The sequence below is a fragment of the Fringilla coelebs genome (genome assembly GCF_963513975.1).
Source record: "Fringilla coelebs genome assembly, chromosome: Z".
Taxonomy (NCBI): Eukaryota; Metazoa; Chordata; class Aves; order Passeriformes; family Fringillidae; genus Fringilla; species Fringilla coelebs.
In genome coordinates this window covers 83,338,044-83,405,152 of record NC_140031.1, presented here as the reverse complement: position 1 = coordinate 83,405,152, position 67,109 = coordinate 83,338,044, and the positions used below count along the sequence as shown (strand labels likewise).

Here is a 67,109-nt window from a genome sequence, read left to right as displayed (position 1 = left end):
AGGAAGGTCTTGCAGCAGATCTTGCAGGCGTACTTGCGCGCGCCCTCCACCACCAGCACGTTGTGCTCCGACAGAGCCTTCTTGCACTTGGACAGCACGTCGGCCGAGGCGCGCGTCAGCTGCGGCGGGCCCGGCTGCGACAGGTGCCCGCTCTCGAAGGACGCGCTCCCGTTCAGCATCAGCTGCGAGCCCGACGAGCTCTCCTGCAGCTGCGAGCCGCGCACGGAGGTCACCACGGGCATCTTGGGGGCAATGCGGCGGTAGCCGGGAAAGCCGCCGGCGCCGCCTCTCACGGAGCCCATCATGGCCCGGGACAGCGAGTGCAAGCCCAGGCCTGAGCGGGGAAAATCCATGCCGAACTGCTCCGCTGCTCGGTAGCCGGAGGTCTGCACGCACGGCAGGCCCATCACATCCTGCATGGGCCTCACAAAGTGGGAGTCCGTGGGCTCGCTGAACGGGTTCTCCACGTGCGAGACGGCGGCAGAGGAGTGGCCACCAGCGGGCCCCGACTCTGGGCTCATCAGGTAAGGCGCGTCGCTGTCCATCCGGCAGTCACTGGTGGTGTTGGGAATGTTGTCGTCGTTGTTTTGGCTGGCGCCAAAGCCACCTCCTCTGCTCTTAGTCAAAAAATTTGAAATGCTGAAAGAAGACTTGTGTTCCAGGTTGTTGGACACCTCCATGATGTGGATGTCTCCCACCCTGTCGGTGCTGGACTGGGGGTCCGAGAAGCTGCGGTCGCTGCTCTCGGGACTCAGCTCTATTTTCTCTGCACTCACCACCCCTCCTTCCACCTCCACGGACTCGCTGCCCTCCGCCTGGGAGGTGACATCGCTCACCTCATCCTGAGGCTCCGGGGAGCTCAGGGGCTCAGACTTCACCACCACCCTCATGTGCTCCTTCTCATTCAGGCTGACCTCTGGATTTTCACACGGAAAGTTGTTCTTCTCAGCGGCAGCCTCCTGGTCGAAGCTGGTTTCCACTTGCGTGGCCTGGGACGCCATGGACATCTGGGAAATGTTTCCCCCGCCATTGTCAGACTGGCTGGGCACTTGAGCATCTTCCTGAGCACCAAAAGGCTGGTCGAACATGATCGTGTTGTCCTCCTGGTTATCGGCCACCGCGTCGGCCTTGGCGTTGTCCACCATCTTCAGCGAGTCGGGCGAGAAGAAGTCCTCGCGCGAGTGCACGACAGGCTGCCCGCTCTCGGCGGCGCCGTCGGTGCCGGGCTCGTCCAGGGCGGGCCGGGCGCGCTGGCGGGCGCGCTCCTCGGAGGACTGCTTGCGCTTGTGCAGGCGGCGCATGGGGAAGGCGGCGCGCTGCTCCAGCCCGCCGCGCAGCGCCGCGCCCACGGCGCCCGCCGGCTCCTCGGCGCCCTGCGCCGAGCCCAGCGCCGAGCTGACGATGCTGAGACCCAGCTGCTGCAGCATGAAGGAGCGCTGCAGCCGCGCGCTCTGCTCCTGCGCGCGCTCGCTCGGCGGCGACAGCGGCAGCGTCCGCGTCGTCAGGTAGTGCTTGCAGGCCTTGACCACGGAGTTGAGGTGCAGGTGGGAGGCGGCCAGCAGCACGTCCATCACGTTGCTCTCGCCCAGCATCAGCGTGGAGGTGTACATCATGTCGATGAGCGCGGCGAAGGCCTCGGCCGTCACCACCTCGCTGTCCAGCTGGATCATGTTCATGCTCTGGTCGCCCTCGGCCACGGTGAAGAGCGCGCGGAAGTGCGTGCTGCAGGCGGCCAGCACCGAGCGGTGCGCCTTGAAGTGCCGGTTGCCCACCACGATGACGCAGTCGCACAGCTGCCCGTGCAGCCGCTGGTAGTTGAGCTGCTGGAAGACCTGCTCAAAGTGCCCCGGGAAATCCATGATCCTGCAAAACACAAGAGGAGCGCTGTGTGGGCCAGCAGGCCGAGCAGAGCGGGGCAGCAGCCGTGCTGCGAGCAGAGGGAGAGAGCTGGGATTGCCCAGCTGAGCAGAGCGGGGTGCTGCGAGCAGAGGAGAGAGCTGGGACTGCCCAGCTGAGCAGAGCGGGGCAGCAGCCACGCTGCGAGCAGAGGGAGAGAGCTGGATTGCCCAGCTGAGCAGAGCGGGGTGCTGCGAGCAGAGGAGAGAGCTGGGACTGCCCAGCTGAGCAGAGCGGGGCAGCAGCTGTGCCACGAGCAGAGGGAGAGAGCTGGGACTGCCCAGCTGAGCAGAGCAGGGCAGCAGCCACACTGTGAGCAGAGGGAGAGAGCTGGGATTGCCCAGCTGCAGAAGGGAAGGCTGCAGGGTGACCTCAGCACAGCCCTCCAGCTCTGAAGGGGCTACACGAGGGTGGGACCAGACTATTTATGAGAGTCTGCAGGGAAGGAGAGAGGGGAGTGGGTTCAAATTGAAAGACAGTAGTAGAGTATGGGACTGTTCCCTGGCAGGGTGGGCAGGCTCTGGCGCAGGGGGCCCAGCTGGATCCCTGGCAGTGCCCAAGGCCAGGCTGGAAACTGGGGCTTGGAGCAGCCTGGGACAGTGGAAGGTGTCCCTGCCATGGCCGGGAGCGGAACAAGACAAAGTGCCCTCCCAACCCAAACTGTTGTATGATCCTATGGCTGAAGTCCTGGTCAGGCTGCAGTGAACCTGGCACTGAAGACAAAATGTGACAGCGAAAGACAGGCAAACAGTAACTGGCCTGAGTGTACCACCACCACATGGGCCCAGGATCAAAGCCGGAGTCTGGAGGACAAGGAAGAGCAGTGAAAGTCCAGGTTCTGCCACAGAGCTGACCTCAGCACCACGCAGCTGTGCTGGAAATGGGACAGCGTGGGTCACCTCACAGCCAAGAGGAAAACCCTGCCTTGTCAGCCAGCCTGACTGCAGTAACACCCCTCTGCTGCCCCTCTGACACACTGCTCACACAGGGGGTGCCCTCCACAGGAGCACCAGGGCTGCTGGCACAGCACGGCTGCCCCGTGAGACCAGCAGCAGCAGGCAGGGTGGCTCCTTCTCCAACTCTCATTAACAGAACATCAGCCCTGCTCAGTGGATTCATTTCAACACTACCTGGTGAGCCTCGGCAATATCCCAACTTTTCCTCATGAAAAAACTGCAAAGTGTAGGATCTGGTGAGATCTGTGTGCCCAAAGCACAAACACCAAGTTCCTGTGCTCACGTTTATCTTCCCGCAGCTACGCCACAGCATCAATGGGCACAAGACCATAAAGCAGCCAAAAAAAAAGTCACATGGCCAGAATCACACTTTTGAGGAGGGATGAAATGAAAGCCTGCTGATTCAGAAAGTCCATGCTCAAACTTGGACGGTTTGCTGCTTTTTCCTTCCTGCTCAAGCCTGTGTTTGCCGAGCAGCTGCTCGCCCTGCCCGGGACACCCCAGGGATCCCACCGTGTCCTTGGATGGGCTCAGAACAGGGAGGGCGTCACCAGCTATCACCCGGAATACTCAGCGCGGGGAAAACCGAGTACTGTAAAGCCCTTGACAAGTCCGGCCGTTAACTGACGGTGGGTCCCCGGTGTCTCCTGCTGACACCAGGGTGCTCTTCCCAAGACACTGCCGTGCTCTGCCCGCCTTTCCCTTGCGCATCACCTGGAACTGCCAAGGTGTGTGCCCCTCCCGGAGAGCCGCCTGCACCCAGCGCGGCATCAGCACGGGGCCACACGTACCGGGAGACTCCGCTTTGTGCCGTACACGGGACATAAAGGGGGGACCGGAGAGCCCCGGTCCCGCCCGACGCCGGGGTCACCGGTCTCCGCCTCGCTGCCGCCCCCCGCCCCGCTCACCTGCGGTGTCCGTGCGGTAAGGGCCGTGCGAGGCTCGGGCTCGGGCCCGGGCTCGGGCCTGGGACTGGGCCTGGGACTGGCACTGGGCTCGGCCCCGGCCCCGCTCCCGCCGCTCCGGCCCCGCCCACCCCGCCCCGCCGCGCCGACACAGCGCGTCACTTCCGGCCGCTGGCAGCGCGGACCCTGCTCACAGCCAATCGGCCACCTCGTTACTTCCACGCCCCGGCAGAGTCTCACCTGGTCCAATCGGAGCTGAGCTTATTGCCACGCCGAGCGGCAGGGGCGGAAGGGGCCGAGGCCGGGAGCGTGGCTAGGACCGCGCCGCGCGTCCCCGCGTCCCCGCCATGGCCGCCGCCACCTGGCGCTACCGCGGGGACCCCGAGGGCGAGCGGCCGGCGGCGCTTGGTGAGCGGGAGCGGGCCGGGGGCGCGGGGCGGGTGACGGGTCCCCTCGGGGGTCGCGGCCGGCCCCAGATCTCACGGCTTCCTGCCCCGCAGTGCGGTTCGCCAACGGGAGGCTGGAGCGGCCCGAGTCGCTGCGCTTCACCGTGTACCGGAACCGGGACTCGGCGCACCCCCGGAAGAGGCACCGCCGGATCCTGGTGAGGCCCGCGGGGGCGCCGGGACACGGGGCCGCAGAAACATTAGGAGACAGGGATAGTTGTACACACTGAGGCAATAGCCAGATAACGGCTGTGGGGGGCTAAAAGTGATAAATGCTGTTAATTACCCGGTACAGACCGGGAGCGGCGGGAGCGGGGCCTGGCCCCGGCCCAGGGAGCTCCCGGCTGAAATCCCACCGAGCAGCTCCTGCTGCGGGGGCTGTGACCCTGGCTTGCCCTCCCGTTGGGTGAGAAACTCCTGGCTGTGAGGGTGGGCAGGCCCTGGCTGTGGCTGCCCCTGCACCCCTGGCAGTGCCAGGGCCAGGCTGGACACTGGGGCTGGAGCACCTGGGCAGTGGGAGGGGTCCCTGCCGTGGCAGGGCTGGGATGGGTGGGCTGAGCTCAGCCCAGCATGTTGCACAGGGATGTGCTCCAGGTGTCCCTGTGCTCCAGGAATGTCCCTGGTCTGGTGTGGCTGAGGGACACTGCAGGGGGGAGTGGCAGAGCTGGGACACGCTGAGCCTTTGGGAGATACCATCTGGTGATGGAATCCAGTGTGTTCTGCTCTCTCTGGGGAATCTCCTGAGGTGTCTGTCCGGCTCAGGTGCATCCCAAGGGGGTCTCTCAGTCAGGAGGGACCTGAGCCTACAATCAGAGGGTGCTTTCTAATGCTGCTGTTAATCTTTACATCTGCTCCACACAAAGAATAAATGACTTTTCAGCCCAAATCCTTGGGGCAGTTCACTGCAGCAGAGCAGAGAAACCAGCACACTCTCATGATGCACTGAGGTGGCTGGGGCACTCCTGTAGTGCTGGCTCTGGCCTTTCAGCGGGTGAATTCAGGCACTTTTCCATACTGGAGCTTGGATGAATCCCTGGAAACCACACTTTAGGCTGAACTGTTGGGCTGTGCACATTTGCTGTGCTGATCCCTCTGCCTGGCACTGCAGAGCACAGGCACTGGGGGCCCTCAGCCCTTCCCAGGATCTCTCCTGTTTTCCCTCAGCCTTTCCCAGGATCTCTCCTGCTTTCCCTCAGCCTTTCCCAGGATCTCTCCTTCTTTCCCTCAGCCCTTCCCAGGATCTCTCCTGCTTTCCCTCAGCCCTTCCCAGGATCTCTGCTTTCCCTCAGCCCTTCCCAGGAGCTCTCCTGCTTTCCCTCAGCTTTTCCCAAGGATTTTTCCTCCTTTCCCTCAGCCCTTCCCAGGAGCTCTCCTGCTTTCCCTCAGCCCTTCCCAGGAGCTCTCCTCCTTTCCCTCAGCCCTTCCCAGGATCTCTGCTTTCCCTCAGCCTTTCCCAAGGAGCTCTGCTTTCCCTCAGCCCTTCCCAGGAGCTCTCCTCCTTTCCCTCAGCCCTTCCCAGGAGCTCTCCTCCTTTCCCTCAGCCCTTCCCAGGAGCTCTCCTCCTTTCCCCCAGCCCTTCCCAGGAGCTCTCCTCCTTTCCCTCAGCCCTTCCCAGGATCTCTCCTCCTTTCCCAGGTCTCGGAGACAGAGCGGCTCTGCTACGTGGGGCACAACTTTGGCAGTCAGGTCATGAAGTGCAACTCCCTGTGCAGGTATGGGCCAGGAGGAGGAGCACAGGGGCTGCTCGCCCTTAGAGCTCCCTCCCTTTCCCTTTCCCTGTCTCTGGGCTCCCTCCCTGGGGCTCAGGGATTTGGCCAGGAAGCTCTGGCTGTTGATGCACACCTGGTGGGAGCTGTGGTGTGTAAATCAGACTGGTCTGAAAGCGTCTTCTGAGGTCTGGGGTGAGGGTATGGAGTAGTGCAGCAGCAGGATGGAGCTGTGTCACTGGGGATTGGGGTGGAGGAGCTGCCTGTGTCAGCAGCTGGTCAGTGCTGAAGGATCATTGCTGTGGGGCCCTTGCAGCTGAGATGTTCTGCAGTTCTGCACAAGGACCTGGCTTCCTTCCTGCAGAGCCTCTCAGAAATGCCCACCCCAGCCTCTCTTCTGCCTGAGCAGTGACCCAGCAGAGATGGAGCCTCAGGTGGAGCAGTGTCCAGTGTGAGATGCTGCAGCTGAAAAAAGAGCACCAAGGGTTTGTTTCTGCTTGGGTTTGGAGAGATGAGTGCAGTTTAACAAATGTGTTGGTGCAAGAGTTAGTTCAGTTGTTTGTGGGCAGATTTAGGTGCTCCTGCCTGTGAACACTGGTGAGCAGGTGAAGGGGTAGGCTGAAGTGGTGCTTGCCTGCACCTCTGGAGATCCTGAGCTCTGAGAGGAAATTTGGAAATTTGGCTGTTGTTCAAGCTATGGCCATCAAGTCCTGGCATAGCAAAAAAAGGCAAAAGAAAATAGCAGAACTGTGGCACCTACACTTCACCTAATTCAGTTCTTTCAAGACTTCTGCATTTACTCAGAGTATCAAGTCTTTCTTCTTTTTATGTACACATGCCTTGGAGATGACTTGGTTTATCACAGCGCTGTATGTGAAGGCAGGGGAGCTGCTGGGGTGTGAGAAGACCTTGTAATTTAATTATCTCCCCTGCTCTGCCTCTCGCTAATCAACTGCCCCATTCTCCCCAGGTACTTTGTTGGAGTGCTAGACAAGAGTTCTGGGCAGATGGATGTCTACAATGCTGAAATATTCAACATGCAGCCCCTGCTCTCAGGTGGGGGTGCTGGGAGTCACAGCTCCTGGGCTGCTCTGTCCTTCTCCTTCCTGCCTGGTTCCCTTGGCAGGCAGCAAGGACAGTTCCTTCCCTGGCAGAGGGGAGCACAGGCTGGGGGCTAGGGTGGGAGTCACTCACAGGTGTCACTGCTCAAGGGCAGCCTTGTCTGGGTGTGTTCTGCTGAGGGAGGCTTGACACTCATCAGGAATTGGACCCCTGAATAACAAAAAAAAACCAAAACAGGTTTTATCCAGCTGGACTGTTTGCTGTCATTGAACCCAGGATAAGAACCCAAAAGATCACATATTTTGGTAGCTGATTTTTACCCTGTGCAGCAGGACATGGGTTTGGCCATAGTCCATGTATTGCACCCGTGGGCTTTGTAGAAAAAGCCTTTTTTAGTCTAGGTCCTCATGTTTGGTGTGTCCTTTAATTAGCCAGGTCACACGGAGGAGGTCCTGTGCCAAGTCTGTCAGTCACAGGGCTAAAGGCATTCCCCTCCTGGCTGCTTCTGCCCAAGCACAGTGACTTCTGCTCTTTTGTAGATAACGTGATGCCTGACGACACCAAGGATTACCAGACCAAGTCCTACAGGGAGAAGGTAAAGCTGAGAGCTGTGTCATGTTCTGCTGTGACTGTCTGGCTGACAGGGCAGTGCTTGCCTTGGGGCTGGGAGGTTTGTGTCCTGCAGGGCAAACCTGTGCAGCCCAGCATTCTCCCTGTGCCCAGGAGGCAGCACAGGCATTGCCTGCTGGTGTTTGTGGGGTCCCCCGTGGCAGGAAGGAAAGGTGAATCTGACTCCATGTTCTTAGAAGGCTAATGTATTATTCTATTCTATTCTATTCTATTCTATTCTATTCTATTCTATTCTATTCTATTCTATTCTATTCTATACTATTCTATACTATTCTATACTATACTATACTATACTATACTATACTATACTGAGAGGATACTTACAGAAGGCTTAACAGGATACTAATGAAAAACTCATGACTCTCCAGAGTCCAACACAGATGGACTGTGATTGGTCATTAAGTTAAAGCAATTCACCAGAATACAATGAAACAATCACATGTTGGATAAACAGCCTCCAACCACATTCCAAAGCAGCAAAACACGGGAGAAGCAATCAGATAATTATTGGCTTCATTTTCTCTGAGGCTTCTCAGCTTCCCAGGAGAAGAAATCCTGGCGAAGGAACTTCTCAGAAAATATGGCAGTGACATTGCCTGGCTCAGGAGTGTTTTCCTGATCATCCTGGTTTTCCTGGTTATTTTGGGCTGGTCCCCACCCCAGTGCCCTCTTGCCCTCGCAGACCAGCGCATCCTGCGCCTGCGGGTTTTGCCTCGTGAGGGGTTTAAAGCTCTCGTGGAGCCATCTGTGAGGGAGCAGCGGGGTTTGTGTTCCCCGGCGTGCTCAGGGTGTGGCAGAGTGTGTTGTGCCTCCTGCAGATGGATTTGTGCATCGAGGCCTTCGGAACCAGCAAGCAGAAGCGAGCTCTGAGCTCCCGCCGCATGAACGCCGTGGGCAGCGACGTCGTGAGCACGGCTGTGACAAAGGCAGCTGCAAATGTTATAGATGCCAAGGGAGTCACAGGTGAGAGGATTCTGCCTCAGGCTGTAATCAGGACAGCCTGAAGTGCTTTTTGCTGTCTGTCCATGCCAAGTGTGGCAGGAAGAAGAGGGCTTTTCTTTAAGTGATGAGGAAGTAGCTGGTCCAGTGGCTGAGATGGGTACACGTAGAGGAACTGCTTCTTTCTGGTCCTGCTGGACTTGGTTTACTTGAATGAGGGAAGGTCCCTGTGACACCAGTGTCCATCCTGCCTGCTTTGGAAGCTCCTGTGGGGTAGGGGTTCACTGGCATAAAGGCAGTGCCTTTAGCTGGTCTGAGCTCTCTGGTACCTTCTTACCTCAGAGAGTGGTGCAGCCTTGGGACGCGTCACAGCACAGCGTGGTGTCACCATCCCTGGGGGCTTCCATGCTGTGGCAGGAGAGAGCTGGGGCTGCCCTGACTGTGGACATCTGTGCAGGAGGGCAGACAAGATTCCAGAGCAGTTGTGGGATCCTGGGAGTGTCACTGGCACAAACAGGAGAGATGTCTGTTGACTGTGGAGCCCACCACCTTCCATCCCTTTTGTTCCAGGGTGGATATTGACTGTGCTGTCAGAGCTGCTTTGTGCCAGCTGGGTGTCCACTGGCACACAGGTGCCAAAACCGTGCTCTGCCCACATCTTGGTGCCCTCCTTTCCTAGATGTTTCTCTAGTCTAGTGGCCTTTCTAAATGTTTATGACCAGAAGGTTCTTGATAGAAGTTGTAAATGTCTAAAACTCCAGTTGTGACTGAAGTAGTGTTCACGCACTTGAGTAAATTTGCTTCTAAAGGAAGGATTTGGGTTGTGTTGCTGTTCTCTGCGTTTTGGTTATCACGATCCAAGCGGTCCTGTGCCGGTTCTCTTGCCAGCTCTGATGCAGGACCTGGCCCAGGATGATGTGCAGAACATCTCTGCCTTCCTCCCGCCGTGCCACGAGGACGCCGACCGGCCAGAGCACGTGTACAAGTTTGAGGACAGTATCTTTTCTGTGCACTGTGGTTTCAGTCCCCATGAAGCCATCTGATGTGTTGGGGCCAAGCTGTCCCTCACAGGCCAAGAGCTGGGAGCGAGGTAATGCTGCCCTGGGCTTTTGGGGATGCAGGTGCTGTGTCCTGCCCTGTTCCTGTGGAGAGGAGGATGCTCTGCCTCTGGTGGGAGCATTCCATGGGGAGTGTTGGTGAGCTGTGCTTGTGCCACAGCCTGTCAGAGGCTCCATCCCCCTGCCCTGCCCACCTCTCCTCAAGTGAGTGTGACAGAACTGCCCTGCCTGGGAGGGGGAGGCCAGGCTTGTTCTTCTCCTTAAATCCTGCCAGTCCTGTCTCCTGCCGAGTATGAGGCGCTGCGGGTGCCAGCGGCCAGCCTGGCCAGCATCACCAAGGAGGAGATGGCCAAGAGGGCAGAGGAGAGAAGGTGAGGGCACTGCAGGGGCCACGTCCTGGCTGAGGGGCACTGGGGCTGCTGCTGCCAGTGCCACGGCTCGGGGCAGAGGGACGTGGGATCCAGGCCTGGCAGAGCAGCCCCTGCCTCGGAGAATGGGGGGGACACTTGTGTACACTGAACTCCCCTCTCTTTCCTGCAGCCTCTGCTCCTTTGTTTTGGAGGAGCTGAAGTTCCTGCCCGCTGATGAGAAGAGTAGGGACCACAAAGCCCGATGCCTCTGGTTCCTGGACACCCTCATCAAGTTCAGCCAGCAGAAAGTGATCAAGAAGAAGCGTAAGAGAGTTTTCAGCTCATAAACAGGCTTTTGGGAATGTCTTCATCATCCTTTGCTCGCCAGTTGAGTGTGTGGTTCATAGCTCTGCCATAGTAAGGGTCCTGCTTTTGAAGCAGCACCACACAAAACAATTTGGTTAAGATTTTCCAGACTTGCCATCCTCCTTAGAACTTGTGTGTCTTTGTGAGTTCTTGGCAGGGCTGAGGGAGGAGGAAGTGGCAAGTCTGGCTTTAAATATCTTCCTGTGCTGCAGAAGATGCAGGAGTCACCCATAGGACTTGTCTAAGGAGAATGGGGGAATGACCAAACTTGGTGATAGTAGGGGCTTGGTGGTGTTGTCTCAGCTTTAACAGTGTTTTGTGGCAAAAGAATACGTGCATAGGTGTGTGTCCATTTTAGATTGTGTAGAATGGAACTGGGAGACTGCTTTTACTAAGAAAATAAAAGCTGTTGGGATTCTCTCAGGCCTGAAAAATTAAGAGACCTAGAAATGAAGCACTGAGGTTCGTTTTAGGTTTGTTGTGTTCCTGGGGGGAGGCAGTAAGTGCTGGGATTGCTGGGGCTGGACTCTGATCCCAGTGGGCATTCTGCTAAACGTCAGGATGACGCACGTGCTGCTGTGGTGGGTGGGCAGTGCAAGGTAGAGTGTGTGCTCCTCATTCCACTGCAAAGCCCCTTTCTGCCCTAGATCCAATGGGTCCTGAATGCCCACACATCATCAGCAAGAAACTTATGAAGAATTTCACCTCGCTGACCTACAACAATGGCAGGTAGGGGATGGTGCATGGTGCTCTCGAGGCACAGGCATGGCAGAGCTCAGCTTGAGGGAGCACAGACACACCATCAGGAAGCCCCTGAGGCTCCACATCTCACGAGTTCTCCTTCTTGCCACACAGCATCCAGAATTTAATCTCTGCATCCATGAAGGCTAAAATCACTGCATATGTCATTGCCTTGGCTTTGCACATTAACAACTTCCAGACGGATCTCACCGTCCTGCAGAACGACCTGAAGCTCTCAGAGAGCAGGTGAGTCTCCTCTTCCTTCACACTTGCCCGGATCCTCCTGCAGAAGGGCCCTGGGAGAGCTCTGGCATGTCTCTGGACCTGGGGAGGGCTTAAATTTCCCAGGCAATGATAGGCAGTTGTCTGGGTGCAGGACATGCATTTCCCAGGAATCACCTGGCAGCTGCAGCTCTGCTCCAGCTGTGCTCCTTTCCCTGGCCCTGCAGAGTTCATTGGATCAGGCTTTCTGGCCAAAACTTCACTCATTACTGGGTCTTACCAAAGCCCTTGGGCACTGCTAGGTTTTCAAGCTTCTTCATTGGTTTTGATGCCACCACTTATTTTGCCCACAGTTATCCTCTATGCTTTGATCAGAAGTGGTGGATTTACTGTGTTTAAGAGCAATCTGCTGCTGGTTTCCATCCATTTTTCCCTTTTTCTTTCTGGGACTAACCTTTTCCAGGAGTCCCCGTTGGCTTTGGCAGTTGATGCCTGGGTGCTGCCCTGCAGCTGGGAGCACGGGGCCTGTGGGGAGAGCGTGGAGGAGGCAGCAATGCCCTGTCCTCAGGAGGGGTCTGCCTCGCAGCCCTGGTGCTCCAGCTGCTGCCTGCAGGGCATCCCTGTGCACAGAGACAGCTCGGGGCCCTCCTCAGGGCTCCCTGTAGGGTCAGGCACGGGGCTGAGCCCCTGATCCATTTCTCCTGCTCTCCAGGATCCTGGACATCGCCAAGGCCCTGCGGCTCAGGGTGTCCAAGGCCAAGGGGGGGCCAGGGCTGGAGAATGACCAGAACCACAAGCTGGGCACTCTGTCCCTGCCCCTGCCCACGCAGAAGGCACCGGAGGGACAGCGCAAGCGCAAGAAAATGAGCTGAGCAGCCCAGGAGGTCTGGGGGGGACATAGCCCCTCCCTCAGAATGTCATGGGGATGCCTTCATCTGCTGGGTTCTGCTCCAGCATCAGCCCTCAGCCAGCTGAAACCCAGGCTGAGGGTTTCACCTCACAAAATGCTGCTTTTTTTCTATTTATATAGAAAAGGCTATAATAAAATCCTTTTTTTTCTAGTTTGTCTGGGTGGGTGTGAAATGGAGATTGTGCTGAGCACAGGGAACAGTCTGAGGTGGCAGGTTTTGGTTCCTGGCTCTTCCCAGGTTCAAGGTCAGAAGCAGGGAGACAAAGACTGTCACTTACATACACCTTTTTGTTTCACTGGAGTGTAATCCTGTGTTCAAAAACTGTAAAGATGTTCACAGTTTGTGTCACTTTTCCTATCCTGGCTATTTTCCTGGGGGAGGGAGAGTTCTGTGATTTGCAGCTGCTATCACCTTCACGGAGAGCAATGAGTTTGGGCCCACAGCTGTGGCTTCCCAGCCCTTTGAAGAGATCCTTTAGTCTGGTGTTCAGCCTCACGGGAGCTGTTTATTTAGTGAGACTGTAGAGGTTGGGAGGGCTTGTGAGAAACAGGACCACCACCAAACTGGTGTGTGAAACGAGAGTATGGAATGTCAGAGGACATCATCTCTCTGGGATGTTGCTGCTTCAGGCAGTAATTTGGGTTTGCTACGTCCTCTTGCGATTCATGTATCTCCTGACACACCTCCAAGACCTACTTCTCACAGCTGTCATTAGCAGTGACACAAACATCCTGTGTTCTGGGGAGGGGATCTTTGCTGCTGTAGGAGTTGCAGGCTCCAAGTAATCCTTAGGGCTGGTTGAGGCTGGAAGGGCCTTCTGGAGGTCTCTGTGTCCAGTCCCTCCGGGTGCCCAGCTGTGTCCAGGTGACTTTGGAGTGTCTCTGGTTCCAGGAACGCCACAGAGTCACAGTGAAGCAGTTTCCCAACGTTCAGAGGCCGCCTGCTTTGTCCCTGTGTACTCATGGCCTCTGGCCTGTCCCTGGGCACCTTCCCTGCAGGTCTTTATAGCCCTGGACAAGCCCCCCTGGGCCTTCCCTGCTCCAGGCTGAGTTGCCCTGGATCCCTTGCAGCAGTGATGCCCCAGCCCCTTCAGCATCTTCCTGGGCTGCCCAGTGTGTCCGTGGAGCTGAGAGCCCAGAGCTGGACACAGCTCCCCAGGCTGAGCAGAGGAGGAGGAGGAGCTCAGTTCTAACTCTGCTGGCTGCTGGACAGACACACAGACCATGTCTGTCCCTGACCCTCCCAGCACAAACAGGGATAGTCGCTGCCAAAGCAGCTGCAATGTGAGCAGATCCCAGGTGCTGCAGCTCCAGGAACGAGGGGCCTGTCCAGCCTGGGGCAGCCAGGCGTGCTGGGGTCCTGCCAGAGCACATTCCCTGTACTGCTGCCTTTTTCCTAACCTGCTAATGAAACTTGGCACTGTTTGAGTAAGGAGGTAATATAAAAGGGGGTTTTTATTTGGAGCCTTTCAGGGGCAGTTATGGAAAGATGTCCACAAAAGCCCACTCACATAGGATGAGTACACAGTTTTTCTGAGTTCAGCAAATCAGCATAATTGACAAAAAAGCACAAGTGGTGATGGAATTCCCCCCAGTCCAGCCCCTTCTCTGCAGCCCTCCCTTGGCACTGGCTGTACTTAGTCCATGAAATGCATCTCCAAGAGTTTTTCTCTCCTAGTACCAAGGTAGCCAGGAAAGAGCCAAGATAGCACAGGGGCGCTGTACCCATGGGGCTTGGAGCTCTGGAATTTGTTTTCTTTTTCTTTAGGGAAAGGCCATGGAAAATTACTAGGAAATCTAGCCACTCATACAATAGGCTACAGAGCTACAAATAAATGTGCAAAGAATACAGAGAACACAGAAAAGAAAAAAAGGCAAAATCCAAAATGGCATCACTGTGGACCTGCTTGCTTGTAAATTACCCGAGCTGCTGTCTCAGCGGGCAGGAGGGAGACAGCAGCCGCTGCTTTCCCAGCAATCTGTGTTCAGTGAGGTGCTGCTGCCTTGGTGTGGCGAGGGCCCCGTCCCTGAGCGGCCAGCTGCCCTGCCTGGCTCTGCAGAAAGGAGCTCGGGGCAGTGGTGAGCACTCTGTAGTCTGGGTCAGAGAGAGCACAGAAGGCGCTGCCGTGCCCGGGGCAGCCCCCAGCAGCTGCCGGGCGAGCCGAGAACATCGGAGCGGCGGGAGCCCCGGGCCCCTCCCGGTGTCAGGGAGGCTGTGCTGGGGCGGGCCAGAGCAGGGAAGGAGGGGAATGTTATAGATGGAGAATGAGATGATTGGCTCTCGCAATTAAAAGGTAACTGTTGTGTGAATATTAAGAAAAGCTTTAGTGATGTACAGTTATGTTATTGTAGTTTAGATGTCCTCTGTTGTCCCTTTCCCCCCTGTATTGCTGCCATCAGACAGCCAGGGCTGTCCAGGACAGGTACAAAGAGGCTGCACAGGTGTCCCTTACCTGGGGCAGGTGGGAATGGCAAAGCTTGGGGGTGCTTAAGGGGTGAGCATGGCAACACCTGACCCCAATCCAGTTACAAGAAAGCAGTTTGCACCGATAAATGGCAAAGAAGAGCTGCCTGACAGACCTTGGGAGGGCCAGGGCTGGCTGGTGCAACCCCCAGGGCTGTAAAAGACTGAGCACCCATCCTGAGGATGAACCGGTCAGGTGGTGTGCACACGGGCAGTTCCCAGCGCTGCAGCTTTTTCCTTACCTAGTCCTTTGCTGTGCTTTTGTTAAGGCTTAATAAACCTGTTTAACTTTCCAAAGTGAGCAGCTGTCTCTGGCAGGAAGGAGGGACAGCCCACACAGGGAACGGCAGAGCAGGGCGGACACTCCCTGCCAGGGGCGCTCCAAAACCCAGCTGTGACAGACACGGCTGGGAATTGAGACTGAACGTCCTGCTCTTCTGAAAACACTGCTTTCTCCAATTGCACAGCCAACAGCTCTAAGGGACTGCAAGTTCTGGGCATGAGTGTGCAAAACAAGAGTCAGTAGTGGGACTGCCCAAAAACTGCTTGAAGAGAGCTGAGGTTGGAATCCTGACTGAGAACCTGTGGGACTGAGGGGCTCAGAGTGCTCTCAGCTTCACCCACCTGAGTGTCCTGCTCTGGGGGTTGGGAAGGCCACAGGGGAGCACCATTACCAGTCTGGGGCCCCCTTGTCCTGACCTCCTTCAGCACTGAGAGTCTCACAGTGCCACTGCCTCCTCTCCCACACCCTGCACCAGGACTTACTGCATTACTCCACTCTCTGGAGAGCTGAGATCAAGTTTCTAACCAAAAGAAAAATCCACTGTACACCCAGCCCCTGCTTCAGAGCACAGCCCTGAAAGGGGAACCTGTGTGCTGGCAGCCGCTGTGGGCAGTGCTGGCTCAGCAGGCTGGCTGGTCACAGGACACCTGTCCCTGTCCCCTGAGTGCACGGTGGTTCTGAGGCAGCCCCACCACACCGAGCAGGACACGGGGTTAGCTGCAGGCTGATTCACAGCAAGCGGGCTGAGGAGCACAGCCAACGGCAGGTGGTGTCACCTGTCTGGGAGCTCACCTGGGCTGGAGTGGAGCCGCAGGGCACGCTCAGGACAAGGGCTCGGCCCCCCGTGCACGGCCAGCCTGGCCTCCCAGCGGGAGGGGACACTGCTGCCCCTGGTCAGCCTGCCCCAGGACAGGCACAAGAACTGGAGGGTGCTCTTCCCCAGCACCTGGGGCTGCAGGATGTGACCAAAGGGAACAGCTCTCCCTCCTGCAGCCCTGTGCACCCTCCTGGGCTGCCAGACTGGAGTCACTGGCGCTGCTCAGCACAATCTGGGCTCCTCAAAGAGAGCAGTTAAATACGTACACAGCAGAGGTGTTCAATATTTTCCAGACAAACAAAATCACGTCTTAAATGCACATCTTACAAGTGCTAAGAAATGTTTACAAAATGCCTTTCCATAGCCTACTTTGACGGACAGCAGAAATCAGAAGGTAATAAAATTACACCTCCTTTTATTTGCCCATTCCAACGGGGGCTTTACTGGGTCTTGTTACTATAGGACATGAAACAACACCACAGGGACTCAGTTGTTCTTTCCAAGGTAAAAAAGGATCTTTATTTTTTTTGACTCCAACATTAACAGATTTCCAAAAGTGGCAGTGGATTGGAGGGTGAAAGTGCCACCTCCCCAATGACACTGGACAAACCAACAGTCCATCAAATTTCTCTTCCTCCAAAAAAGAATGCAAAACAGTGAGTTACTTACACAAAGTGTGTGAGAAAGTTCGCTACAGGAATGTAAACACCAGAAGGTTTAGAAAACCTTAAGCAGTCAGGGTGACAGGTCTCTCGTGGAGCCCAGCAGGGTGTGGCCGTGGGGCCGGGCTGTGCAGGGACCCCCAGCCCTGGCTGGCCATGCTCCCCTCCGGCTGCAGCGAGCCCAGCACTCACAGCCACCCATCCTGCTGCAGGGTACTCCTGCTCCCTGCTCCAGCTGGAGCTCCTGCCTGAGCAAACTCCGCTGGCAGCTGGGCAGGGAACGCTCCCCTTCCTCCCACCTGCACAACTCCTGTCTGCAGTCCTTGCAACGAAAAAGGGGCCCAAACCCGGGGCTGCCCCAACCCTTGGGCAGTCCTGCTCTGGGCAGTGGCTGGAGAGGAACCTCCAGTCCTCCAGCAGGGGGGATTTTGGCAGTGAGGGTCGCCAGCCCTTGCCACCACCATCCCGTCTGGCACAGGCACGGATCTGAGAGCTGTGGGCATCTGCAGGCTGAGGTGAGGCTGAGGGAAAGCCTCAGCTCGGTGTCCAGCACGTGTCCCCTGCCAAAAGCCCCTCATCTCTGATCTCCTGAGGCAGGCACCAGCCAGGAGTGGCCACCGTGAGGGGCACGGCCAGAGGTGGATTCTGCAGCCCCCCAGCCTCTGCAGCTGAGCTTTTACAGGCTCCAGTGGGCCTGGCCAGGTAACCCCAATCTGCCCCATACTGATACTTCCACTTGTGATTTCACCACTTTCTGCACCACTGGGTGCAGAAAGCAGGCAGCTGCCAGCAACCTGCCTTTCCTCTGGGCTGCTCAGCACCAGGAAAGGAGCTGTGGAGCAGCAGGGCAGGGGTCAGGTCCCTACAGGTGCTTCTTCCACCTGCCCTCAGGAGTAAAGGAATGCTCTCCCTTCACAGCCCTGAGGCACTGCCAGACAATGCAGCCACTGCCAGTACAGCCCAGTGGCCAGCTGGCCAAAGCCTGGACTGCTTGTCCTGCTGCAGAGACTCAAGCTGCAGGTGTGTGCGAGGGGCGTGCAGCTGGCTGCTGTGTCACCTGGCTGCTGTGTCACCTGGCTGCTGTGTCACCTGCTGTGCCCCGTGGGGCTCCACGAGGCACCCTGTGCACAGAGCAGCTGTGGGGCAGGAAGGCAGGGCACTGGGAAGGTGCTGGGCCCCAGCCTGCCCTGCCCCAGCACCTCCAGCTCTGCAGCAGCGACCCTGCTCCCCGTGTGCTGGGTCACAGGGCCAGCAGGGGCCCGGGCACACCCAGGCAGCCCTGAGCAGGGACAGGCACCTGCAGCAGCCAGGCCCTGCCTGCTCCTGGTTTTGGAGGCCAGGCAGGGCTGCCAGGAGGCCTCTCCAGCCCAGAGCTCTGTGCCAGGCTGGCTGGGCCCCTCTGTGCTCCAGGCACCGCTCGTGCCAGCCCTGCAGCTGCAGCAGCCCGGGCTGGGCAGGCACAGGGGCACAGGAGCCACCACCCTCCACCTGCAAGACACCCACCTCCATCTGCACCTCCAGAGGCGAGGACAAGGTCACAGCGTCACAGAACCACCGAGGAGGGAAAACACCTCCGAGGTCATTGAGCCCAGCCTCTGAGCAAAGGTCGAGCTGGCCTTGTAAGCCAGGGCACAGCAGAGTGCCACACAGAGTCTGTCCACAAACACCCCCAGGGACAGCCACTCCAGCACCTCTCTGGGCAGCCCACTCCAAAGTCTCACCACCCTGAGACAGAATTCCTCCTGATACCAAACCTGACCCTCCCTAACACAGCTTCCTCTCCTCAGTAGCAGCGCAGCCAGCACAGGAAGGGCAAAGCTTGACCAGGGCTCACAGGATGTGCAAATCCACGCTGGATTCATGCCTGTGCAGGGCACAGCTGACCAGTGCTGCCCACACTGGACTCTGGCCACTGTCACCCCCAGCCCCCTCAAGCTCACGGGCCAGCAAGGCCACCTGAGCTGTTCTGGGCTTGCTGCTCCCTCAGGGCAGTAAGAACTACATCACTGACCAGGGGCTTTGGGACAAACAAGCCCATCTGCGGGTCCTGCCGAGGACACGGGGCTCCTTGGGAGAGGACCCGTTCAGAAGTCCTGCTCTCTGCTGCCCCAGCACACAGCCATACCTGTAAGCAGTACTGTAAAATCCTGCAGGGCCCAACAGCGGCTCTGAGGCCCTCCAGAGCCCCCATAACCGCCTGGATGATGTGGGAGAGGTTTCAAACACATTGGGCCACACCTAATTTAACAAGTCGTTAAGAGAATCTTCACAGCCGAACCCATAAACACCAAGGGACATGTGCTGCACCACAGCACTGGCTGTTTGTCTGGGTACAAGATCCCTGCAAAGAGAGCAATTGGTATTAATAAATGAGACTTAAAAGCAACATAATTGGACATTACTTCTTCTTCAGGGGCTCCTTGGGAAAGGACCCATTCTGTACCCAGCAGGACCCTGCAGCCAGGACAGGGACCAGGCAGCAGCCCCCCCGGCCGAGCCCCCGTTCCCAAGCCGCACGCAGACCCGCTGGCCCAGCCCCGGCAGGGACAGGGCTCCGTGGCGGCGGTGCCACGTCCCTCACCGCCGGAGAGCCTCTGCCCCGGCACCGGGACAGAGCTGGGCGGCACACGGAGCCCTGCGCTGCCCAGCCCGGCCGCGGGGCCCGTGCGGCGGTACACACCGCAGTGAGAACGGGCCGTACCGGCTCCCAGCGAACCGCTAGCACCAGCTCAGCTCCGCGCCAGCACCGACACTCCCGCAGCTGTCCGTCCGCTGCGAGCGGCACCGCAGGCACCGCACGGACCCAGCGCTCCGGGGCCGGGGGCCGGCTGGGGCCCACCGGGGCTCCGTCCGCGGCCGCTCGAGGGGCACAAGCCCGGCCCGGCCCCGTGCGGGTCTGAGCTCCAGCCCGGGGCTCCGCCCGCGGCCGCTCGAGGGGCACAGAGCCCGGCCCGGCCCGGCCCCGTGCGGGTCTGAGGGCCCCGTGCGGGTCTGAGGGCCCCGTGCGGGTCTGAGCTCCCCGTGCGGGTCTGAGCTCCCGGCCCCACTCCCGCCCACTCGAGGGGCACAGAGCCCGGCCCGGCCCCGTGCGGGTCTGAGCTCCGCCCGCGCCTCCGCACCGCCCAGGGGGCGTGGCTATAGGATCACCGCGGTCTGATTGGCGGACGCGTGTGGAGGCGTGGCGTGTGTCAGGTTGGTTGACACCGACGGGTCCTCGCGCCCTCCGCCGGCCCCGCCCCGTGCGGTAGCGTGGTGGCGTCACACGGCAGCGCGGTGACGTCAGAGAGCGGCGCGAGGCCGCGCCGGGCCGGGCGCTTGTGGCTGTCGGTGCGGGCCCGGTGCGCTCCCGGTGCGCTCCTCTCCGCTCCTTTCTGCTCCTCTCCGCTCCTCTCCGCTCCTCTCCGCTCCTTTCTGCTCCGCTCCGCCATGGCAGCGCCGCCTGCAGGTGCGTCCCGCCGCCGCGGGCTGTGCCGCGGCCGCGCAGGCGCCGGGGGAGCGGCAGCCGCGGTTCCCTGGGCCCGGCCGGGCCGCAGCCGCCGCCGGGCTGACCTTGGGCCCCGGTGGCGCCGCTGGAGTCCCGCCGGCAGCGCGGGGGTGGCGGTGCGGCACCGCGGGGCAGCGCACGGTGCCGGGGGGAGCGGGAGCAGCGCGGGGCTCCGGCTGGCGCGGCCCGGAGCGGGGAGGCCCCGCCGGGAGCCTGTCGGGACGCTGCTCCTGCACCGGGAGCGCGAGGGCTTCCCCGGGGACGGAGACTCTGCTGGCATCAAAGGCAGCGGGAGCCTCGGAGAACAAACGGCTCTCCCGTTCTTTCCCCATCCTTTCTCTGCCTTTCTCCCCCCGCCCTTTTCTTCCCTCCCTTTTCTCCTCCCTGTTTCTCCCAGCTCCTTTCTCTCTCTCCCGTCCTTTCCTTTTCCTTCCCCCTTTCTTTCTCCCCTCCTCGTTTCAGTAGCTCCTCATGCCAGGCTGGGCTGTTGTCCCCAAACACCCCCTGGATCCTGGGATCTCCTGTGTGCTGCTGGTGCTGGGGAACATTTGAGGCTCAGGAACATCCCCAGCCTCAAAGAGACCTTTTTGGGGCTGAGCTGTGGCCAAGGGTGGGATTTGGGCACCTGCAGAAACATCTTTTCATAACTGTTTAATAAATAATCCCATTCATCTGTCAAACAGGGCTTGCCAGGTAAAGACCCCTGCAGTCCTCCTTCAGCCTGTCTGGCCAAGCTGCCTCTGTGCACGACCTCCAGGACCCTGGCCGCAGCTGAATTCCAGGTGTGACCCTCCTCAGCAGAGCGTGGACGTCGGGCAGAGGAGGCTGCGTGGCAGTGAGCTGGGACTGTCCTGAATTTCTGCACTGCGCCAGTCAGGTCACACCTGTGTGGCACCTGTGCCTCCCTGTGGGTGGTGGTGAGCCTGAGCCACGCCAAGTGTTACCTGGTGTTTAGGGGCACAGGGAGAGGCAGAGTGTAAGGATCAGGCTTTGTAATGCTGCTGCAGGTGTTTGATGTAGTTTTGGTGTTCTGTAGGTTTTTTAGCAGCCTCTCTTCTGTTCGCACAGTGTTCCGTTAGCGCGAGGGCCAACCTTTTGCTGTTGGAATTGGTAATTCCGGGGGGATTTATTTCTGTTGGAGTTTGGAGCAGCGCAGAAGGGAGGAAGTGCTGCTTTCTGTGGTCGCCTAGCTGTGAGCAGACATGGCCCGGCAGCCGTCGGAGCTGGCCGTTTGCTGCGGTTCCGCCCGGGCCCCGGGGCGCTGCTGGGCGCCGCGGGGGTGATGCGGTAGCGGGCGGCGCTGCGGGGCCGGCCCGGCTCTCTGGCTGTCTCTCCACTGCGCCTTCTGGCACGGGCAGCAGCGCCATGGCTCCGGCGGCTCCCGAGGAGGCGCCGGGCTCCTCGGGCAAGCACTACGTGTGCGGGCTGTGCGCGGCCTTCACCAACATCGCGGTGACCTTCCCCATCCAGAAGGTGCTGTTCCGGCAGCAGCTGTACGGGCTGCGCGCCCGCGACGCCGTGCGCCAGCTGCGCCGCGACGGGCTGCGCACGCTCTACCGCGGCATCCTGCCGCCGCTGCTGCAGAAGACCACCACGCTGGCCCTCATGTTCGGCCTCTACGAGGATTTCTCGGCGCTGCTGCTGAGCCACGCCCGCGCCCCCGAGCTGCTGACGCGCAGCGCGGCCGCCGTGCTGGCCGGCACCACCGAGGCCGTGCTGACGCCCTTCGAGCGCGTGCAGACGCTGCTGCAGGACTACAAGCACCACGACAAGTTCACAAACACTTACCAGGCTTTCAGGGTGCTGAAAGCCTACGGGGTGCGGGAGTACTACCGGGGATTGGTGCCCATTCTGCTGCGGAATGGGCCCAGCAACGTGCTCTTCTTCGGGCTGCGCGGGCCCATCAAGCAGTGTCTGCCCGAGGCCACCTCGCACAGCTCTCACCTGGTCAACGACTTCATCTGCGGGGGGCTGCTGGGCGCCCTGCTGGGCTTCCTCTTCTTCCCTGTGAACGTTGTAAAGACTCGCATGCAAGCTCAGATCGGTGGTGAATTTCAGTCCTTCTCCAAAGTGTTAGTGAAGATCTGGCTGGAACGTGACAGGAAGGTGATCCACCTGTTCAGAGGAGCCCACCTGAACTACCACCGCTCTCTGCTGTCCTGGGGGATCATCAACGCCACCTACGAGTTCCTGCTGAAGCTGCTGTGACCCGTCCTGCTCGTGGGGCACCAGCACTCAGTGTCCTCGGTCCCACGGAGCAGTGCCTGTGCCTGTGACAGGTAATTCCTCCCAGCCTTCCGTATTTATGGGGTGAATGGTGATGCATTTAAACCTTGGTGCAATTATGATGAACTTCTTATAGTATTCCTTTGCTGGCAGGTGAGTTTACCCATAACAGAGCTACCAGACAAACACAAAGTGTAAAAACGTAAAAAAGGAAAGAATAGTCTGTATCACTCCCAAAATTGCGCTATGTTCTGTGGTGGGATGCACTCCACTGCCCATGTTTAGAACATGAGAATCAAGGAGGAGCTAAAGAAAAACAATTCCATTGCCTGATCATCTTCCCAGTCTTGATTTTGGAACTGCATTTTCAGATGTTTTGAGGTCCTCGTTATTTTGTGTGAAGCTCGAAGGACAGATAAAGAAGGGGATAGCTGAAGTGCAGAGCTCCCAGCTGCACCTCAGCTGCTGCAGCCACCGCAGGATGCAGCCTGTGGTGACCATGTCCTCCGGCCGTAGCACTGAACGTGTGACCTCAGCCCAGGCTGGATCTGTGTGTGTGTGTGCGTGTTTGTTCGTGTGCCTTCCTGTCACAAGGGAAAAGTGGAAGGAATAGGACAGCAAACTCACTACAGCTTTAAAGTGTCCTTTCTCGTTAAAAAACATGGAATTTGTTCTGTTTTTTTTCTGGGGACTTTTTATTTTTTAATTGCTGCTTTTTCCGTTGCCTCCAGCTGCAGGATCAGGGAGGTGTCCCTGTCTGTAGGGACACTCCAGCTCCTGCAGCTGCTCAAGCACTTCACACAGGCTTTTTGCACTGCCACGTCTTGTCTTTTCTCAGCTCCCTCTGTGGAGTTACCGATCACGAGATGTTTGTACCCAAAACTCGGGGTTCTGCCTGCTTGGTGTGTTCTGTTAAAGGTTCTGAACACAGGAGTGGCACAGGTAAGGTGAGAGTCCTGGGTGACCTGCTTCAGTGGAGGTCTGTAGGTATAGTGGAGATGAAAAGCCAAAGATGACCTTGGAAGCAGGGAGCAGGAAAAGTGGAGTGCCTGGAGATGCGTTTCAGGACTTCTGTAGGCAAACATTGAAAGGGACTGACAGAAATCTGTCTTACAGACACGGGAGTTGAGAGAGAGAAGACTTGAGGCTTTAGCTACAGGGACAGAAGAGCAAGCACAACCCTGAGCTAGATAAGGGTCCCAGCACAAGTGTTTGAATCTTCCTGAGGGCTTCCTCTTTAATTAAACTATACATTCACATATAAACCAAAACACTTTGGATGATGGGGAGCAGCAAAGCTTTCAGACACTGCTTTGAATTTAGTCTTTTCTTAAGTCTTGGAGAGGCTATTGCTTTTTTGAATTTGAGTTTTCCATTTGCTAAAACTGTCTTCCAAAATTGATCCTAATCAGTGTGTTGTAATCATACAGTCCTGAGCTTCAGACAGCAGCGGGTGGGCACAAGCGCGAGTTCCTGTATCCCAGTGGTGATTATCCATCTAAATAAAATGTTTACTGAATGTTTGTTACTGGCAGAATCTGATTTTTACCAGTGTACCTTCTTTTTGTAATCACTCCTTGATGGAATAAAAACAAAATCTGCGTCCTGTTTCTCTGTGGAAGATGTCATGTGCTCCTGTAATGTCGGGGAGGCCAAAGTGTCGAGGGTGAGTTTGGCACAAGCCCAGAGCTGGCTAGTGCCCAACTACCCCAGCAAAAATGAAACAGTGGAGTGCTGGGTCTGAGGTTCAGAGTCAGTTTTGACTCTTCAAATGTCACCTTCAGAAAAATTTAATGTAAAAGCACTACTGTGACACACACGCTTGTGAATGGCAGCAGCTAAGCACTAGGAAGTGTTTTTCCTCTTCATTTTAGGGGGCAGGCAAGATGCAGCATGGCTCATTTTAACATAAATAAAATACATTTCAATTCAGTGAATTATTAAATGTTTATTATGCAAGCAAGAGAAACTGTCCACAAATAGTAAGTTACTGTACGGCTGTAAGTACAATACTTCCAAAGCAGTTCCGATACTTCATATACAGTATTAAAAGGCTACAGGTTTTACTAGGAAATCTCAGGTATTTCAAAATACTCTACATGCACAATTTGTTTCTGTATTAAAAACCTTATACTTAACTGAGGATATTTAGTGCTTTAGAAAATGCACCTTTTACTAAGATCAGCCAATGAGAAGTTTCTGTTTCCTGCAGGTTAAAAACATGATGGGTTGTTGACTTCTTCCTTTCTCTCCAACTTCTTAGAATCTTAGAAACTAAATTTTTTGAAAGCTTTCATTTGGCAAGTGTATTTCTTTTTTCCCAAGTGTTTATATGTCCTAGAGCAACAGACCCATGTATTACGATGTCAGAACCTTCTCCACATCAGTGCTACCCAAATTAAAATCACAACACAAACAAACAGAAACAAGGCCCACTAAATTAACCAAGACCCCTCCCTCCCTTCCCGAAAAAACTGATGTTTACATTCTAATTCTGGTAGTAGGCATCGAGCTGTCCTTACCCCAAGACTCCACGAGTGCAAACAATCCTCTGTGTGTGTGTGTGTGTCGGCACCGCTGTGCTTTTCCTCTATCCCCATGGTGTGGCGGTACCGTCCCTGCGTGACCCGGCGCGGTCACCGCCGGCACACGGGGCTGCGACGGGAGGAGAACCGGCCCCGACACCGCCCCGGCGCCGCGGGGCGTTCTCCGGCGGGGAGCTCGCGGTGCGGAACCACCACCAAGGCGCCGCATGCTCGGCGCTCACAAACGCTGCGGATTCATCCAGCGCTGCTGCACCTGGGCACAGACAGCCCCGGCGTGAGCCACCCCGACCCTCGCTCGGCGCAGTCCTTGTCTCCCTTGGAAATGTTTCCTTACAGTTGTTTCACAGTTTTGTACACTTCTCGAGGTCAAGCATTCAATTTTTGAAACACAACTAGAAGATAAGCTATTTTTTTTTTGTTTGACTACCTAGAAATAACCCAAAGCTCACCAACACATAATTTCATTGTTTCAGTAATGCTGAGAGAGAACTGAAAACACTTTCACCACCACATGACTGTGAGGCATATGTCAGCTGTAAGCCACTGAGAAGTGACCTTCACAGGTAAAACATGGTAAAGCCTTCATGGAAAACTTCCAAGTTTGTTGAAAAGGAGTAATCAATCGAATGACCAAAATCTAAGACTACCTACTCACTCTAATTCAAACTTATTACAAATGTCATCTGAAAAACTAAGTAACATTTCTACAGCATACATGTACAGATTCTGTCATTTTATGCATCTGCTGGACACGCTACAAAAGCATCAGGGTGACCAACCCCCTCCACCAGGTGAGCTGCTGGTCCCAGAGCCAGGCAGGGCCTGCCAGCCAACCACAGGTGCTATCAAGGAGCGCTGGTGACACCTCTGTCACCCATCTGTTGCTTCAGGGCTATGGTCCTCTATACAGAAAGGTGAGTGTCCAAAGCTCAGCACAATACTGGTGTAAAACACAGCGTATCATGAGGTAGAATTAAAAAGGTAACACTCAGTGCATATTCACAGGCATAGCGTTACAGTCACTAGGGATCCACCAGTCTGAGGAGGTTCTGACAGGAAAAACAAAAACAGCCTTGGAAACACACAGACAGAGCCAGCCAAGAACTGCCTCGGTCCTGTGGGTGCTCCTTCACCTCCAAAACAAACACTGTGCAAGCCCATGAGAACTCCAAGGTTCTCTCAAGTGTCCCTGTAGTCCCTTCTGTGATGTGTAATAAAACATTAAATAAGGTGAGAAAACAGTAGCCTGGCAGTGGGACAGCAAATGCCTGGGGAAAAACTGCTGTAGTCTTGGGCAGGACCTGGGTTTTTTTCCCCAAACAGTTTGGCCCATACAAACTCCTGGTAGCTCTTCCTTTGCATAAAAAGCCTGTCTGCCACGCTTGTCCCCACGTTTCCTGCACGCTGCACTCCCAGGGCGCTGAACCACAGCCAAAGGGATGCCCTGAGAGCCTCCACAGCCCGGCTGACCCACCTGCCCCACCTGCCCCACGTGCAGGCTCAGGCCAGCAGAAGGGATGTTTGCCCTCAGATTGCCTAACACACACAACTGAAGGCTTCGTTTTACCTAAGAAATTCTCCAAAAGAGGAAACTAGGGATTTTCTTCAGTCATAATGCAGAGGAGGCTTTAGTTTCAATGATTTCTGCACCAATACCAGGGTATACTACCCACATAAATAGAAAGCTACAGGAGGGTTCTCAGGCTTACATTTCCAGCTCTCTCACATCCATAAATGTTATCTTTATCCCCAAATACATTTTGCAAAAGGCTTTGTAAGAGTCAGCTTTGAACAAGTGTGCTCTGCTGAGCCAGAGAGATGTACCTGAACACCAGCAGGTGACAGTCCTTTCAGGTAAAGTTCCCTGCTGAACTGAGTGTGTGACTAGTCTGCAAAACTTCATGAAATACTAAAAACCCTCATCTTGGAGCATGTAAGTGATGAGAATGTTAGGAACTGATATGGATGTACAACACCTGTGCATTTACAAGGTTAGCTCTATTAACTCAAGGACTGAAATCTGGCATTCATACTCTGGGTGTGACCACAGAATCACGGAACCCCCTGAGCTGGAAGGGACCCGCAGGATCAGCCAGTGCCACCCCTGCCCTGCCCAGAGCCCCAGCAGTCCCACCCTGGGCATCCCTGCAGGGCTGTCCAAGCTCTGCTGCAGCTCTGGCAGCCTCGGGGCTGTGCCCATCCCTGGGGAGCCTGGGCAGTGCCAGCAGTTACCCTCTGCGGGAGGAACCTTTATGATCTCCATCCCACATTGGCCTGGCCCTGTCCCAGCTGTGCCCTGGCCCTGTCCCTTGTCATGGCAGTGAAGAGGTCAGTACCCACCTCTCCTCTGCCCCACAGGAGGATGTTCAGAAGCACATGAGATCTCATCTCAGACTCCTGCAAGCTGAACAAACCAAGTGATCTCAGTTGCTCTTCATACAGCTTCCCCTCCAGGGGTGAGCAATACAGTGTTCCACACCTGATAACAAGCCTGGTTAAATCCAGGTAAATCTCACCGTTGACAGGTTTGTTTTTAATCCCCTCCCAAACTGACAGCACATGTGAGGAAAGGCTCACCTGGTGATACTAGGGACACATCCAAATCAATTTCTCCCACAGGTAGAGTGCAGCCAGGTGTGTGTGGAAAAACAGCTGGGTGGGAAATGGGAAATACCCAACATCAGAAAAAGCCACCATGATTCAGATGTGGAAAGCCCCCTGCAGCAGACACCTGGCAGAGGGGCCAGAGCTGCCCTGCTGCACGAACCCAGAGAGATCCCCTGGGCCAGGGTCCTCCCTAGTGCTGAGTAGTGGGCTCAAGGGGAGCCTGCCTGTGCAGGGGTGGGCCTGGGTGACCTCCAGTGGTCCCTGCCAGCCTAAGCCACACCTTGACTCATTTTTCTAGCCAATGACAACCACATTAACATAGAAATGAAAGCAAAATTCCTTTTGCTTTTTTTTTTTTTTTTTCTTTCTTTTTGTTTTTGGTGAGAGTGACTAACCGTGTTGCTTACGTAGACAAGCAGTCCATTATCTACTAATCACCACAGAGTTTCTTCAGTGACAGAAGAGGAAGCAGAGGTGAGGCAGTCCAGCTCCTGTGGGACAGGAGGAACGCGGGCACCCTGCCCCTCTGTGCTGCTCCAGACAGCCCACTGGAGTTGTGCTGAAGGAAACAATCAAGTATCAGGGTACAAACACAGCAGGACAGCAGCCCGATGGCACAGGATCAGCAGGAGCAGAGGTCTGCTGGCAGGGCTGTGGGCTCACAGATGCAGGACCCAGATCCACACGGTGCTGGCCTGAAAAATCCTTCCAGGTCACATCCTGAGGCCACGGCAGCCGTGACCTCCTCTGGGCTCAGAGGTTTTGGAGAGAGCACACTTCCACTCAGCCGAAGGAAAACCCACCAACGTCCATCCAGGGGGGCTGCTGGCGTGCCTAGAACTTTGGCTGGTAGAGGGAGACGCGTCCGCTAAGGCACCCCGAGGCAATCTGACAGTGCGTGGGCGAGAACTTGGTGGTGAGCACCACGTCGTTGTGGGAGTAGAGCGAGCGGATCTCGCGCAGGGGGCTGGCCTCCCGCGGCAGGCAGTCCACCAGCTCGCTGCAGTGCGCGTCGAAGCCCAGCAGGCGGATGCCGAAGCCGTGCGGGGACGAGATCATGCGGCCGTCGGGGCTGAAGCAGAGCTCCTTGATGTAGCCCCGGCCCACGTTGGCCTCCTCGATGCAGTGCGTCAGGCGCAGGGAGCAGCGCGGGGACACGGGGCGCACCGGGGCTCCTTCCTGGAATTCATAGACACAAGTCCACTAAAGGGAGAGGCAGAGAAAGGGACACTGAAAGAGAAGTAAAGCACTGCAAACACACATTCCCTCCCCCTGCACCTCTACAGGTGACAGCAGCTCCTGTGAACAGGTAATGGCACAGGAGGGACACGCTCCTGCTGACCTGCTCCCACTGCCTCAGCATCTCCCTCCCTGTGAACTAGCCAAGCAAAGCACCTGCCCAGCACTAAAGCTGCTATTCTGATTAAATGGGTGACAGATATAATCTTTCCAATCTAGGTTTCATCTGCAGAGAGCAAAGCCTAATCCTTTGGCTGGGCACCTGCTCTAATTTAGTAAATATTTAAATTAAGTCTATACAGTCAAATTCAGCTGACTGTACCTCAGAGCAGATCACTGGCATTTTTTGCCTTTGACTTCAAAAGGAATGGAATCTTGAAGTAAGCAGGTAAGAGATTTTTAAAGGACGGTTGTGAACAGCTCTGCAGGCCGTTTGTTATTTGTGACACACATTAAGGATCCCTGTCATCTCATTATTTAATATCAGAACAAATGTTAAAAAAATAATCAATGACCAAGTTTATATTGTGCTGATTCCACTTCAGCCCCAAGACAAGCATTCCTAGCTTTGTTTCATGCATCCTTCTGAAATAACCACAACATGAAAATTACCAATGAATATTAATAAAACAGAGTAAGGCAGACTCTAGGACTAAGAAAAAATATAACTCAATCATGACTACCAACTGACCCAATGTAACATTTTACATGTTACAAAAATTTTGTGTTGTACATCAGTTTGATCGTTGCAGAGCCAGCATTAAAATTTATAACCAATCTGCTAAGCTTCCACTCAGTCCTCTACACTTGTGTAAGGGGTTACCTTTACAAAGAGTGACTTTCTTCAACAACAACAAAAAATCCCAAATAAATGCACAGACACAACAAAAATCCCAACAAAACCAAATGAACCTCAATTTACATCAGCAATCAAAGTAACTGAATCATTTATTCTTGGTCCAGTACTATTGTTTACTGTTGGTCAAGTTAGAGGAGCAGAATCTGCAGCTTGCAGCTGAACTGGAGCTGGTCTTATGACTTCCCGCATCAAGGAAAAAGCTTGAAGCAGGTTCTACCAGGAAGCTCATTTAAGAAAAAAGCCCAAAAGCAGATATTTGAAAGAAGAGCACTGTGTTACCTCCTGGTCATCTGTGTTGCTGGAGCAGCGCAGCAGCGTGGCCCAGCCCTTGGGGTGCAGCTGCAGCGAGGTGATGCAGTTCCCACGGTCTCTTTCTCCAGGAACCTCTGGTGTTAACACCTCAAGGCTATTCCTAGGTGATCCCCCTGCAAGGGAATTAACTGTGAGTCTCAGTGAAATGCACACAACGACCTCCACCTCTCTGACCAGTCCTGCTGCTGAAATGGGGTCACACCTGCGGCAGCTACCGTGGCTGCCAGGACAGACAGCACCACCAGGACAGGCAGACTCAGAGGGTAACAGGAACTCTGAGCCAACACCCATGGGCTCAGTCCCCACTTCAAACAGCTCCTTTTTATGAAATTTCAGTGGCAAGACCTGCACTGAACCCACCACATGGACAAATACACTAACCTTCCACACTCATTAGTATTACAGCAAAATCTAAAGAGTGAGGTTATCATAAGAATTGCTGATTCTCAAACTTGTATGACGTGCTCTCCAAATTCCTCCCAACACTTGCTCAGCTTGCAGCTTTTCTCCCTCCTTCCCCTCACCTCTAGGTAAATCACTCCCTGGAATCCAGCTAAGCCTCCTCTCAGCAGTATGTTTCAGCATCTCACAACCATGAGTAGCTAAAAATTAACATTACATTCTTTGAAAATACAAGGAATGCACAAAATGTTCACCCATTTGCCAAATTCACGCTGATTCTCTGGATTTTTTCCCTAAAAGAACATTCACACAAACTTTGTTCTTGGAAAAACACAAGGAAAAGGGAGCACCTCCATGAAACAACAACATGCTAACATAAAATACAGATCTTGTTACTTTGACTGAGATTTCTCAGACATAAAACCTGATTAGATCCCCAGGCTTTAGCGTGCAATGAGATTTTATTGGTTTAATACAAGTCTCAGCAACACTCTTTTTTAAAAACTACAGGTCAAAAAGCAGTTCTTCACTATTGTACCCTGGCCTCTTTTGGATACAGTAAATCAAAGTCAGGGTTTCTTCTCATTTGTCTTTTTGTTTAGTGATCTTTTCCTACCTTCTCTCTGGGAGGGCCGTGATAAGGTTTTCTCAGAGGGTGGCCCCGAGTTGTTCTGGTGGCAGGGCGAGCTCACGGCTCGAGGGCCAGAGGAGCCTGACGACGTGATGTCTGCAAACACACAGGACAGGTGAGCCCACAGGTGGCCCAGCACAGGTGGGCTGCTGGCCAGGAGCAGCCCACAGCACAGCCCACAGCACAGGCCCTGCACACCTCTCCAGCACTCACCTGAGCTCGACGTGGTCCTCCTGGCCCGTAAAATCGGGTAGCTGCCAACCTCTAAAGACTTGTTTAGGTCAAGGTCGTGCAAAATCAGAAGGTAACCGGAGGAGGTGGAGATCAGCATTTTGGAACAGTCTGGTGTCAGCCTCATTCGCATCAGAAAACGAGTGTGAAAAAACTTCTTGTGGGGACATCCATCCTCTGTGCACCTGAACAGCAAGACAAGCACAGGAGCTCAGATGGAGGCCCTGACTGTGTCCACAAGGGTCCAGGATGTGCACAGCATCAGTACTTTTGGTCACTCCTAAACCTTTTTTTCAAGCACTTTTATCCTACTTTTTAATGGAATGGGTGAAGTCACATCCTCCCACAACTACAGCAATGAGGACAGAACCTTCTTTGGAAGGAAGAACTACACTCTGGCACGTGGCTAGAGAAGCTCCTTTCTAGCCATTTATATTGCCAGAGAGGCAATGCAAGCTCTTTGTGAAAAACGTGTATTTTATGATTGGCTTTTGGCAAATGTTACAATGAATATTACATGTGTTAGTTAGAAACTGATGCTGTATTAATTGTCTTAAGTAGTGTGTTAAATATAGTTTTAGGTTATAACATAAGGTTAAAAAAGAAACTATGCTATGTAGGATACTTTCTAGAGAAAGGGCTTGCAGTGAGATAGCAGCCACTATCTCTGAAAGACATAGGACACCTAAATCTTTCAGAGAAAGAGAATTTATTGCTCCATTATCAGGAGAAACTAACATCTTCCTGCCTCACTCAGCCCTGAAGATGCCATCAGGGTTCAGAGGAAGAAGCTGACAGTGCCCAGACAGAATCCTGTGTTTGAATGGAATTGATGCATCATGTATGAGGTGTATGAATATGCAACAAGCTGTTGTTTTTAAGGGTTAATCCTCTGTTCATGTGGGTCCTTTTTGGGGCTTGTGTTGCCCAGAAAAGAGGTACCCAGACTGTTCATAACTCTTTGTTTTTATTGTTCAATATTGTCCTAATCCTAATTGTCTAAATTATAATTACTCTAATTATATTGCTATTTTTATAACTATTTTCTTACCATTAAACTTTTAAAATTTTAAAAATAAGTGACTGGCATTTTTCACATATAGTTAGGGGCAACAAACTGGCCCCAGTGTTTCAGAGCACAGTGCATGGAAAGCCTGGTGTGCCCGAGCTGGAGTGTGCCCGAGCTGCTGTGCTGCACAAGGGCCACGTGGCAGCCCAGCCCCGTACCTGTTGGTGTCCCAGATGATGACGTTGCCATCGAAGCCCGAGGTGACCAGCAGCCTGGTGTTGGTGTCATATTCAATGTTCTTGACCCAGCTGGTGTGGCCATGCAGGGTGCACACTTTGGTGTTGAGCTTCCTCAGGTCCCAGAGAGCGATGGTGGTGTCGTCGGAGCAGGTGGCAAACAGCCGGTTATCCAGGAACCTGCCAGGAGGGAACAGCTCAGGGTGCCCTGCAGGCCAGCAAGCCAGCACAGAGACACCAGAGCAGCCCAAACAAACCCCTCTGAACTGGCCAGCACAGACAGAGCAACCCCAAACAAACCCCTCTGAACTGGCCAGCATAGACAGAGCAACCCCAAACAAACCCCTCTGAACTGGCCAGCACAGAGACACCAGAGCAGCCCAAACAAACCCCTCTGAACTGGCCAGCACAGACAGAGCAACCCCAAACAAATCCCTCTGAACTAGCCAGCACAGACAGAGCAATCCCAAACAAACCCCTCTGAACTGGCCAGCACAGAGACACCAGAGCAGCCCAAACAAACCCCTCTGAACTGGCCAGCACAGAGACACCAGAGCAGCCCACATAAACCCCCTCTGAACTGGCCAGCACAGACAGAGCAACCCCAGACAAACCCCTCTGAACTGGCCAGCACAGACAGAGCAACCCCAAACAAACCCCTCTGAACTGGCCAGCACAGACAGAGCAACCCCAAACAAACCCCCTCTGAACTGGCCAGCACAGACAGAGCAACCCCAAACAAACCCCTCTGAACTGGCCAGCACAGACAGAGCAACCCCAAACAAATCCCTCTGAACTGGCCAGCACAGAGAGAGCAACCCCAAACAAACCCCTCTGAACTGGCCAGCACAGAGATACCAGAGCAGCCCAAACAAACCCTCTCTGAACTCAGCACAGAGCACGTGCCAGCAGCAGCTCAGCTGCAAGCAGAACTGCTGGGGTACGAACCAGCAGTGCCTCTGGAGCAAACACAGGAGCACAGCACAAGTTTGGTTTGGTTTGGGGTTTTTTGGGGGTCTGTGTGCTAATGAATTGTGTGCCAGCCAGAGGGCAGGTGCTCAGACAGAACCCCCAGGGTAACTCGGCCTGTTCCCCCTCTGCACAGCACTCAGCTTGCTGGGGCTGGCAGCAGCACAGCTGGGAAATTGACTGAATAAACAGAGCCTAGAGGTTTCTGAAGCAAATGCAAGGCTTTCCAAAAACACCGAGTGAGGATGAGGCCCCGTTTGAGCACACGCCAACACAAGTTACTCGGTTCAGTGAGAAAATGAGCGGATTAAATCACTGAATTTGCACTGGGCAGATCAAAGGTGAGCACCACTGGAACTCCAGCACGCCTTCAGTTTCAAAAGGACAGGGCACACTGGCTTATGTTTGGAATTCCTTTGGTGAAAGCACTCTGTTAAGGAAAGCCCTACCTGAGATAAAAGGCTTAAGACGCCCATCCAAAAAACACCCACTAAAAATCCTTTAGGATCCCAGAGCTATACCACAGCAACAACAACCAGCTGTCATGGAAAAAATCCCAAACTTTGGTAAACAGCTGGCAGTTTTGGTGCTGCCCACAAGGAAGCCCTGCAGTGCTGCAGTGACTGCAATCCTGCTCACTGACCTGAACAAGGCTCCAGGTAATGCTGCAGAAACTGTGCAGAACAGAGGTCAGCTCCTCTGACTGACCACAGGAACCCACACACAACTGACACTTGTAATCCAGCTTTCCAAACACACTGATGTAAAACATCAGTCTCTTGTAAAAAGGACAACCAGTTTGTGAAAAACATCACCTTATCTGATGGACACTGCATCATATCTGGCTCTTCTGAGTGAAAACACTCAGAATTTTCTACAGTTTTCTTGGGGTTTTTTTTATTTGGTTTAGTTCTTGGTTGAAGTTTTTTGTTGCTGTGCAGTTGGTTGTTATTTTGGAGTGGGTTTTTTTGCTTTGAAAAAAGCAAAAAAGTGAGTGAAGAGCAGCTGCAATATCGTTAGAAGACACCTTAAATTCACACCTCAAAATCTATTCCCGGAACCAGAACAACTTAAACCCCCTGAATGTGAAAGGGAAAATACTACATGATAAAAACAGTGATGGATTTAGAGTCCTCCTCCGGCTATCTCCAGCTCTATCCCAGGCAAGTGGCAAAGTAAGATTTAAACTCTACTGCCTAAGCACAGGCTGAGTTGTGTCAAAAGGTCCCTCCCGACCCACCTGATGTTATTTACACAGTCTTCGTGAGCTTCAGAGAGGGTCTTGATGTGCTTTGAGGATATAGGGTCAAAGAGCAGGACCTCAGTCTGTTCACAGGCCACGGTCAGCACGGAGCTGCAGGGAGCAGAACAGAAAACCCCCCGTTGGTGGTGGGCTTTGCCCCCCAGCAGCTGCCACAGATTCCCTGTGACACCTGGCCCCTCTGCCCACACATTCCAGGGGCTCTAAGGCAGGAAAGGAACGCTGAATCAAAGCTTTATCTGCAAACCAGCGCGGCTTTTTTCACTAAAACCTTGCAAAGTACAGGTTTAGCAGCACGGGGGGTCCCCCGGTCCCCCCCTCCTGCACAGGGAGAGGCCGCGCTGCACGGGGAGGTGGGAGGGGCCCAGCAGCACACCTGACGGCAGGTAGTGCCCCAGTCCTTTAGCGCACAGCCCAGGGGTGCTGCTGACGCAGCCAGCGATGACACCCGGTCACCAGAACGGGCCCTGCGCCTCGGGACCCCGGCACACCTGGGCGGGCAGCCCGGGCACGCCGCCACCGGGATCGCGGCACACCTACCCGTCGGGCGAGTACTCGAGGTTGAAGACGGCGCCGTGCGTGCGGGTGCTGAGGGACACGGAGTCGGCGGGCTGGATGGCGCCGTACAGCCCGGTCATGGCGCCGAACGTGTCCCGCGCCGGGTCCACGGCGGCCCCGCGGCCCAGGCAGCGCCCGCGCAGCCAGGCGAAGAGCCCGCCGGGAGCGCCGGGCCCCAGCTCGGCGGGGTCGCCGTGGCGGAGGGGCTGCGGCTCCGGGCCCGGCTCCGGGCCTGGCTCCGGCCCCGGGCCCTTGCTCATGGCGGCGGCAGCGCCGGCCCGCGTCCGCCCCCTACCGGCCGCCCCGCGGCACCGCGCCTGCGCGGCCCCGCCCCGCCCCGCCCCTGCCGCCGCCGGAGCGCCACGGTGCCTGCGCGGCCCGCCCCCGGCCCCGCCCACACGGGTCACGTGTTCGCCGCCCCACGTGAGCGCGGTGCCTCAGGGCCGGCTCGCCCGGAGCGGCGGCGGGGGCTGAGCGCCGCACGGCGGCCGTGCTGCGGGCAGGAGAGGGAGCGGTGGGGACCGAGCACCGCTTGGCCGCCGTGCTGCGGGCAGGAGAGCGAGCGGCGGGGACCGAGCACCGCATGGCTGCCGTGCTGCGGGCAGGAGAGGGAGCGGCGGGACCGAGCGCTGCATGGCCGCCGTGCTGCGGGCAGGAGAGCGAGCGGCCTCCAGAGCGGGGCTGTCCGCCCGCCTGCGCGGGGAGCCGGGACACAGCGGCACACGGGGCCTGGGCACGGGCTGGCAGCAGTGAGAGGGCGGCTGTAACCCGGTCCTGCTGGTGTCCCTGTGCAGCGGGTGGAGTTTACATGGGCGGGCTGGAGATGGGCCTGCTCTCCCTCTGGGAATGCAGGGCAGGAGAAAGCTGCTCCTCTGGGAATGCAGGGGGCAAAGGCTGCCGTGCTGTCCCAACCCCCAGATTGTATCCATGTAGGAATGCTTGGCTCCTGCCCTGGGCACAGCATCTCCCCATGGGATGATGGAATTTGATCAGCCCTGCAGGGACACTCAGTGGGCATGGACAGAAGGTAATTAATAATGAATGGCCCATGGACAGCAGAGATCTCCTGGAGGGAGGGTTGGCTGTGGGAGAGATAAAGAGCACAGCCCCATGAACAGAGGAGAGCTGCCCCAGCTCTGACAGATGGGAGTAGAACACACACATATCTTACAGTCTAGGACAGGGTGTAGATGGGAGCTGTGCCCTGGGGAATGAGCCCTCCATGGGGACAACCCCTCTGGCCAAGGCCCAGCACCCTTTGCCCTCCTAAAGACAATTAGCACCAGGTTTTTTTCCAAAACTACCCAGGGAGGCTCAGGGTTCCTCATCCCCACAAAAGCCACTGCTTAAGTGGACTGTGAATATTTCTCCTTAAGTTTTTATAAACATAACTGACATAATATTTTTATGAACTCATTAAATGTCAATATGTTTTTTTAAACAGTGTGTCCTGAGAGTGTGGAAGCTGCTACTAAAACCTGATTGGCAAAGAGGAATGTGGAGAGGGCTCCATTCTGGTCTGGTCCCGTGCAGAGGGTGCAGGACAGGATCTGTCACAGCCCCAGGGCAGGACCAGCCCCTCCCCTGGTGTTGGATAATGCCTTTTTCCTGACCCAGAGATGGGGCAACTGAGAGGTGTTTCCAAAACTTTTATTCCATTTCCAGTCTCATTTGAAGGGTGAGACAGTACAGATGTTATAATGCACACCATCACGATTAGAAGCCAACTGTTTCCTAATTCCAATGCACTGTAAGTGTTTCTTGGTCTGTCAGCCTTAGCCACACCATGCTGTAGATGCCTTGAAGCCAATAATCCAAAATCACCTCTTGTGGGTCCCAGGACAGCGCATCTTTCACAGTTCTGTTTCCCCAAAGTATCCAGTCTCACTTGCAAGGCCACCCTTTGAAACTTGTTTCCAGCTCCATTTCTCTCTCAGCAATGTCTGTCCATTCCATGGCATTTCTAAGTCAGCATGTCTTGTCTCAAAGTTTGCACCTGGATGCACACTTTGAGAGCCTTCTGTCAGGCTTTGAGAATTCTCTATAAATCCATTTCCCACACTCTGGGGTCTGTTTCATGCTGGGAGTGCCACTGTGACCTCTGTCTTATCCCCAGAATGTTTCTTCTGTTCCCTACAGATGAACTGAGTTTCCTCCAAAATATTCTTTGTCCCTAGTGTGCTACCCCGGGTCCTACCCCAAAATTTTCTCTACTTGGCTAGTACTGACCATTTTTGCCTCAAAATTGCCAGCTCAGCCTGGGGTCTGCCTCGTTCCTGGGGACCTGCTGGGACACGTGGGGCCGTGTCCCTGGTCACAAAGAGCCCTGCCCCAGTCCCGGGGAGAGGGGCCAGGAGGAGCCCAGTGTGCTCATGGACCAACAGGAGCACAGAGGGGGCTCTGGTGCTTGGGGCTTCCTCAGCAGAGCCCTTCTGGGCAGTGTGAAATGTGCTCCTGAGGGTGCCTCAGGCGAACACAGGTGCTCTCCTAAGGGACTGAAAAATGCCTGTTTTATTATGGACTTTCTGCAAATATTACAGTGAATATTATATGTGTTATGTTAGAAAGGTATGCTGTGTTAATTTTCTTAAGTAGTGTGTTAAATATAGTTTTAGGTTATAACATAAGGTTAAAATAGAAACTATGTATTTGAGATATTTTTTTTAAGAAAGGAATGAGGTACTCACACTGAGATAGCAGCCACAGGACATCTAAAGCTTTCAGAGAAAGAGAATTTATTGCCCCATTATCGGGAGAAATGAACTTGTTCCCGCCTCACTCAGCCCTGAAGACACCGTCAGGATTCAGAGGAAGAAGCTGACAGTGCCCAGACAGAATCCTGTGTTTGAATGGAATTTACTCATCATGTATGAGGTATGTGAATATGCAACAGGCTGTTGCTTTTAAGGGTTAATCCTCTGTTAATGTGGGTCCTTTTTGGGCTTATTTTGCCCAGAAAAGAGGTACCTGGACTGTCCCTAACTCTTTGTTTTTATTGTCTCATATTGTCCTAATCCAAATTGTCCGAATTATTATTACTCTAATTATATTGCTATTTTTATATCCATTTTCTTACTATTAAACTTTTAAAATTTTAAAAACAAGCGATTGGTTTTTGACAGAAACAAAAGATGAGTCAGTGCTGCAGCCACTCCCCAGTGTGGGACACAGCCCCCTGCCTGGTGGAACGCCCATCCTGCAGGGACAGCAGAGCCCTGTGCCGTGGGCTGAAGGGGCTCCAGGCACTGCTGCCTCCTCAGTGCCAGCCAGCTGTGCTGTGTTTGCAGGGAACGCCCCACAAAGGCAGGAATCATGCATCTGACTCCACGTTCTCAGAAGGCTAATGTACTGCTTTATATTACTATATTACACTAAAGGCTGTTATACTATACTATCCTAAAGAATGCAGAAAGGATACTTGCTGAATGCTAAAAGATAATATTGAAAACTCCTGACTCTCTCCAGAGTCTGACACAGCTTGGCACTGACTGGCCAAAGAGTGAAAACAACTCCCAGCAGAACCCAATGGAACAATCACCTGTGGGTGAACAATCTCCAAACACATTCCACATGAGCACAGCACAGGAGATGTAAATGAGATAAGAATTGTTTTCCTTTTCTCTGAGGCTCCTCAGCTTCCCAGGAGAAAAATCCTGGGCAAAGGGATTTTTTCAGAGAATGTGAATGCCACACAGGTGTGAGCTGGGCTGTCAGTGATGGAGAGAGGCGGGGAGGCTGATGGTGATCAGAATCCCATTTTATTGTGGGATGCAAATGTTGCAGCCTGCATAGCTGCTGGTAAAGCCCAGGTAAGGAGGCAAGAAGGGCCTTTGCATGGTACCCACAGGTGTTTAATTCAGCCGTGTGGTGAGATGACCAGGGCCCAGGCACACACACATGCAGGGTCCAGGTTTGTCCCTCCCCAGGGGCCAGGGTGACCCTGGTCTCAGGGCAGTGCCAAGATCAGGGAATAGGGAGGGACTGCTGCAGGGACACAGGAGCAGACACAGGAACAGGGGAAGGAGCCCGTGGGGTGTAACAGCTTTTTGGGGGAAGCTGCTTCTGTCCCCAGCCTAGGGGATGCCCCCAGGGTCTCCACATACAAACACTCATATACTATTTCAGGGAGACCAGTCATGTGTACCACAGGGATTAGGTTACACACAAACTTATGCATATAACATCTCTTACTTGCAGAGTTTGATGGGATTTTCTTTTTCCAGTAAACCTGTCTGATTGAACCTTCTTGCAATCCAGGTCTAATTTTCAAAGTTCCATTTGCTTTTGCCAAGGTTATCAAATCTCTTATGTTAACCAGGTCCAGAGTCCCTGATCTGTCTTGTGTCCCCCAGCACCCAGCACTGGGCCTGCCTGGACACCCTGCTGTGCTCTAGAGCCGGGCTCACTCCTCCCGACGGGCGCCGTGCTGTGCTCTGCACCCAGGCTGAGGCTGCTGCTGGACATTGCTGACCCTGACAAGGGCTGTCCATCTCCTGCCCTGACTGCAGGCAGGCTGGGGGGCTGCAGCCAGGACAGCAGGTCACGGTGGGTCAGCTTTGATTGATATCCCCTCCCTCTACATCCACCCATTTCAGACACTGAGCATGACACCACGGAGTGGGGGATGCAGATTTCTAGAGCTGTCGGGGGATCCTGCTCATGGCCTGGCCAGCCAGCGGTCACTTGGCTTCCTGCAATTCCAGACAGAGGGCTGTGCTGGTCATGCAAGCCGCCCACTTTTTCCAAATCAGAAGTAATTTTTTGGGATTTATTGCCTGTCCAGATTCCAACAGTTATTCAAATTCCATCTGCTTATGCCTATCTGCATACTGTGAAATACAAAGCTGTGTTTTGTGTCTGGCACAGAAAGGAAATGTGTGTATTTGTGATTGTGATATGTGTGGACACCAACCATGGGACGACTGCAAATTCTAATAATAACTGAGGAAAGTAAAGCATGGAAGAAGGCCTCTGAACCAGCCTGTGTTTGCAATTAACCTGGATTGATTTAGGAGCATTGGAATTACAGCGTTCAGGATGTTGCTCTTTGCTTGTAGTCAGGCCTTAAAGAGTGCTGCAGTGGTAACCTTTTCAGGTATAATTTTAGAATATTGTTTGTATCCTTGAAACTATAGCTTTGGAATGTATAGAAAGGAAATGTGCTTATCTCACTCCTTAACAAAACTGAGGAAAACAGCTTGAGAAGGGAAGATGGACATCATCTCAAGGATTTACAACTTCACCAAGGGAAGCTGGACATCACTGTTGTGAGATTTATGGTCATTGTAAAAACAAGGGGGACCCACATCTGGGGGGCTGGACTTCACTGATAATCCTTGTAATAACAAGGGGAACCCACATCTGGGGGGCTGGACTTCACCAGATGGGATCTGTCATTGTTCTTGAGGAAACTGGACCAACATCTCAGAGGCTGCCACCACCATCTGGGGATCCTCCTTTTTGGGACACATCCTGGGAAAAACTAAATCACAACAGTGTATAGAATTGTGATGTAAACAAGTAGAAATAGAAACTGCTGAGAAAGCCTCTGAGTACCCTATAAATACCTGTAAGCCCAAATATCAGTGCAGTTGGAGGGAAAACTGCCTCCACTGTCCCCAGCGCTGTTTTGCTCATACTTTACCATAATTAATTATTAAATTGATTGTTGCTTGAATATTGGCCTAGTCAAGCTTTTTATTTATAATACAGACACAGTATAATGGGACAGAAAAGGAAGAATAACGATAAAAGAATTCGAATATACAAAGCAAGGGTGCACAATGGAGGAGCATCCGTGGGAAGTTGTCCGCAGCCGACCAGGGCGGCGGCATCTCTTGTGTGAGCCGGTGACTCCGCACGGCGACAAACCGGGAAACGGAGAGCGCCGTCACGGAGCGGCACCGGAGCCGGCCCGCCCGGCGGGAGAACGGGCACCGGGGCCAGCGGGATCCGCGCAGCGAGCGTGGGGCTCGGCGGGGCGGTGCCGCAGCGCGGGGGACGGGCAGAGCGCCCCGGGCCCGCCCCTTCCCGCCGGCGGCGCGATGGAGGCCGGGGCGGCGGCGGCCGCGGAGCCGGCGGCGAGCGCGGAGCCGGCGGCGAGCGAGGCCGAGGCGGAGGCGGCGGTGCTGGCCGAGGCGCTGCGGCTGCTGCGGATCGAGCCCTCGGCCGCGGGCGAACCCAGCGCGGGGCGGGCGGGCGACTCGGCGGAGCCGTGCTCGGTGCGTGCGGCGGGGCCGCGCTCGGTGCTCGGTGCCCGGTGCGTGCGGCGGGGCCGCGCTCGGTGCTCGGTGCCCGGTGCGTGCGGCGGGGCCGCGCTCGGTGCTCGGTGCCCGGTGCGGGCGGCGGGGCCGCGCTCGGTGCCCGGTGCGTGCGGCGGAGCCGTGCTCGGTGCGTGCGGCGGGGCCGCGCTCGGTGCTCGGTGCGTGCGGCGGAGCCGTGCTCGGTGCGTGCGGCGGGGCCGCGCTCGGTGCTCGGTGCCCGGTGCGTGCGGCGGGGCCGCGCTCGGTGCCCGGTGCGGGCGGCGGGGCCGCGCTCGGTGCTCGGTGCGTGCGGCGGGGCCGCGCTCGGACGCACCGGTGCCCGGTGCGTGCGGCGGGGCCGCGCTCGGACGCACCGGCCCCGCTGAGCGCCGTGCCCTTCCCTCCGCAGAGGAACGCGCTGCGGAAGCGGCGGCGCTGGCTGCGCGTTCTCGCCGCCCGGCGCGGGAAGCGGCGGCAGGAGCGGCAGCGCCGCCGGGCACGGCGGGCAGCAGCGGACGGGGACAGCCCGAGTCCGGCGCTCGGCAGCGGCCCCGCCGGGCCCGGGCCGCCGTCCCTCCGCCGCGGGAGGGTCCCGGCTGCCCTGGCCACGGAGCGGCTGCTGGAGGCGAGGGCGGCGGGGCCGCGGCTCTGCGTGGACCTCGGCGTGGGCGGCAGCATGAGCGAGAAGGTGCGGGGGTCCCGGGGCTGCTCGAGGGTCCCGGGGGCTGATCGAGGGTCCCGGCGCTGCTGAGGGGTCCCGGGGGTCCCGGACAGGCTGCGGTCCGCGTGTTCCCGTCCCTCCTGCGGGCACGCACCGGGAGCTCGGCGGGAGCCGCCCCGGGCCTCCCGCTGGCGTGTGACCGAGCTCGGCAGTGGGGTCCGCAGCCCCGGGCCCGGGGTCACCGTGCCGCTGTGTCCCCCAGGAGAGCGGCCGCCTGGCCTCCCAGATCCGGAGGCTCTACGGGGCGAACCGCCGCGCCGCTCGGCCCTTCTGGCTGTGCCTGACGGAGTTCGCGGCGGGGACGCCGATCTACGAGCAGTGCTTCCGCATGAACGACGGCTTCGCGGGATACCTGGTGAGGGTCTGGCCGCGGGATCGAGGAGAGCCCAGCCCGGGGCTGTGCATCTTACGTAGAACTAGTCAGTAGTTGCTGCTCTCCCTTTCTCAAAGCGCCCCGAGAACTTCTGATGAGGAGAGAATTTAATGGAGTTTTTAGGTGTATTGATCAGTGCCTAGAACAAAAGCATTGTCCAAGTGAAAAGGAAAAACCCCAGGTCACTGGAGATCTGTAGGATTTACAAGACCTTTAGCAGTTTTTATGTCCAAAGCAGCAGTGTCAGTGCCAGGATAGCTCTTTGTCTGGGAGGGAGGGGGCTTTGTTCTGGCAGATGTACCTCAGGCTAACAGGCTGCTTCACTCTGTCTTGTGTTTTTGAGATGGATACAACTCCAGAGAGTTACCTGGACCTGTTTCCTTTGGAGACCATTGTTTATCTCACTCCAGACTCTGAGAATGGTAAGTATTTCACTTTAGGAAGGGGAGAGCCAGGGCAAAAGGCTGACTTTTAGAAATTTCTTTTTGAGGCCATTCCGTGCTTCAGGCAAGTTGCTCCTCACTCACATGGGTGTCTCACATGGCATGAGCCATACTGTGTGCTCAGATCTGGTGCTAATCTGTGCTGGTGGGACCTGTGTGTCCCAGGCTGCAGCCCCTGGGGCAGGGAGGCTCTGCCCAGGGCTGTCCTTGGGAGGGGGTGTGCTGGGAGAGCTGTGCTGTGGGTGACTGCTGCCCTTTGCAGTCCTGGAAGACATCGATCCGAGCAAGGTGTACGTGCTGGGAGGGCTGGTGGACGAGAGCATTCACAAGGTGCGTGGTGCCTGCCCCCTCAGCAGACACATCCCACTGCTCTGCCTGCTTCCCCCAGCCCTTCTCCCTCAAATTCTGCCTGGAGCCAGCAGTGAGCTGGGGGAGGCTGCAGCAGCGTGAGCCCCAGGGCAGGTTTGGCTGGGTGGCCGCGTGTGAGGCCGTGTGTCCGTGTGTCCGTGTGTCCCTGCAGCAGCTGACCCTGCGGAGGGCGCGGGAGCAGCGCCTGCACACTGCCCGGCTGCCCATCCGGGAGTTCATGGTGAGAGCCCCCAACTCCAGGAACTACCACTCCGAGACGCTGGCCATCAACCAGGGTGAGGGGCTGGGGGCTCACTGGGGGCTCGCACGGGGCTGGCTGTGTGCCCTGTGAGGGGCTGGGGGCTCACTGGGGGCTGGCTGTGTGCCCTGGTGAGGGGCTGGGGGCTCGCACAGGGCTGGCTGTGTGCCCTGCTGAGGGGCTGGGGTCTCACATGGGGCTGGCTGTGTGCCCTGGCGAGGGGCTGGCTGTGTGCCCTGGTGAGGGGCTGGGGGCTTGCACGAGGCTGGCTGTGTGCCCTGGTGAGGGGCTGGGGGCTCACATGGGGCTGGCTGTGTGCCCTGGTGAGGGGCTGGTTGTGTGCCCTGGTGAGGGGCTGGGGGCTCACATGGGGCTGGCTGTGTGCCCTGGCGAGGGGCTGGGGGCTCACACGGGGCTGGCTGTGTGCCCTGGCGAGGGGCTGGGGGCTCGCACGGGACTGGCTGTGTGCCCTGGTGAGGGGCTGGGGGCTCACACGGGGCTGGCTGTGTGCCCTGGCGAGGGGCTGGGGGCTTGCACAGGGCTGGCTGTGTGCCCTGTGAGGGGCTGGGGGCTCGCACGGGGCTGGCTGTGTGCCCTGGCGAGGGGCTGGGGGCTCACATGGGGCTGGCTGTGTGCCCTGTGAGGGGCTGGGGGCTCACATGGGGCTGGCTGTGTGCCCTGTGAGGGGCTGGGGGCTCACATGGGGCTGGCTGTGTGCCCTGGTGAGGGGCTGGGGGCTCACACGGGACTGGCTGTGTGCCCTGGTGAGGGGCTGGGGGCTCACATGGGGCTGGCTGTGTGCCCTGGCGAGGGGCTGGGGGCTCACATGGGGCTGGCTGTGTGCCCTGTGAGGGGCTGGGGGCTCACATGGGGCTGGCTGTGTGCCCTGGTGAGGGGCTGGGGGCTCACACGGGGCTGGCTGTGTGCCCTGGTGAGGGGCTGGGGGCTCACTGGGGGCTCACACGGGGCTGGCTGTGTGCCCTGGTGAGGGGCTGGGGGCTCACTGGGGGCTGGCTGTGTGCCCTGGTGAGGGGCTGGGGGCTCACTGGGGGCTCACACGGGGCTGGCTGTGTGCCCTGGTGAGGGGCTGGGGGCTCGCATGGGGCTGGCTGTGTGCCCTGTGAGGGGCTGGGGGCTCACTGGGGGCTGGCTGTGTGCCCTGGCGAGGGGCTGGGGGCTCACATGGGGCTGGCTGTGTGCCCTGCTCCCTGCCCCAAGGCAGGGGCACTCGGGTACAGGGGCTGCTCTGGGGACAGGCCACAGAGGGATGGCACTCCTGAGGCCTGTGCCATCCCAGCCGAGTCTGGCCAGCAGGGAGGGGGGTTGGTGTCCTGTGCTCCCATGGGCTGGCACTCCTGGTCACAGCAGAGGATGTGCTCCTGCTCCTTCACCTCTGCAAGGTGAATGCCTCTCTGTTGGTCACTGCAGAGGGGCTCGTGACCCAGGCCACCTCCTCCTCCAAGTTTTTACCCCTGGTGTGAGGATTGTGTTGCCCCTCCATGGACAGAAGGCAGAGGAAGTGGCTGGGGGCTCTGTGTGCCCAGGCCGTGGGGTCTCCCTGCATGGGAGTGATAGTGGGAGCACAGCAGGTGTGGCTCTCTACAGGGGGGGCACTGGTGGGTGGCACATGTCAGCCAAGACAGTGATGGGGACACTCGCTCTAGTTAACACAGCCACTGCTTTGCCCAGAGCTCCCTAAAGTCCTTTCCAAAATACCTGTCTGCCCCAGGTGGGGTGGGAGACCTTCTCTGGGCCAGCTGCCATCACCTCCCTCGTGTTCAGTGGGTGTGTGGAGGTACTGGCACCATTGTCACAGCACATGTGTGACCAACACCTCTGTGTCCTGACAGTCTTTGACGTCCTGTCCACCTACTACGAGACACGGAGCTGGCCAGCAGCTCTGAGGGCTGGAGTTTCTTCTGGAAAGGGCTACGTGCTCCCAGACACAGCAGATCAGGTGGAGACAGCCCAGAGCGCCCAAGGAAATGCTTTATTTTGTGGTGAGGAGCTGCACAGGCAGGAAGCACCAGCGTGACTGTGCACAGGACACAGCAGTTTGCAGCAGTGAGAGGACCTCGCTGGAGCAACACCTTCTACCTCAGGACTGCGGTGCTGGACACGGCCGTGCCCCCGAGCAGGAAAGGAAAGCCTGGCGGAGCCTGGGGTCAAGTGAAAACTGACAGGAATTCAGTTTTGCTTCTTTGCAGCTGTTCGTTTGTGACTCCTGCACCTGCGCTTGTTCTGAGGTGGGGAGGAGAGCTTTAAGGTGTTTTATTGCAATAGAGTAAGGTGAGGTTGGGATTGCAAAGCTCTTGGGCAGGGGAAAGGCCCTGCCAGGGGACAGGAGAGTGCTGCTCCTGCAGGAGAACGAGGGATGAGGAGCAGCTCCCAAGGGCACTGTGTCCCAGCAGCTTAAACCCACTGACACTTGGTGAGTTGTTGAAGCCTTTGGCTAGTTGTATGCATCTAATATAAAATAAAAGTTTAGATCCCCATTGTGTCCCTACAGTTACTGGTGAGTGGCACCTCGTCACAGCTGGCACACGCAGGTCCCTGAGCCCCGTGTCCCTGCTGGGAGGTACCTGGGCCTGGCCGTGCCCTGCACAGAGCAGTGTCACATGCCAAGCCACAGCAGAAAAAAAGTGTGTTTGGGGCAGCTGAGCCGATACATTACCTCAGCCATTGCTGCCAAAAGAGCCCTGAAGCCTCATGGCCGGTGGCAGCAGGACCTGAAGGTCATCTGAGGTAAGTTTGGTTATGTGTTTTCATTCCTCTCTCCCAGCACCCCCTTTCACAGCCCAGGGCTCGTGTCTGAGTGCGTGTGACAGGGCTGTGCAGGAGCAGTGGGGCTTTAACCCAGCTTTGAGGTTTAACCCTGGCCTGCTTTAACCCGAGGTTAAGCCACCACAGGGGCTCCGGGTGCTGCTGTGCCCTGGGGGCTCCTGGCAAGCCGGGTGTGCAGATGATCCCCGTCAGTGTCCCAGCGCCAGGGGACAGTCCCGTCCCCACCGTGCCCGGGGAGGGTGGTGCCATCACTCAAGCCCACCCGTGCCCCTCAGCTGCCGAGTGCAGACCCCCACACTCCGTGGGGAGAGGCAGCCCCCCCCAAATATCCCCAGGCAGGGGGGCCGGCTCTGCCCTGCAACGTGCGGGAGGCTCAGCCGAGCCCCCCTCACCTGCCCGGGCTGCGGGGCGCAGGGCTGCCCCGGCCGGGGGAGCCCCCGAGGGTCCCCGCACGGCTCCGGCCGCGCCGTCCCGGGCTCGGGCTCGGGCTCGCCCTGCCCCCGGCAGACGCGGCCGGGCGGAGCTGGCGGGGCCGGTCCCGCTCTCCCCGGGGCAGCGGAGCCGCAGCGGCAGCACACCGTGCTCGGCTGGCACGGCCCTCCGGCTGAGCAAAAGCAGCTGGACGTGGGATCACTGTGTTCCCTCGGCCACCACGGCGGGGAAAGCCACCTGGGGTCCTTCACATTCGGCCACGGTGGGGTTTGGGGTCCCTTTAGTCCAGAGCCTGCCTGGAGAGCAGCGGGAGTGAAAGGCGGGCTGAAGGGCTCACACCCTTCCCCACGGGTGGCGAAGGCAGCCGAGAGAACACCGTGAGGCTGACGGCCGGCACAGCCCGTGGGAGCCAGGGGACGAGCCTTGGGCAGGACACACACTCTGAAGTGCTCCAAGAGCAGCCGGGGCAGTGCTGCCCTCGGGGAGCCCTGCAGCGGGGGTGGGCACGTCCTGCCGCGGCCATCCCGGGCTGCACATCACCTGGGGGACGGCCCGAGGCGGACAGAGGGCACACACCCGGGCTCCGTGCCCCTCGGTGCCCTCGTGTCCCCCGCCCTGCCCGTCACAGCCTCGGGGACGCCCTGAACTGCTGCAGGAGGCAGAGGATGGCAGCTGCCAGGGCCGTGTGCTGGCGGGCGAGGAGCTTGGTGCCCAGCTCAGGGCACACCTGCCCGTGGAGCTGCTGCTGCAGGGCCTGCACCAGCTGCTGGTAGGTGCCCACCACATCCCCCAGCGCAGCTCCCAGCTCCTGCTGCCGCTGCCTGCACCGCCGGCAGTGTGTCACCTGGAAGCAGGTCACTGCCAGCTGAACCAGGCGGTCAAAGGTGGCTCTCAGAGCCCACTGCACCTCTGTGAGAGGCTGCTCTGTGCCCAGCAGCGCCTGGCAGCTGGACAGCAGGTCCTGGGAGGCCCAGCCCAGGGCACCCTTGCTCTCCACACCCTGCTCTGCACATTGGTCGTGCAGGTGGGTTGCCTGGTTCCCACCGAGCTTCCCTACAACCTCCTGCAGCTCCACAGTGTAGGCCAGGAAGTGGGAGAGATCCGCGGGGCTCGCCCACGCCTGCTCCTTCAGCTGTCCGAGCACTCGGATGTGGGGGTCCTGCCCTGCCGGGTCCCCAGCAATGGAGAAACCACTCCCGGGGGTCCTGGGAAGGCTGCAGCTGCTGGAGGGTGGGGAGGTGAGGGGCCCTGGAAGCTGAGGGGAGCTGGTTTCATTCTCCCCCTGGTTGTGGGGCTGGGGGAAGCAGCTGATGTAGGGCAGGCGGCAGCCGCAGGCGTCCAGCCCACGTAGATCTGGGGAGGGCCGGGCGGGGATGGGGGGCGGAGGGATCTGCTCACCCTCCTCGGGGTTCAAACAGAGGAACGAGTGTTTGACAGCCCCGTGGTCTCCTGCTCCTTTCCCCAAGGGAACTGGGACCGAGGAGACAGAAAGCCCTGCAGATGGAGGCGGGCAGGAGTCCTTCCCCAGCCCTGCCGCCTGCCCTCGGGGAAGGGAAGCCTGTGCAGGCTGTGGCTGCTGCTGAGCCACACGTCCTGCGCCTCCCGGCTGCCCTGCGCCCAGCCCTGAGCCGCCCACCAGCTCCTCGGCACAGCCTGCTCCTGCAGGGGATGTCGGCATCGTCCTGCCGCCAGCACTGGCCACCCGGCACCCGCTGGTCATCAGACAGGCCAGGGGCTCAAGTGGGTCATCCATCCTGTCCTGCAGGCTGTGTGACACGGGGCTGCGTGACACAGGGGCTGTCCTCACCCCCAGTGAGAGCCAGGAGAAGCGGGTGAGAGCCCCCGAGGCACTGCTGCAGCCTGCCAGGAGCTGGGCTGTGTCTGGGGGCCCCGTGTGCCCCTCGGGCAGGGTCTGTCCACTGCCCCCCTGCCGGCCCCCGGCCCGGGACACGGCCCCCTCGCAGCTGCTGCTGGCACAGCCCTGGCTGTCAGCACGGCACTGGCCATTGACACGGCACTGACCATTGACACGGCACTGACCACCACCGTGGCACTGACCATCAGCACCGCCCTTGCCAGTGACACAGCTCTGCCCATCGGCTTTGCTCTCCTGACAGGGAGCCGGGGAAGGCTCCACCCTGGCGGGGAGCAGCCCCTGCTCCCGGGCCGGCTCCCGGGGAGGGTCCGCGGCGGGGCCAGGGGCCGGCGGCAGCGGCAGGAGCTCGTCAGAGCGGCACACGGCAGCAGAGGGCACCGCGCTGGCCTTCTGCTGGGCGGCCACCAGCCCACCCCGCTCGTCCTGCGGGCCTGGGCTCTGCCAGCCCGCCGTGGGCACAGGGCTCTCCTCGCTCGGACAGCCGGGATCTGCCTCCCCTGGGCCGCTCTCCTGGGCAGCCCCACTGGGACCCCGGGGAAGGGGCTCCAGGGACAGCTCGGGGGGGTGCTGTGGCTGGAGGCTGCTGCCCTCCTCCCCACACTGGCCACCAGGCTGGTGAACGTCCAAAAGGGAGGAGATCAGCCACTCCATCACCGACTCTGTCTTCGTGGTGTCAGGCTCCGTGTCCATCAGAGCAGAGCAGGGCTCTGTGCCAGCAGTGTCCCTCTGGGCCTGGGGGGCTGCAGGAATCCCCCTCTCCATGTCCTTCCCTGCGTCCTCTGCCGAGGGCTGAGTGGGTGGCCAGGAGCAGCAGCGCTGTGGAGAGCCTGGGACAGCCGCAGGGAAACTGACCTGTGAGGTGTAATCAGTTTTCAGGAAGGACCTTCTCTTCCTCAGGCTCTTGCTGTAGGTCAGCTCCCTCTCCTGGCCCTGCTTCTCCCTCGTCGAGGGGTTTTCCCCCAAGCTGTAGCACCTCAGCCTCTTTGGGATGCAGGAGGAGCTCTCTGTGCCCTCCCAGGATGCTGTATCATAGCCTGACGGCAAGAAAAACATGGAAATCAGGAGGTAGTCCTGGGCGGCAGAATACCCTCACACCTACTCAGTGGGTCAGAAAGCTCCTGGCACAGGCCTTGGAATCACGGGCACCAAAGTCCAGCAGCAATGCCCGGGTCCCGAGGGCAAAAGGAAATGCTCTCCCGGGGTCAGGTGGAGTGGGATGTCAGGAAAAGGCAGAGCCTGGTGCGTGGTACAGGGAGGGAAGCCCAGGGCTGGTGATGAGGGAGCAGCTTCACCTGGAGGCAGCTGTGGGGTAAATCTGGGGACAGCAGCAGCCCTAGGAGAGCACTGCCCACAGTCGGTGTATTGCCAAACAGAAAGATGGCCACAGGTCCCCAGCTGGATATTTAGGTGGTAACAATTTCCACAGTGACAGTTTTGTACAGTGACTGTGCATTACTATAAGAGCCAAAACTGTTCTAACTGCATGAACTAAATTCTTAAGAGGTTCTCTTAATACTGAAAGAGCTGATTACTCCAGGAACAAGAATACTCCCATTTCTGAGAAAATACAATGGTCAGGGAGCTGCCCAGCCCTGGGAATCCTTGACCCAGCTCTGAAACCAGCCTCTGACCTGAACTCGACCTTTGATTCGGGGTTCATGTAACAATGTTTTACAGGTTTGGGGTCTCCTTAGCTGAGAGGAAAAGAGTAGAGATTCCAGAATGCCACTCCTCTGAAAGCTGACTTTTCCCAGCACCCAGTGTTTGCCCGTGAGAACAAATCCCCCTGCAATGTCACCGTAAGGGTGCTGAGGAGTGGCCTGCAGAGAACGGGGGTTCACAGGTCCTTCCAAAGCCCTGCAGAAGCTCCCAGGAGTTGGCAGGGGAGCGCCCAGCAGGACGGACGGCAGCCCAGCCCGAGAGAAGGGACCCTCAGCCCCGCTGTGCCTTTACCTGCCAGCGCGTCCGGAGGGCTGAGTCTGTCCGCAGCATCGTAGAACTCCTCCTCGGAGCTGGAGTCGGCGAAGCCCGGCGGCGGCCGCAGGACGAGCTGGCTGTGCCGCGCTGTGCCCGGCGGGGCGGCCGCGCCGTGCCCCGCGTCCCGCTCGGACAGCCGGGCCTGCCGGGCGGCCGGCCGCTCGCCCTGCCCCGCGGGGCTGCCCCCGGGCCCCGGCGGGAAGCAGAAATGGTCCCCGGGCCCGGAGCCGGCGGGGCTGCTGTCCGAGCCGCTCAGCTCCTGCACGGTCGGCGCCAACGAGCGCGGCCGCTCCGGCCGGGAGGAAGAGCGCGCGTCCAGCTCCTCTTCCTCCAGCGCATCCACGGAGTCGCTGGAGCCGCTCGTCTTGAAGCCCCGGCTCTCGGTGTTGGCCGAGTCGGACGCCTCGGAGGTACTGTCGGTGGCGTTGTCACCCCCGGTGTCCCGCGGGTCGCCGCTCGCCCCGGGCCCCTCCGCGCCGCCGCACGCCGCGGGGCTGTCCGTGCGCCGCTCCGAGGAGGAATCCAGCTCCCAGGAATCCTCGGAGTCGCTGCAGGCTCGGGATTCGTACCCTGGGATTTAAACGAACCGCTGAGCCCGTGCCGGGGGTGCGGGGGGCCCAGCCGGGCCCTACCCCGCGGGCCCGGGGCGCTCAGCCCCCGCAGCCCCCGCCAGCGGAGCAGCGTGCGGAGGGAGCTGCGGGTGCTCTCAGCCCGGAGCAGCTCCCGGAGCTCAGGCAGCTGCCAGCCCAGCCGAGCCCTCACCCCAAGCCTCGGTGCCCGCGAGCCTGCGGCTCTCACAGAGCCACGGCACCGTGAGTGCTGGAAAAGCCCTCAAAGATCAGCGAGTCCGGCCCTAAGCAAGCACGGTGCCACCACACGGCCCCAGGCTGCTGCTCCCAGGAGCTGGGTCATCCTCCCACTTCCTCCCCATCCTGTGTCAAAAAAAGGCTGTTTTTATAGACCTTCCTCAGCTGAGACACGGTGCAGCTGCTGTTTTTTCTCTCCCCAGGTAAATATGGAGGCGTTTGCATCCACAAGGAGTCTGTAGTAGCCAGCGATGAGGCAGACGAGGTCCTTTGCACTGTTCGACTCCAGCAGCAGAGTAAGCACCTTTTTTGGTTTATTTTTTGGAGGTGTGGGGGAGAAAAGAGTAAGGAAGATTAGAATAAACAAATATTGTTTCTACCACAGTCAGCAGGAACAGACTGCACAAGGACAAGGCACCCCCTCTGTCTCATACAAGGAGGCACAAAGAAGAGTAATTTATTTTTCTCGCCTTTTGTGCCTTTGCTGTGTCTCACTGATGAAGGAAAAAGTAACTTTTCCTCAGCAGGAAGAATCACTTCTCTCTAGTAATTTTTTTGGGTTCTTCCTATGAGCTTTCCCTGCCGGTTCGAAGCCTTTTATCCCGGTGACTCCCCGGGCCTTGGAGGAGAGCTGATGGTGCAGGTGCCTCCCCTGTGCCCACACGGCCGCTCACCTTCAGGTCCTGCAGGTAGATCTTGACGGTGCTGACTCGCTCGGAGTCCTCGCTGAGCTCCACCCTGCTGATGCTGGGGAACTCGGCCAGGCTGGTGGCGATGTTGAGTTTGCTGTTGACGATCTGGCTGACGCCGTGCTTGGCGCCCACCAGCAGCGCCACGTACGACTCCCGGTCCTGCAGCTGTAGGGACACAGGTCACACCGGGGCAGGGCCCCCTCGGCCCCCCAACCCCGTCTGGGCTCCCAGCACTGACTCTCCTCCCTCCCTCTCCCCGCCTTCTCCCCACTCAGGGACAGCAGCCTCCCCTGGCCCCAGCGGGCAGCAGCACCGGGCAGACCCCGGGACGTGGCTGGCAGCAGGTGTCACTGTCAGCAGTGTCGCCTGGCAGCCCAGGTGTCCCCATAGACACCCAGTGATGAGACCTGCTGCAGCTGCAGGGTAGAAACTTCACCAAAAAAAAAAAAAAAACAAACTTCTGAGGTTGGAAGAAGGGTTCGTGCTTTTTGTTAGGGTGGGGCACTTTAAAAAAATGAATTAATGCACATATAATCTGGCAGAAATTGTTCACTTTGCATGTAGGTGTAAAGTTTAGCTTTACTGTGACCCACGGGTGCCCACCAGCATTGCTCAGCTCCCTGTGTGACACAGCTTGTGTTCTGCAGCTCAGCACAAACCCAGCTGGGGACAGGCAGAAAAATCAACAAGCCAAGAAACCTCTTGTAAGAAGGGAAGAGTTCTTTTTTTACAGTGAGGTTTAAGGGTTTCCAGTATTTTCTCAAGAGTTTGAAGCCTGCCCAGATTTCCCAAGTACTTTATAACACACAAAGGATAGAGAGGGTTTATCTGAAGAGCAACAGTGACAGCTTCCAATCAGAAAAAATGCAAAACTGTTCTGTTGGCTGGTCTGTGCAGGGGACACTTCAGCAGAGGTCAGATGAGTTTCTCCATCACAACCCCTCCCCAACACCCAGCACAGCATCCCAGGGCAGGGAGAGGCAGTGTGGCCACTGGGACTGCGTGCCCAAGGCAATTCCACACACAAAGAGCTCGTACCATCATGGTGGCATTGAAGATCATCCCGCTGTACATCTTCAGCTCCCCCAGGATCTGCAGGTAGCTCAGGCGCACCTGGGCGGCGGAGTGCGTGTGCTTCGTGGGCAAGAGAGGAAACAGTAAGAAACAGGCTCTGCAGGCAGCTGCAGCAGGGACACAGCCTGTGCTGCTGCAGGGCTGGGCTGTGAGCAGCACAGCCAGCTCCGACTGCCAGCAGAGGAGCCCACGGAGCACCCACACACCCACGGAGCCTGGCTCCACGGCACGGGGAGACCAGGGCAGAGAACTGCCCTGGGGGAGGGCACACCTGGCCTGGGGCTCACACACTACCTTCTGCCGAGGGTCCAGCAGCACCTGGTTCCTCTTCAGGTGGTAGCTGATGGCTTTCTTGATCTCCTTCCCTCTCATGTTCCGCAGCAAGGTGGGGGAGATGAAGTTTTCGATTCCCCAGTCCCTCCTGGCAGGAAGAGGGAAGGGAGCACAGCGGGTCCCAGCCACACTGACAAGCACAGGACAGGCAGGGCAGAGCGGGGCAGAGGCACCAGGCAGCTCTGGGGGGCTGTGGCACACCCTTGATTTCACTGCTACCTGCACCTGCCAGCGGGTCAGGAGTGGGACTGCACAATGTGCACTGCGGTGCAGAAGGGCCATTTTCACATGGTTTGACAGGAGGGAACTCACAACCCACATGAGCAGGACAGTCCCCATCTCCCCTCACTGTCCACAGGATGGAGGGTCTGTCCCTGCATGCACCTTGCTTTGGTGACAAGGTTATGACATTGCAGCACGTTCACTTTCCTGCACCCAAACCTGGGCCAGGTGTGCTGCTGGAGAGTTTACTCAGCCCGGGCATTAAACACCTGCGAGGTGAGAGCAGTGTAGCTGTCCCTCCCACACACAGCTGGGCACATCTGGCTGCACACGAGGCAGCCAGTGCCTGGTAATTAGCCTGGTCACCACACCAGTGCCTGGTAATTAACAGGGAACTCCTCAGCACTGCCCAGAGCGGGGCCTCTCTGGGGCAGGAGCAGTCCAGGAGCACCACCGCCCAGCAGGGCACACCTGCTCCTTCTGAAAGCATTTTCTGGTCATTTCCCCACAGATCCCAGTACTTCACAGGATCTAGCACTGCCCAAAGGAGGTGTTTCTGGCTTGCTTCTGGGGGATGCAGAGATGTGCTGGCTGTGCAAGGTTGATGATTACACCCTCTGTCTCCAGACACTGCAATCAATACTGGCAGGAGCAGCTTGGGTAACCATCACTGTGTGAGGGATCTGCAGTTTCAAGGGCCTGGCCCTGTGACAGAGAAGACCCTCCCTGTGCCTCAGGACACACCCAGGAGTTCACTGCCTGCACTACTCAGGCAGGTCAGCGGGTTTGTAGTAATTACATATCCTCCGAACAGAGAGAAACATGGTTCTCCCAGGAAAATCCTGGGAAGCTGTGTAAAAGCTGGGAAACTTAGCAGAAAGAATTCAAACAATTACTGTCTCTCTTTCTGTAACCATTGTTTATAAATCAGGTTATCCAGAGCGTACTATTCATAGTTCACCAAGAGTGTAAAAAAAATTTCCTAAAAGCCAATCGAGTCCTAAATCCACCAGTATTTCTATAAAAACTGCAGATTTCAAATAATAAGGTGTCTTTTCATACCTTCTGATGATAAAAAGGTGATGATATCACCTTTGACTGTCCCCAAAAACCCTTCAGCAGCAGGGGCTGAGGACAGGGAGGCCCCCGAGGCCACCCTGCCCTAAAAGCAGCAGCACAGCCAAGGGGCTGCAGTCCCCTCTGGACCCCTGTGCAGAGCCAGCAGGGGCAAGCAGCGAGCTGAGCTGAGGCGCTCTGGGGCTCTCCTGCTTTCACCATGCAGAGTGTCAGGGAGCAGAGAGCTGTGAGCACTCACTCGATGTATTTCAGGGACACCTTCTGCGGCTGGGCGCAGGCGGAGAGCCTCTCCTGGATGTGCAGAGCAGCCAGGCGCAGGGCCACGCTGCACTTCATCTCCACGGCAAACCTCTCCTGGAGCACGTCGCTGCAGCTCTGGGGCAAACACAGCACAGTCAGGCCAGCAGGGAGGCAGAGCAGGGCTGCCAGCACGACACCACATAAGGACAGCCAGGTAGGGCCATCCCCAGCCAAGCACACCAGCTGCTTTAAGAGTTTAAGCAAATGGGATTGAAATGCCCTGAGTGTGAGTGCTCTGCATTTCCATGCAGCTGAGCCAGTCTGAGGCATGCTCTGGCTCAAAGCACAAATGAGGGCGGGCTGAGAAGGGATTCCCAGGCACGGAACGCCCCAGTGTCACCTGCAGGTACAGATATTCAAAGGCCACTGGGTCTTCCTGCAGGAGGTCCAAGGGGTCCCTGGGGACAAAGCACAACCTGAAGAGGCAGCGGTAGTCATGAGAGTCTCTTTTCTGGACCACCTGCAAGAGAGAGAGGGGTCACAGCACCAGCCCTGCCTGCAGGAGTGCCCCGTGAGCCTTTGCTCTGCAATGGTTCAACCCCACTGGCAGGGGAACCGTGCAGATTGTCCTGAGCAAACACAAGGAGACTTTGCTCCTGCTTGTAACTTTATCTCTGATTCTTCTTCATCTGGTTTTTCTTCTGCCTGCAGCAGCCCAGAAGCCCTTTGACAGCAAGACCTCCTTTAAACACCCACTGATCCCAAACACTCGCAGTGTCACCAGGACAGAGGCTCTGGGGCTGTGTGATAACAGCAGGGGAAGGGGCAGGCTGCTCTGCTTTGGAGCGCAGTCACAAGACAAAGCAGCCCTAAACAGACCCCTGAATCATCCCTGAAATGTCAATACAATGTCAAGACTCTGAGTTATCCATCAGCATATTTTATTCCGGGCAGATCCTGCCCGGTGGAAATCCTCTGACCCGTGTGCTCAGTGCTGTGACAGCACCAGCCACGGAGGGACTTGAGCAGGACGATCCTCGTGTGTGCCTTCCCACTCAGGGCCCTCTGTGTCACCCCACGGGCCCCTCTGCAGTGGGCTGCCAACCCACAGACCCAGCAGCACACAGCTGGGCAGCTGAGCAGGAGCCCCCCAACAAACCTGCCTGGCTGGGGGGGCAGCAGCACCCCACGGGCTCACAGGGTGCTGGCTCAGAATTTAATTTAACCCCCGTGGCCCCTGCCGGGGTGGAGGCTCTGGCTGCTCAGGGAACTGCGAGCAGAGAGGTCATGCACAGCTGGCTGACAGCTGCCTCAGGCTCAAGCAGCCTCTGTGGATGGGCTGCTGTGACAGAGGCACAGAGGATGGCACCCACCACTGCTCTCCAGGCAGCACCAGCCCACAGGTGCTGCTGTGTGTGTGGGGGCACCCAGGACGCCCCCAAAGTGCCCTTCCCCAGGGCTGTGGGGTGTGAACACCGTGGCAGAGGCGGATGGCATCACTGGGGCCAGGCTGAGCTCACCCCTCTGGCCTCTCCCCTCTGCCGGGCTGTGGGACACACGGGGGCTCTGCTCACCTCTGCAATGAGCTCCTCCTCGTGCAGCAGGTGGATCTTGGCCAGGTTGTACTGCTCCTCCAGCACCAGGGCGAAGTGGGCGATGCTGCGGATGGACAGCTTCTCCTGCAGCGTCAGCACGATGTCCTGGCAGGGCACAGGGGCACACAGGGGCACACAGAGCTCAGAGTGCCACCAGCACTGCTGCAGGGCTGCCACCGCGTGAGCCCAGCCTGCAGGGCTGCAGGGGCACACACAGAGCACCACGACCCAGCAGGTGGGGGACAAGGTGGGCAGGCTGCCAACCCCAAGGTGTGCCAGGTATCAAACCCATCATCTCCTGGAGCTGCCTGTCCTGGGCTGCCTCACACTCACGGGTTTGGGTGGTGCTGAGCACTTTCTGTCACCCCTGAGGGACAGAAGCACCCCGAGTGTTTGCTGTGTTTGTTGTTCTAGCTTTCTAGAGCTCTGCAACATTTTGGATCCCTGGAAGTCTCCAAGGCCAGGCTGGACAGGACTCGAAGCAAATGAGAAGAATCCCTGCCCATGGTAGGAGGCTGGAACTGGTCTCTAAGGGCCCTTCCAACCCAAATCAGTCTGTGGTTTGTGAAAAAAGGCTAAAAAGAACTTGTGAAGAACACTTCTCTCCAATAAACAAGAATTTGAGACCATATTTGTAAAAATCCTACCACATCTGACTGAAACTGGTGTTTCACCTTGTAATAGAGAATTCTGTCAATATTTTAACTGTTATGGAAGTAACAAGGTTTACTTTTGGCAAAAAGAAAATTTCACCTCAGGTTTGACTGAACACAAATTGAAACGGAAGCCCTTGGGCTCACTCAAGCCTTTTGAGGCAAGCTTAAATATTTGACTCACCTCAGTTTTAAGCCAGGATGTCTCAAGACACAGAGGAATTTCTGGAAACACCTGACTTGGGAAGCATTTTACTCATTTAGATATTTCTGGAGGGCAATTGTGAGGGCTGCTTTAACAACTGGGAAAACTTACTCTGTGTCAGAGCTGAGTGACTCAGGTCAAAGAGCTAATACATCCTTTAGAAATTAGACCCTTAGGGACAGGCATTCAAATATCTCTTTACAACTCTCCTTTCCTTTCCATCTCCTTGCTTTATTTGACTAATTTATTTTTGTAGACCCTGCAAGTCAAAAGACTCGCAGACACTTACTTGCCTGAGAGACCACAATGGTTTTGTGAAGCTTGAAGGAGCTAGACAAACTCCTCCTTTTCTGAGGAAAGTTTTCACTGCATGATGAATGAAATCCCTTTAATATCCTTCCAGCCTGATAGCCCCAGAATGCCTGTCCATGTGAGTCTCTCCCACAGCACCTGCAGTGGCGCAGGACACCACCTGTCCTTTAAGTAATTTATGACCTCCAGCCACTGGCCCTGGCCAAATCTTACCACATCCAACATAAACACCGAGCAGCTGCCACGATCAGGCCAGAAAAGTGTGCAAGGCTGTGTCTGAGCACAGCAGTTTGGGAAGGGCTGGATCCGCGGCTCTGCAGAGCAGCCTCGTGTCGTCAGGGCAGTGATCTGAGAGAGGATCACCCGCTGTTCAGGGTGATCATTCCCTGTGTGCTGCTCTTTGGCCTGAGGGGCTCAATCAGCGCTCATGTCTGCCGAGGGGAGCGTCCTTACCAGCGCAGGGTGAGGCTGGACTCAGAGAGCCCAGCAGTGGTCAGTGGTCAGTGGTCAGCAGTGGTCAGTGCAGCCCGGGGGCTCTGCCTGCACCTTTGCCGATGGGCTGGGTTGGGCTGGGGGGTGGGAGCAGCCTGCAAAGCCTCCTTACCTTCACCGTGGTGCTCCTCTCAAACCTGAATGCCTTGGTCTGTCCGTTCTCCAGGTACACCTTGAGCACGTTGGGCATGAACAGGAGGGAGCTGCCCTGCAGAACAAAAGCAGCAGCTGGACCCGCGGGCATCCAGCCGCTCTGCCTGGCACCGCAAGCCCCGGCATCCAGGAAAATCCTCCTCTGCCTTGGCAGCCCTCTTCCACGGCAGGAGGGTTTGCTGCTGATTGTGCTCCTGGCACGGAGCGACAGGAGGAGAGCACAACGAGTGCCTTTACCGGAACGCTCGGGCAGGGCAGCGGCAGCACCGTCCCGCTCCCAGCGGCACAGCAGGGCCCGGCGGGCGCTGAAAGCACAGAGCCACCCACCCTGCTCATCGCCAGCACCCCGCGGTGCCTCCGGCAAGGGCATCTTGCCGGCAGCGCGGATGCCCAGGCCGAGAGCAGCCCCGGTGCTGCCCGGGGAGCCGGGCGAGCGCCGCTCCCCCCGAGCCCGGCCCGGGATCTGCACCTGGCACCTGGGATGCCACCAGAGCGTCCCGAGATGAGTCCCAAACACGTGGGACAGGGCAGGACACCCTCAGCAAGGACGTCTCTGTTGGGTGCGTGGAGAAGGGTCTGGGGGTTGGCCCCTGTCGCCCTGGCAGCCCGATCCCCTTTCAGCCCCCCACCTCACGCCTCGGCAGGGAATGCCTGCTCCTCTCCTCCCAGTTTCACCATCCCTGGCTGCTCGGGGCTGAGCAGGTTCACTCCTCCCCCTGGAGCTCCTGCTCAGCAAGTCTCTGTCATGTCCTGGGACCAGCACGCTGCTCCCACCACCCAAAGCGTTCATCTCCTTGTCGAGAGACTCTCAGGGTGTTTCTAGGGTGGTCTCTCCTATGTTCCATTCACTGTGCCTCACGGTACAAACCTCACAGCCCTCTAGACAGAGAGCCCACAGCCCCTGAAGTGCTGCCAGAGCAGACATAAAACACTTGTGAATCCCATCCTTGCTTCTCTCACAGCCAGTTTGGGGTTCAAGCCGCCTACAGTCGCCACTGAGGAAAAACAAGGGAACACTGCTGCTCTCTATTCTAGCCCACATTCTGGGCTCTTTACCTAGCCCAAGCACATCAACATCTCTGACAGGGGTGGTTGTGTCCCCCAGCTCCAGGACAGTGCTGCTGTGTACACCAGCCCCTGCTGTTTGACACCTCCTGCCCACCTGCCCTGATCCCCGTGGCACAGTGACCGTGCTACCTGCACAGCCAGCACACGGCAGGGCTGGGCGCCTGCACAAACCACCACCACCCTCTGCTCACATCCAAACACACAGCTCCTACTACCACGTTTTCTGGCAAAAAAATTTTTGCTTAGGATTTTTTTCTCAGAGAAAAAGGAAAACAATATAATTTTATTTGCTTCTTTTATGCTTTAGAACGCAGTTGGAGATTGATTATCCAACACGTGAATTGTTTTTACCTAATGACCAATCACTGCTTAGCTGTGTCAGACTCTGAGGAAAAAGTCATAAGTTTTCATTAATATCTTGTTAAGCGTTTTGTAAGTATTCTTTAGTATAGTTTTAGCATAGCATTCTTTATTATAATATAGATCATAAAATAATAAATTAGCCCTCTAAGAACATGGAGTCTAACTCATCCTTTCTTGCCACGGGGGACCCCACAAATACCACAGCCAGCCAGAGCACCCGGAGAGGTTCCTCTCTTTCTGTGGGGGCTGTCAGGACCTGCTCCCACGGGTTAACCCTTCAGCTCCCGTCCCGAGCCGTGCCCTCCCCGCGCTTGCCCCGGTCGCCGCTGCTGCCGGGGCTGTCCCCGGGGCGCTGCTCGGGGTACGGAATACATCAGCAGCTGCAGAAGGCAGGGCAGCAGCGCGGCTCATCAACAATTCATGTTCCAGCCGCCCGGGTCGGGTTTCAGCCGCAGGACGCGGCCGCTGGGATCCTTCCCGTCGCCGCAAGGATCACTTAGCCGTGCTCCATTAGGATGACAAGAGCAGTATATTTACTGAAACTGGAGGCTGTACGCTTCTCAGGGCCATAATACCCATTTTGGCTGCCTTAGTACGTCAGCCCACGGAAAGGAGAGCAGCCCTAAAGCACTCAGGGCTGCCGTGGCGCATAGTGCTTTTCCAGAAAGGAATCATAAATATGCAACAAATTTATTTACTCTTCCTTTGTGCTAATACCTCACTGCTCAAAACAGGTTACATATCCAGATGGTGAAAAGGGAATCTAACACCAGGGACCCCAGCACCTGAATTAATTTTCCTGCCTTTGTGCTGTCATTAAATTAATGGCAATCTAAACAGTGACTGAGTCCCTGCTGTGCACTGGCAGAGGTTTGATCAGCTCAGCACAAGGCTGCCAGAGGCTTTAGGGAGGCTCAGAGCGCAGCATTCCCTCCACAGGTGCCTTCTTTGGGCTCTCACAAGAGGTCCTTTCCCAGACCCTGCCGTCGGTGTGGGACTGTCACACCCCTGTGAGCCCTCGGGCTGTGACACAGCCCAGCCTCCAGCTCCTGCAGCTGCAGGCAGACACTCCCGGCTCTGAGAGAAGCAGGCTCTGCGCTGATTTCGGCTCTGCCTCTGTCCCCCCACCCGTCCTGCCCGAAGCTCTCGGGCATCCCTGCTCGGCTCGGGGCACCTCCTGGGCACATCCCCGCTGCCCAGCCCCTGCCCGGTGACCCGGCTGTCACATCCGCCACAGGGGGAGTGTTCTGCTGTCCCCTGCCCGCCCGGACCCCGACAGCCGTGTCACCAACCTCGAGGGCTGGAGCAGCCCTGGACGGGCCCGGGCACGCCCGGCAGCAGCGTGGCAGGAAGGGAAGGAGCCCAGGGCCCAGGGTCTGGGGGCACAGCCGAGTCCCCCCTGCCCTGCGGGGAGGAGGAGGAGCGGGGTCACACTGTGACCACCCTGCGGGCAGGTGACACCCGCGGCACACCGCTGCCAGTGTGCAGGGGACAGGGAGCCAACACTGCGCTGGGAGGGCTCTGAGCTGCACCAGGGAGCTCCACCTGCGACAGGGAACAGCAGAGAGACAGGCAGGGAGAAGGAGAAGGGCCAGCAGGGGGTTTGTCACTGCTGCAAAGCAGAAAGGCTTGGTCAGACCTGGACAGCTGAGCAGCACTAATGAGCAGGGGGCAGAAAGGGGCGTTTTGACCACAAAAGGAAAGGTCAACAGAGCTAATGACTCCCAGTTGACCCCAGTGAGCTTAGAAAGTTAGCCAGGAGGAGCAGGAGACATTCAGGAGCTGTTCACAGTTTGGGGAGGACACAGGAGTTCTCACCTGTGCCAAAGGGACACCGGCAGGGGCAGAGCTGTGGGCACCCACCCCAGCTGCCAGCAGCAGCAGGATCTGCAGCAGCCTGCAGCGAGCTGTGACCCAGCTCACCCCACCGAGGCGCAGCTGTGGACACTCTGTGGACACCCTCTGCAGGGATGGAGAGCAATCTGCCACCCTGAGAACACTGTCACAGCCAACAGCAAGGCAGAGTGCCCAGTGGCACACCCTCTGACCAGTGCTGTGCCCATGACAGAGCTCCCGAGCTGCAGCTGTGCCCGTGACAGAGCCCCTGGCCTGTCACTGTGCCCATGACAGAGCCCCTGGCCCATGGTTGTGCCCGTGACAGAGCCCCCAGCCCGTGGCTGTGCCCGTGACAGAGCCCCCAGCCCCTGGCTGTGCCCGTGACAGAGCCCCTGTCCTGTCACTGTGCCCATGACAGAGCCCCTGGCCTGTCACTGTGCCCGTGACAGAGCCCCCAGCCCGTGGCTGTGCCCGTGACAGAGCCCCCAGCCCCTGGCTGTGCCCGTGACAGAGCCCCTGTCCTGTCACTGTGCCCATGACAGAGCCCCTGGCCTGTCACTGTGCCCATGACAGAGCCCCCAGCCCCTGGCTGTGCCCATGACAGAGCCCCCAGCCCACAGCTGTGCCCATGACAGAGCCCCTGGCCTGTCACTGTGCCCATGACAGAGCCCCTGGCCCCTGGCTGTGCCCATGACAGAGCCCCTGTCCTGTCACTGTGCCCATGACAGAGCCCCTGAGCTGCAGCTGTGCCCATGACAGAGCCCCCGGCCCCCGGCCGTGCCCATGACAGAGCCCCTGGCCTGTCACTGTGCCCATGACAGAGCCCCTGAGCCGTGGCTGTGCCCATGACAGAGCCCCTGGCCTGTCACTGTGCCCATGACAGAGCCCCTGAGCCGTGGCTGTGCCCATGACAGAGCCCCCAGCCCCCGGCTGTGCCCATGACAGAGCCCCCAGCCCCTGGCTGTGCCCATGACAGAGCCCCTGGCCCATGGCTGTGCCCATGACAGAGCCCCCAGCCCGTGGCTGTGCCCATGACAGAGCCCCTGGCCTGTCACTGTGCCCATGACAGAGCCCCTGGCCCCTGTCTGTGCCCATGACAGAGCCCCTGAGCCCTGGCTGTGCCCATGACAGAGCCCCCGGCCGTGCCCAGGAGGGCCAGCCCAGCTCCTCCCGCTGCACATGAACCTGGCACACACAGCAGCGCCCACCTCTCGCCTCTGGGGCAGGATTCGTCCTGCGCACACTTCAGCGAGGCTCACCATGGAGGGACTGGCCCCTCGAGGGAGGACAGCCGCGTCCCGCCGTGCTGAAGCAATGGTTCGAGCTCCGACGGAGCGGGACAGAGGCGGTGCCTGCGGTAATTTCCATTAGCCCGAGTAAGCACATCCAAGACAAAGCCCCGCGGGTGCCAGCGCTTCCTCCCTGCCCCGATCAGCTCCGGCAGCAGCAGGGAGCGGCTGCCCAGGCCGCGGCCGGGGCAGGGGGGCACAGCGAGCCTCAGCCACCCTGTCCCAGGGGAGCGCCCCGCATCCCGCGCCCGCCGCTGACCTGCGAGTGCCCGTTCAGCAGCACCTCCTCCGCAAAGCGCACTTTGACGGGGTTGGTTTTCAGCCTGGCCCTCTTCTCCTCGGTGAGGAACGATGACTTGGGGCCGCCCTGAAACGACAGCGGAGCTCGGTCGGGGCAGAGCCGCTGAGGGGAAGGGCAGGGCCGCGGCTCACCGCCCATGCGGGGCTGCTCGCCCTGCGCTGCCTCGCACACACCTGGCGGGGTGTTCCGGGGAGCCTCGGCGCTCCCAGCCCTGCCTCAGGGCCTTGGACCTGCCCGGGCAGCCGCTGCAGCCAGCCCTGGGGCGGACACGTGTGTGCCGTGTGCCAGTGTCACTCTGCCAGTGTCCCTGCACGGGAACCAGGTGCCGTGCCCAGGTGTTCCCCCCCGCCGGGACCCCGCAGAACAGCTGGGGAGCTGCCAGCAGCTGGATTGCACTGGGCTGCACCTAACCCAGCGCACAGAGAGTCTGGCAGTGATGGACAGACCCTGCCCGCCCTGCTGGGCTGCCAAGAGTGCTGCAAACCACCCAGAGACCTGCCCACGGTCACCAAGGACGGGACCACACGGCACTGTTGTCACACGACCTTGCTGTCACCGCGGCAGGGTCCCATCAGGCTCACGTGAGTTCAGGAACTCTGCACCAATTCCCTGTAAAGCATGATGGTCCCCAAGAGCAGCAGCAGAGCCCCTCAGTGTCCCCCCAGGCAGGTCCCAGGCAGAGCCAAGCCTTCACCTGTCAGAAGTGCCCGTGCCTCCTGCCACAGCCCCACCCTGGCCTGGGGACAGGAGATGGGGGCACAGAGCTGGGTTTGGGAGGAGCCCCCAAGCGCTCCGGGCGGTCCAGAGCCCACGGGGTGCGCGGAGCAGCGCCTGTCCCTGCAGCCCGTGCCGCCGGACAGCCTGGCCCCGCACCCGGCACCGCCAGCAGCCGCTGCCCGCCCTGTCCAGGGCTGGCGGTGACAGCAGAGGATGCTCGGGGCACCCTCGTGGCTCTGAGCGGCCCCTTCCAGCCCCCACGCCGGCCCAGCCACCCCTGACCCGTGCCGTGGGGGCCGAGGAAGGGCCACTTACGGCCGTGCAGCGCAGGACGGTCAGCAGCAGCTCGTCGCCGGCGTCCCTGCAAAGGGACACGAGGTCAGCCCGGGCCGGCACCGCGGCCCCTGCGCCCCGGGACACGGGGACACGTGTGACACACCTGATGAGGCTGGCCGCCCGCTCCACGGACAGGCCGTCCACGGCGCTGGAGTTGATCATGAGGAGCTGGTCCCCCGGCTGCAGCTTGCCGTCGGCCGTGCTCCCTGCGGACCGCAGCGGCGTCAGGCACGGCCGCCTCCCGCCCGGGGCACAGCGCCGCTCACCCCGCGGAAAGAAACAGCCCTCCGAGACCATCCCCACCCCGCAGAAAGAGCCCTCCGAGATCACCGCCACCCCGCAGAAACAGCCCTCCGAGACCATCCCCACCCCGCAGAAAGAGCCCTCCGAGACCATCCCCATCCCGCAGAAACAGCCCTCCGAGATCACCGCCACCCCGCGGAAAGAAACAGCCCTCCGAGATCACCCCGACCCCGCAGAAACAGCCCTCCGAGATCACCCCGACCCCGCAGAAACAGCCCTCCGAGATCACCCCGACCCCGCAGAAACAGCCCTCCGAGATCACCCCGACCCCGCAGAAACAGCCCTCCGAGATCACCCCGACCCCGCAGAAAGAGCCCTCCGAGATCACCCCCACCCCGCAGAAACAGCCCTCCGAGATCGCCCCCACCCCGCAGCCATTCACCCCGCACTGCCGGGCCCAGCGCTCACCGGTGTCCCCAAGGGCCACACCTGCACCAGGGCTGTCCCAAGACACTCCGAGTGAGCTCCCCCTCCCTCCCAGCACCTGCTCCCCTCAACAACCACACCTGGCTGGCGAAATAAAAGGGGTTGAAGGACACCACCTGGTGTGTGTCCCTGCCTGTCTCCTCGTCCCCCACCTGAGCTTCCCTCTGCCCACAGAGAACCCTCCAGGGTCTGTCCCCTTGTCACAGCCCGCCACACTGGGAACCAAGCACGGGCCAAGCAGCCGTGGGCTCCCTCAGCAAAGGGCAGGCTCAGAAGGACAGGTTTCTTTGTGCCTCAGCTTTAGTAAAATATTGATTCTTTCTGATTAGGAGAAGAGAGAAGCACAGCAGGATAAAACCCCACTTTGTACTCCCCACAGCTCTCAGGTAATCCCACATCTTTCACATGGGAAGGGGCATAAACAGAAGTGGCAGTGACAGAGGGTACATGCCCTGGGCTGGAGTCCAGCCAGCCCCCAAACAGAGGGCTGACACACCCACACCAACAGGTGAAAACCACGTGGTTTTGTGCACCCCTTAAAAAAAAAATTAATAAAAACAGGATGACAGTTTTTGAGTTACACCCATCCCTTCTATAGTTAGAGGGGCTGATCTGCTTGGTTTCAGCACTGCCTGCACCCTGTGCAGCAAACCTCTGTGTCACAGGGCTGAAAGCCCGGGGTCTGTTCAGATCACCGTGGCCACAGCAGAATAAGATGAAATTCTCCAAGATAAAATTAAATTCTTCCTCTGCATTTCAGGTAAAGCAGCAGGAAGGACTTTCCTTTGAGCAGCTCTCTGCATCAGGAAGGCGAGCAGTGAGCGAGCACAGGTGAGGGACCTGTGGGGACACTGGCACTGGCTCCAGGCTGTAGGGCTGGGACATGTCCTGGTGCCACTGGCACCCAGGGCGTGCTCAGGGCTCTCACACCGAGCAGAACCCCCCTCTGCCCGCAGTTCATCCCCACCACGCCCCTGCTGGGCCGCCAGAGCCGCACCTGCCGTGACGGAGGCGATGGTCAGCGGCAGCCCGGGGCAGATCTCAAAGCCGTAGTGCTGCAGCACCAGGTCCTTGTACACCGTCACTGTCACCTTGGCCCGGCTGGGGGGCTGGCCTGCGCTGTCCCCAGCACTGTCCATCACTGCCACGCTGCCCCTGGGCGACCAGAACACACAGTGAGCAGTGACAAAACCACAGACAGCTCGTCCACAGGAGCCACGCGCTCCCTGCTGCCCAGGGGCTGCCCCGAGGCTGGCACTGCAGCCAGCAGCGAGTCCCTGGGCTCTGCAGGAGGCTGGGGACATCAGGCTGGCTGTGAGCACAGCTCCCCAGCCCACTGGTCACACAGAAGGAGAGAAGGTCACACAGGTGAGCCCCAGCACAAGCCATGACCTCCACCCAGCGAGGCAGCACGGGAATGCACAGCTCTGGGACCCTGCTGGGCCCCTCAGCCCACGGGCGTCCACTCTGTGTCCACTCTACGTCCACTCCACCCTAATTTTGTCTCTCAGGCCTCAGGGAAGGAAAGCAGCCATGCACCAGGATGCCTGGTAATGCAGCCTAGCCAAAAACGGGCCCACAAAGAGAAGCATGAGCCCACCTTCAGGCAGAGCAAGTTTCACAGCGAGCAATGCTGTATTTCTTCCTCACAAAACCACAGCAGAGCAAGGCATGAACATCGGTCCCCGGGGGCCAAGGGGGTTGCTTACAAACGCTGCTGCTTTTCTTTTTCTGTGTGTGTATTTCCCAAGAACAGAAGCACTGAGTGGGATGTGCAGGCTGTGCCAGCCCCGCTCGCTGGAGCGGCCAGGTGCTGTCTCTGACCAAAGGTGCTCCCTCCACAGAAACCCCACTCACCTGGGCGTGCTGTCCCGAGAGCGATGAAGCCATTTTGCTACCATTTGCTCTATTCTACATGTTTTTCGTGCATGGATTAAGCTAGTCTCCAAATCTCCCATTTACCTGGAACTGACAGAAACCACAGGAAAACAGTGACTGAGGAATTCTTCTGGACAGCTTTCAGCATTACCAACACTAACTCACAACCTACGAAATGACACGAAATGACACGAAATACAAAGAGATCAGCTGGCACCCAGTGAGGAGCAGAGCTCTGGCCCAGGGTGACCCCCTCAGTGACAGCTGTGGCACCCCCTGCCCAGCCAGCCTCCCCTGCTC

General features: G+C 57.7%; 6 protein-coding genes across 7 annotated transcripts in view; 3 read left to right on the top strand and 3 right to left on the bottom strand.

Annotated features, from left to right (window-relative positions):
* The window catches only part of ZBTB5 (zinc finger and BTB domain containing 5), a 6,827-nt gene extending 2,979 nt beyond the window's left edge, over positions 1-3,848 (bottom strand). Inside the window, exons 1-2 of the mRNA XM_084225124.1 lie at positions 3,761-3,848; positions 1-1,863 (exon numbers count right to left, since the gene is read on the bottom strand). The exon at positions 1-1,863 is cut by the window's left edge and continues 2,979 nt beyond it. Of these exons, the coding sequence (XP_084081250.1) occupies positions 1-1,859 (1,859 nt within the window). The 5' untranslated portion in view covers positions 1,860-1,863; positions 3,761-3,848. The remainder of the gene's footprint in view (positions 1,864-3,760) is intronic.
* Positions 3,849-4,041: 193 nt separating this feature from the next.
* POLR1E (RNA polymerase I subunit E) lies at positions 4,042-12,929 on the top strand. The gene is made up of 12 exons (XM_084224584.1): positions 4,042-4,165; positions 4,258-4,361; positions 5,839-5,915; positions 6,880-6,965; positions 7,511-7,566; positions 8,420-8,564; positions 9,429-9,536; positions 9,873-9,969; positions 10,139-10,272; positions 10,962-11,043; positions 11,170-11,301; positions 11,990-12,929. Exons 1-12 carry the CDS (start codon positions 4,105-4,107, stop codon positions 12,147-12,149), a joined length of 1,242 nt encoding a protein of 413 aa, XP_084080710.1. The 5' UTR covers positions 4,042-4,104; the 3' UTR covers positions 12,150-12,929.
* Positions 12,930-19,708: 6,779 nt separating this feature from the next.
* SLC25A51 (solute carrier family 25 member 51) lies at positions 19,709-23,935 on the top strand. Its single transcript, XM_084224932.1, has 2 exons — positions 19,709-19,858; positions 20,581-23,935. The coding sequence occupies exon 2, from the start codon at positions 21,263-21,265 to the stop codon at positions 22,103-22,105; it is 843 nt and encodes a 280-aa protein (XP_084081058.1). The 5' UTR covers positions 19,709-19,858; positions 20,581-21,262; the 3' UTR covers positions 22,106-23,935.
* Positions 23,936-24,062: 127 nt separating this feature from the next.
* DCAF10 (DDB1 and CUL4 associated factor 10) lies at positions 24,063-35,273 on the bottom strand. Of its 2 annotated transcripts, none has more exons than XM_084225006.1 (7): positions 34,966-35,273; positions 34,405-34,518; positions 32,178-32,375; positions 30,933-31,135; positions 30,705-30,815; positions 29,654-29,799; positions 24,063-28,479 (listed from the first exon to the last, which is right to left on the bottom strand). In XM_084225006.1, exons 1-7 carry the CDS (start codon positions 35,241-35,243, stop codon positions 28,111-28,113), a joined length of 1,419 nt encoding a protein of 472 aa, XP_084081132.1. In that variant the 5' UTR covers positions 35,244-35,273; the 3' UTR covers positions 24,063-28,110. The 2 variants fall into 2 exon arrangements, with proteins under 2 accessions (XP_084081132.1, XP_084081133.1); XM_084225007.1 differs by having other exon boundaries at positions 24,063-28,455.
* Positions 35,274-40,766: 5,493 nt separating this feature from the next.
* TRMT10B (tRNA methyltransferase 10B) lies at positions 40,767-45,853 on the top strand (the record flags this gene model as incomplete). The annotated part of the gene is made up of 7 exons (XM_084224745.1): positions 40,767-41,204; positions 41,635-41,913; positions 42,149-42,301; positions 42,663-42,741; positions 43,025-43,092; positions 43,283-43,406; positions 45,220-45,853. 7 exons carry the CDS (start codon positions 40,767-40,769, stop codon positions 45,402-45,404), a joined length of 1,326 nt encoding a protein of 441 aa, XP_084080871.1. The 3' UTR covers positions 45,405-45,853.
* A 1,354-nt stretch (positions 45,854-47,207) lies between these two features.
* Positions 47,208-66,889, bottom strand: FRMPD1 (FERM and PDZ domain containing 1; the record flags this gene model as incomplete). Its single annotated transcript, XM_084224744.1, has 15 exons — positions 47,208-49,495; positions 50,415-51,008; positions 51,401-51,548; positions 51,919-52,101; positions 52,975-53,070; positions 53,305-53,431; positions 54,881-55,017; positions 55,283-55,402; positions 56,457-56,582; positions 58,252-58,347; positions 63,108-63,215; positions 64,182-64,227; positions 64,306-64,408; positions 65,929-66,086; positions 66,789-66,889. The coding sequence occupies 15 exons, from the start codon at positions 66,887-66,889 to the stop codon at positions 47,208-47,210; spliced, it is 4,431 nt and encodes a 1,476-aa protein (XP_084080870.1).
* Positions 66,890-67,109: the final 220 nt, after the last annotated feature.

What these genes read in the sequence shown, in the direction of transcription:
- POLR1E (XM_084224584.1), top strand. Translation starts at nt 4,105, where the DNA reads ATGGCCGCCGCCACCTGGCGCTACCGCGGGGACCCCGAGGGCGAGCGG. An exon ending in AAGAGGGCAGAGGAGAGAAG is followed by an intron (nt 9,970 to 10,138) that starts GTGAGGGCACTG and finishes TCTTTCCTGCAG; the next exon opens with CCTCTGCTCCTTTGTTTTGG. An exon ending in CTGACCTACAACAATGGCAG is followed by an intron (nt 11,044 to 11,169) that starts GTAGGGGATGGT and finishes CTTGCCACACAG; the next exon opens with CATCCAGAATTTAATCTCTG.
- SLC25A51 (XM_084224932.1), top strand. Translation starts at nt 21,263, where the DNA reads ATGGCTCCGGCGGCTCCCGAGGAGGCGCCGGGCTCCTCGGGCAAGCAC.
- DCAF10 (XM_084225006.1), bottom strand. Translation starts at nt 35,243, where the DNA reads ATGAGCAAGGGCCCGGGGCCGGAGCCAGGCCCGGAGCCGGGCCCGGAG. An exon ending in CTCGAGTACTCGCCCGACGG is followed by an intron (nt 34,519 to 34,965) that starts GTAGGTGTGCCG and finishes TGCTCCCTGCAG; the next exon opens with CTCCGTGCTGACCGTGGCCT. An exon ending in GACTGTGTAAATAACATCAG is followed by an intron (nt 32,376 to 34,404) that starts GTGGGTCGGGAG and finishes CCCTCCTGGCAG; the next exon opens with GTTCCTGGATAACCGGCTGT.